This window comes from Calonectris borealis, chromosome 1, assembly GCF_964195595.1.
Source record: "Calonectris borealis chromosome 1, bCalBor7.hap1.2, whole genome shotgun sequence".
Taxonomy (NCBI): Eukaryota; Metazoa; Chordata; class Aves; order Procellariiformes; family Procellariidae; genus Calonectris; species Calonectris borealis.
In genome coordinates, this window is record NC_134312.1 from 171,882,735 (window position 1) to 171,954,823 (window position 72,089).

Genomic DNA, 72,089 nt, shown 5'->3' on the forward strand with positions numbered 1-72,089 from the left:
TGTTGGAAATTAAGATTAGTCCCGCATGTGTGGACATACCATACAGATATCAAGAATTACTCCATACACAAAAGTAACATATCAATGACCTAATTTGTTAGCTGGCACCCGGTCAAACCTCAGAGCCACCCAAGGTAGAAAAAAATATTACCAACTTGCTGATTCTTAGCCAATCTTGCTTTGTTCTTCTTTCATTCAGAGGAAAGGCCTTTCAAAAACACTTCATTTCTCTGCTACATGTATTCATATTCTCTTTTTATATTCATTTAGTTGGATAACAAAGAATGTTATGCTCAGCCATAGCAAAACATTTGCCCAGACAAGCTCAGCAGGAGTTTTCATGTTGTGCTGTCAACACTGCACAATGGCAGCCCTTTTTAAAAAAATGAACCTTATGCAGAAAAAAGTTCAGACTTTCAGAGCAATTAATATCTAGTGATATCAACTGAATTGGAGGCTTTGCATTACACTGTAATGTTAACGGCTTGTAAAGACACAGATTCTGAGATTGGAAGTACCTTCTGTGAGTGGACACACATGCACACAAATGTTCTATCAAGTATTAATCCCAGTGCTATGTTTTTGAGATCTTCTTATATACCTTAAAGAAATATTCTTGAGCATGTCACATCCCTCCACATATTTCTTCCTAGGTAAGTCATTGTTTGACACAGATGAATTCAGTAAAATAAAGATATGATAAAATTTATGAAGTGTGAAATCCTGAAGTGTGAAATCCTGAAGAATATGACTTGCTGTGTAACACCTTTTTCAAGCAAAGGGTTTATTTGTCAATATGGCCTAAATATTTTCTGAAACTAAGAAATTCAAAACCAAAAAAGTGGGTAATATAGACAAAAAGAAAGTTTGACTGAAGTGTAACTCTTTCTCACACAAGAATAGATTGGTCCTTCCACTTACACAGAAAGTTAGAGATTTGCCATTGACTTCAAAGGAGCTTTAGTGGTTTGTGTGTCTGAATATAACTCTACATACTTGTTACTGAAGAGCATTTGTGGCACCAAAAAATTCTTCATGATATTTACTGTTCGGCATATACTGGTAAGTGTCAGTATGAAACATTTTTTCTGCTGTCACAGATACAAATTAATTTCTGATTAACATCTATATACAAAAATGAAAATGAACTATGCATGTTAGGTAACATAATATATGAAAAGCTCAGTAGAAAATAAAACGAAAAGTGAACTGTTCAAAAAAGCAGCTGAGCCTTAGAATAGGTGTGACTGTAAGAGACAGGTGAGGTCCTACAGGCATAGGGTACCAAAACCAAACGGATGCAGTTCAAAGACTGGTTTGAATGGACTGAGTAGGCTTATCCTTTCTGGAGTATCCTTCCTCTCTGAAGGAAAATATGCCTAATTTCAAACAGAGAAATCCTAAAATTCTGAAGAGAGGCGTTCTCCTTAAACACCGCAAGGGTGGTAATACCAGTGAATACTTTCCACTGTATGTGCCTGTGCCATGAATGAGTACACTAATAGGAAATTGTTGAGGGCAGGTATTGCTACCACGTATATTTTTCCCTTCCCTAACGAACTATGGTAACCACTCTCTCCATTACCTGGTCCCCAATCATCAAGACATCAATATTTATGTTTCCCACATCAATATATAGTTTTCTTATGCCAAAGCATAGCTTTCATTCCTTTAATTATAAGGTCATTGATTGCAAGAGCTTACTAGGCCACCTTCCAGGCCTTCACAAAGCACAATTATATGCATCAAAACACGTGTTTTTCAACTTTCTTAAAAATGTATGTTCTCCCTCTAAATCAAATTTACTTCATCAAAAAAACAATTGGATACTGCCAAATTGCTAAGTCTATATTGAAGACTTAAGTTTTTTTATTTTATGTTTCTAATGGAAATTGTTATCATGTAAGGTATCGATAGATAAAATGTATTTTAATCTTCTTCTTCCGCACAAACTTTTACTGGCTAAGCCAAGCTAGAAAAAAATCAGTTTCACCAGCATACAGACATGAAAAGAGTGCGTGACAAGAAACTTTAACTCTTTGTGTTTGTGTTGGGTTGAGATCTAATTTTCAACCAAACAAAAAAAAAAGCAATACATAGGTAATAATTAAAAAAAAACCCAAACCACAAAGATGTTCATTTGAATAAAACAGTAGATCATGGACATTTGGAACTTTGGATATGCTGGCTGGAGGAAATAAACTGTAGGGCAGATGGGGATTTGGAAAGGCTGGGTTTTGAAGCTGACATTTGATGAGGTGAAATCACTGAGAAACAGAATCACCATGAAAGATTTTGTAGACTTTATTAGAAAAGCTTCATAAGACTGCAGGCCAACACAAACCCAATGGCTATGCTGGTAAACAAAAGAGGGCCAGAGACCGAAACAAAATGTGACACTGTTTTTGGAGGTGGTCCCTGGAACAAATTATCCCCAGAACTGTGCCACATATTGACTCAGAAACAGTTGTTTGGAGAGATCCTCCCAGAGCCTGGGACTGAGCCAGCAATTAAGCAGTGCCTACAATGAAGGATCCAAAACTCTACTTCTCTCCCTTGCCTTCTTTTATTTAGTACACAATGACAATTTGTGCCTTTGACCTAAATATGGTGGGAAGTGATTATAATATCATATCATCACTTGGATAGATACAGCACAGTCAAACGAAGGATTTCTTTGAGGTTTCAGAGCCTAGAAGTCAAGGCTATGTTATAGACAGCTTTAGCTGTCATTTATTTCGGCCACTGTGACACAGCAAATGTGGTAGAGCTCCACACTTAAAGCCAAGCCTTCCTGAAGCTTTCTAGCCAAGCCTGATGAGTGTAAATTGCCCACTTTAACTGGACAAGCAAGCTCCACATTTGCCTATTTTGGTTTTGAAAAAGTTCCCCCAACCACATTAGCAAAGTATTTGAGGACATTTATAGAAGCATAATTAGACAGACACTCATTTCCTTCCTTTTCTCCTGCTTCTCTTATTGCCCATCCCAGCAAAACAAAGAAAGTATTTTTACAATTATTTGGGACTGGCAACAGATAGAACCAAAGACATTTCCCTAATGCTTTCCACATATAAGCCCTAAACCAAAACTTGCTTATTCCTGTTGATTTCAAGACCTTTTCATACCTAGGTCTTAATCTTGCATTGCTGGCATGATGCCATGGGGCATGGAACCAGAACCCCGTGTAGGATGCAGGGCTTTTGTTAGATGGAACAGCTTTCCTAAAGTGGAGGTTTAAAGTGGAGGCTTTGCCATGTCGCTGAGAGCTCCATCTTGTGCGACACAAAGCCACTAGTTTTGAGACAATGCCATAGGAATAGCATCTTGTGCCAGATACTACATTTATTCAGCGTTACTTGAGCGGAAATAATGAGAAGCATTAAAGCAATGTTTACATAATGAAATGTAATATCAATCACGCTATGTACATTAGTGATAAGAGTAGGGATTGAGTTGTTTTGGACAAAACTGAGCTTTCTTCTTGAGAATGGAAAATTACTAGCAGACTGCAAATTTACCCCCCTATATTTTGTTACTTTTCACCTAGTATTAATATGTTTGATTGTAGCTCATTTTGATAAAATGACAAAATTCTCTTCTAAAATGTTTGCAACAGTTTTGTTTGTAACTGTTACTCAGCCACCTCATCTTAGTGGCCTGTAAAATTTACATGGCCATTTAATAAGATGAGAGAAAAATATGAGGGAATAAAAATGCAAGTCATTCCCAGAGCAGAGAATCAACAGAAGTCAACTAGCCAAGGTTAACAAAATTAAATAGCGCTTTTAGGAAATTGTATTCTGATTAACACCCTATACAGAGAACCAGGCTGAACACCTTCGCCTCCTTAGGGAACCTGCTCTGCAAGAAAATGGGCTCAGATCTCCCTTGAACTAAGTGCTCTTAATCCACATCACAGCTTCTGGTGAGGAATTCCTGTCTGAAGGGAGTCACCTCCAGCAAATACACATCAAACAAGCTGGAGGGCAAAAAGCAGAGTTCAGAGCCGGTGTGACCTACCTGCACTTTCTATGGATGGCCCCATATCTCACCTATGTAAAGAGCTACCTCAGGGGCCCCAAACCTGCTTCCTATAAAACTTGCACTAAGGCTAATCAGCCTTGAACCAGAGAGGATTTCCTTATTTCCACCATCCTCTGTTATATCTGACCGTAGCTTGGCCCTATGGAGAATAAAAGCCAGGTAATTTACACATGGGTATAAGAAGGAAGACAGTCAGTGCAGAGAGGACTGGACCTTTCCCACAGGAAGGCAGGCAACAGCTCGTCCCCCTCCCCTGCCCACCTCCAGGGGGACAAAGTAGTTGAGGTAGCTTTCAGGGTACTGATAAGGAGGAGAAGGCACCTGCTGGCTCTGGAATAATGATGACTGGTTTTTTCCTGCTTATGGCATCTTACTTTTCCTTTTACTGACCCAAGAAAACCTGTTGGCTCCTCACAGGTGCAGAGGGAGACAATGCTCATTGCAGGGGAGTTGGACTACATGACCTTTAAAGGTCCTTTCCAACCCCAGCCATTCTATGATTCTGTGACTCTATGACATTGCATCGGGTGATCTGTCCTCAAACCAGATGACTGTACCTCTTCCACAAGACTGTATTCCCTGTTCAGTAAAATAATTTGAAAGCAAAGTGTTATGATGACTGTTATACAGATTACACACACTTAGCTAAGCATGTGGATCTCTTCCTTTATTTTGATTACCCATGGCTATAACGAATCTCCCAGCATTTGGCAGCAAAATCTGCCCAAGCTAAGGCAAAGCTGTGACCAACCCTTCTGCAAGCTGAAGCAGGAAGATGGGTCCCACAGTATGCTACTTCCTCAGCAAAATACAGGCCTACTTTTCCTCCAGCTTTCCCACTCTCATATTTTTGGTTATATGTGCTAGCTAGGATCACCTCAGGCACACGGTAGCACATGGCAAACCAGGGCAGAAAACCCGGCAGTGATGGGAATCACTAGCTACAGGACAGACACAAACAATGTAGCAGCTCTTAAAAAGGGATGCAAAGGGCTGCGACGCTGCAGAACAGCCTGAAGAACAGGAATAAACAGCTGCTCAAAAATATGTCCATGACCTTTCCATGACAAACCCAGTGGGGAATAGATGTATTCTATGAATGATAAGGGAACAGCCAAATGAAGTGCAAACTGGAGAGGCAGACTGAAACAGGGACTGGACAAAGACCAAGGGGAGAAATTACCAGAAAAGGATGAGGCAACTGAGACCCGCATATAGAAGAGGAGAAAAGTAAAGCTTTGTGCCAAGGCAGAATCCTAAAAAAGCCCACAGGAAAAGCAGATGGGAAATATGTATGGAAACAGTGCTAACACCTGCAACAGGTGTGTTATTCTTTCGATATGAAGAAAATGGTTCCAACCACCTATGACCACAGCGCGAGCACTGAAAGAGACCTGTCAGAAAGGCAGAAAGGATGAGCAGTCCCAGACGACTACTTTGCATACAAGGAAAGTTGTTCAAAATATTACATAAGGAAAACACGATAGAGAGCCAGGACGAAAAGGACTGTCATAACAAAGGTGTTGCTAGATTTATTAAGTAATGCTCCGGAATTTCTAATCATCATATTCCCTATAGGAACAAATGACACCAATGAAGTATATTTATATAATATATAAGCAACTGTTTCTTCAGACAGTAAGAAAAAAAAAAAAAAAACAAAAAAGATAATTGGAACGGTGCAGATAAGTAACTTGCAAAAGTTTTCCCTGTGCCAAGCATGGGTGAAGAAAGCAAAATGCTGATACTGGAAGCCAACCAAGGGAAGATCTGATAGGGTAGGTTGGAGGGTTTTGAATGCACAGATCACTGGAATGCCTCCTGCAGCCAGAGCCAACTGTTTGGATTACACCGTCTCCACTTATGCAGACAGGTTGCCAGCCTCTTGGGCTCAGAACTGGCAGGGCCTGTTGGGCAGGCTGTAAACCTTCAGGAGAAGGAGGGAAAGGGAAAGCTTTTGCTTAATTTGAATAATCCGGCTTGTACTTCCAACATACAAATTAAGCGAGAAACTAAAATTGTTCTGAAGCGAAAGATGAAGGATAACAAGAATATAATGCCTGACGCAAATGTGTGGGGAAACAAGCAACAACTGGAAGGTGCTGTACTAAATAAAGGAGATTACGATCTGGAAAGACTAACTGAAACTTAGTGGGATAATTCCTGTGTGTTGAAAAGACAGGATGCAGTATGCATGAGAAAGGCAGAGTGGAGAAAATCGATAGGTGTAAAAAATGTTATATAATGCTTTCAAAGCACATATGCTACAATTTTGATAGTGACAATAGTAAAATGGTAAAAATCTCAGGTAAGTGAACAAGAAATTTTTAAAAAAGGAAAAAAAAAACCTATAGTAACAATAGCATGCATTTCCTTTAGGCCACCACTCCAGAACAGAGCCAGGAAAGGCACAAACCTCTGAGTGGATTTTAGTTGATCAAGTCTCTGGATAGTGCGCACAGATGCAAAGATATCAATCTCATACAATGATTTCCAAAGAATGAAGATGATGAGTTGGATCAAAGTTTCACCTTTTGGGAAAAGGGCACTGAAAACATGGAAGCAGAGTACTTGAATCCACTATAGCAAGAAAATAATTCACGGAGCAAAATGGTGGAAGAGGATCAATTCCGCTTTCAGAAATATTTTAGAGAACACAAACAATTGAATACGGCACGGGAATAAATGTTTAAAGTTTACCTTTATGAAAGAAAATTGGAGACTTTTGGGGAAAATGAAACAGGATTAAAACTCATCTGTGGAAAAAAACCAAACAAACAGGAGATAAAAAGGCAAAGCAATGGTCAGAGTGTCTTCACAAGGGCTGTTCAGAGTTCAAAGTACATGTACAGGAAGGAGCGGCAGGAAAAGAATCCAAGGAGTCTTAAGTCTGAATAGGTCAAAAAGGAAAAAGGAGAATAACAGCACTTTTATAGCTACGGAAGGGGGAAAAGAAGTAGAGAGATAAAAAGAGACTATACTGATGAAAGAAAAAGGAAAGAGGTTCAAATTTAAGGTGGAACAGGAAAACAAAATGTCAACCTGAACCAATCTCATTTAACATTTGAAATTTTAAAAAAAGTTGTATAGACAATTAGAGCCAGTGCCTCCAAAATTGCCCTCAACTGTTGGGAACAGGTCCAGAAAAGGACCACTTTGAGACACATAATGTACTTTTGAGGTACTCAGGAATCAAGAGTAATCAAAAGACCTATCCTTGGCATAGGGCGTAGGAAATTTAGGGTGTGGTTCATGTGATCTATCTTAGACAATGAAGGCTCCAATATCTTTGAGCCAGTCCCTCTAGGTTTTTCATGATCAACAAAGAAAAACAGGAAATTAACCTCTGCATAATAATGTTGGCTTCTGGAATAAGGTCAGACACATCATCTCCAGAGAAACCTACTTTTCTCCTTTGAGTATAAAAAGCAGCGTAATTTAGATTTAGACATCTAACTTGTATATTGCTTCAAGTCAGATGAGACAAATCCCACCCTTGCTTTCCTAATATTAGGAAATTTAGGAGGCTGAATTAATGTGTGCAGATGATTTACAAAGTTGATTCCAAAATGAAAGGAAATTCAAAAGTTCAGATGACCTTTTTTTAACTCTGGTTTTTGTGAATGGTAGAAAGAGCGTATCATGTTTATCATAAGAATATTTGTATTAGGTCTGGACAGTGTACCCTTTTCATTTGTTGTTCTAACTTGTGCTGAGTTCCTCTCTAATCCTACTCTCCCAAAACTCCATGGTAAGCATTGAATATAAGACTTCCTCACTCGGAAAAATACAAGTACACCTTGATAAACACAAGTGTGAAATCCTACCCTCTTTGAAGTTGATGCCAAAATTCCCATGAACTTCAGTGTGACTAAGATTTCACCAGAAAACTGCACAGAATTATGTAGGGCTGTTTAAAAGAACAAACTGAAGAAAGAGGACAATATCAACAAAGATGAATGTTAGGCTCACCATTAGGAAAACATTCAGTAGTGAGTTTTAATAACCTCTGAAATGCCTTACTAGAAATGCCTAATGTTGACTGGGTAAGCCAACAGAAAAAAATAAAAACATGGGTAGAAAAAGCTGACATTGGCAAGGAAAGGGAATAAAAGACCTAGGAGGTATTGTCAATGCCTAATCTCTTCAATCAAACTGGGTGAAATGAAAAATGTGACCCTAATTGCTTTCAGAAGTTTTAGATTGTATATGTTATGGAGATGTGAGCTATCAAAAGAGTGCATTTGGAGAAGTATTTTATAGTAGGAGGAAAGGAAATGATTTAGAGAGCTTTAACACCTTTAATGGCACCGTGCTGGGAACACGAGGAAGCCATCAACATGAATGAAAACACAGTGCATATTCATTGGAAGACACAACCGTTACCAACACACCGTCACCCTGGTGGGCCCTGTCATCTCCAAAATGGAGCATAAGTAATGCCTATTGGCCAGAAGCTGCATGCAGAAATGTGCAGTAGACCTGTGTCTCAGGTTGACTGAGACTGTATTGTATGTGTGTGTGTCATACTCTTTCCTGATGCCAAACAAAATTGCTTTATCTTCCTGATAATCATTCTCTTTAATGAAAAGGACAGCACAATCCATCTGTCAGCAGATCTGACAGGAAAACTGAATTGTTTGGAAATCCAGTCTAAAATTACTGATTTTAATTTAATGCATTTAGCTCAATTTGAAATGAGCTTATTAAAGCACTCTGCATTTTTCAGTACAATAACTGTTCAAAAAAAAATCTGAGGTTTGTAAAATTCTATTTTTTAAGTAAAAGACTATTTTGTTAGATAGATTAGTATAAACCATATAATATTCACCTTGCAACTAAGGTAACACGTGTATGATGAACACTGTTCACTAGTAACCAGTAATCTAAAACTAACCATTCCACTATGGATACAGAAAAGTGATAAAAGTCCACATCTATTTACCATTGTTGATTAAAATACAACTGTGACAATTGTATATTTCATTAGCAATGCAAACCCATGGGAAACAGAGAAAAATTAAAATGAACTACCATTATGAGAATAGGACAGGAGACATTTATGGTGGAGGTCTGCTACAGCACTTGACCAGGAAGACTGAGCGGATGAGGCCCTCTATAGACAGATAGGAGCAGCCTCACATTCACTAGCCCTCGTCCTTATGGGGGACATCAACCACCCCGATATCTGTTGGAGGGACAACACGGCAGGGCATAGCAAGTCGGGAGGTTCCTGGAATGCGTCAATGATAACTTCCTTCTCCAAGTGGTAGAGCCAATGAGGAGAGGTGCTATGCTGGACCTTGTTCTCACCACCAAGGAGGGGCTGTTGGGGAGTGTGAAGCTCAAGGGCAGCCTGGGCTGCAGTGACCATGAAATGGTGGAGTTCAAGATCCTTAGGGCATCGAGGAGGGCGCACAGCAAGCTCACTACCCTGGACTTCAGGAGAGCAGACTTTGGCCTCTTCAGGGATCTGCTTGGTAGAGTGCCATGGGACAAAGACCTGGAGGGAAGAGGGGGCCAAGAAAGCTGATTAATATTCAAAGATCACCTCCTCCAAACTCAGGAGAGATGCATCCCAACAAAGAGGAAGTCAGGCAAAACACCAGGAGGCCTGTATGGATGAACAAGGAGCTCCTGGACACACTCAAACACAAAAAGGAAGCCTACGGAGGGTGGAAGTAAGGACAGGTAGCCTGGGAGGAATACAGAGGAATTGTCCAAGCAGCCAGGGATCAGTTAGGAAAGCTAAAGCCCTGATGGAATTAAATCTGGCCAGGGACGTCAAGGGCAACAAGAAAAGCTTCTATAGGTATGTCGGGGATAAAGGAAGACTAGGGAAAATGTGGGCCCTCTCAGGAACGAAATGGGAGACCTGATTACCCAGGATATGGAGAAAGCTGAGGTACTCAATGACTTTTTTGCCTCAGTCTTCACTGGCAAGTGGTTGAGCCTCACCACGCAAGCCTCAGAAGGCAAAGGCGGGGACTTAGAGAATGAAGAGCCGCCCACTGTAGGAGAAGATCAGGTTCGAGACCACCTAAGGAACCTGAAGGTGCGCAAGTCCATGGGACCCGATGGGATCCATCCGCGGGTCCTGAGGGAACTGGCGAACGAAATTGCTAAGCCACTATCCATTGTATTTGAGAAGCCATGGCAGTCCGGTGAAGTTCCCAGTGACTGGAAAAGGGGAAACATTACCCCTATTTTTAAAAAGGGAGAAAAGGAAGACCCGGGGAACTCCAGGCCAGTCAGTCTCACCTCTGTGCCTGGGAAGATCATGGAGCAGATCCTCCTGGAAGCTATGCTGAGGCACATGGAGGACAGGGAGGTGATCTGAGACAGCCAGCATGGCTTCACCAAGGGCAAGTCCTGCCTGACCAACCTAGTGGCCTTCTAGGATGGAGTGGCTACATCAATGGACATGGGAAGGGCTACTGATGTCATCTATCTGGACATCTGTAAGGCCTTTGACACAGTCCCCCACAACATCCTTCTCTCTAAATTGGAGAGGTATGGATTTGATGGGTGGACTGTTTGGTGGGTGAGGAATTAGTTGGATGGTCACGTCCAGAGGGTAGTGGTCAATGGCTCAATGTCCAGATGGAGGTTGGGATGAGTGGTGTCCCTCAGGGGACCAGGACTGTTTAATATCTTCAGCAATGACATAGATAGTGGGATCGAGTGCACCCTCAGCAAGTTTGCAGACAACACCAAGCTGAGTGGTGCAGTCGGCATGCCTGAGGGATGGGATGCCATCCAGAGGGACCTGGGCAAGCTCAAGAAGTGGGCCCATGTGAACCTCACAAGGTTCAACAAGGCCAAGGGCAAGGTCCTGCACCTGGGTCGGGCAACCCCTGGCATCAATACAGGCTGGGGAATGAAGGGAGAGAGAGCAGCCCTGCCGAGAAGGAGTTGGGAGTACTGGTGGACGAAAAGCTGGACATGAGCCAGCAATGTGCGCTCATAGCCCAGAAGGCCAACCGTATCCTGGGCTGCATCAAAAGCAGCGTGGCCAGCAGGTTGAGGGAGGTGATTCTGCCCCTCTTCTCTGCTCTGGTGAGACCCCACCTGCAGTACTGGGTCCAGCTCTGGAGCCCTCAGCACAAGAAAGACATGGACCTGTTGGAGCGGGTCCAGAGGAGGGCCATGAAAATGATCAGGGGAGTGGAACACCTCTCTTATGAAAAAAGGCTGAGAGAGTTGGGTTATTCAGCCCGGAAAAGAGAAGGCTTCGGGGAGACCTTATTGCAGCCTTTCAGTACTTAAAGGGGCCTTATAAGAAAGATGGCGGCAAACTTTTTAGCAGGGCCTGTTGCCACAGGACAAGGGGGAATGGTTTTCAACTGAAAGATGGTAGATTTAGACTAAATATAAGGAAGGAATTTTTTACAATGAGGGTGGTGAAACACTGGAACAGGTTGCCCAGAGAGGTTGCAGATGCTCCATCCCTGGAAACATTCAAGGTCAGGTTGGTCGGGGCTCTGAGCAACCTGATCTAGTTGAAGATGTCCCTGCCCATGGCAGGGGGATTGGACTAAATAACCTTTAAAAGTCCCTTCCAACCCAAACTATCCTATGATTCTATGATTCTATGAATATATATACTTTTATATCTGTGCTTCCAAATATGAGTAGAACATGCACTTCTTTCCTAATACACAGAAAATGCCCTTTTATTCCTTTGCCTCTTTATTTCTGCAGAGACAGCAACCATGAAAGACTATTTAAGGCAATAATTTTCTCAGTGCTACAGCTGTATTAGTGAGAGGAAAGACCACTTAAAATACTGGAAAGAAAAAAGGAGGAGAGGTCTTTCCACTCATACATATATACTGAACTTCTTTACAGTCATGCAAGACCTTAACCTCTACAGCTATGACACCTAGAACTGCCACTGAAGTCAGCAAGAGACAGGAAGAATATCAAGACAAAGATGTGTGAACTATAACACATTTGTAAACAATTCATAATCAGCAGTATAAAAATAACACCTATGAAATATCAAGTAAGCAGAAAATCAATGAACATGATCTGTGCTGTGCACTAAATGAGGCAGAAGCCCAAAAGAAAAAATAGTATGTAATCATGTGATTAAAAGTTGTAGCATAAAGGGAGTGTTAAGGTTGTCAAAAAAAGAAAGCTTCTTAACTTCTGCAGGTTTAATTTTTGTTCCTTGCAAATTTCACCGCTGGGGTTCTTTTGTTGGGTTTGGTTCGTTAGTTGGTTTTTTGTGTTGGTTTTTTGTTGTTGTGGTTGTTTTGGGGGTTTAAGTTTTTTCTTTTTTTTTTTTTTTTAAACGTGGACTTTTGGACTAGCGTAACTGTTCCAGTTCTTGGAGGTCCGCAGCGTATGACTTCACTGGCAGTGACCCTGCAGAACAATGTACTCTGCAGTGAAGTTATTCTTGGAGACGAAGCGACAGGATGTTCTCATGTAGGCAGTATGCAATTATACATTGTTATCTAGTGACAGCTGATCCAGCAGCCAGCACGCTGCAACACAAGTCAATATTGTTTCTCATACAGAAAGGATAAACCTCTCTACAGAACAGAGGTTAAATCTAGCAAAAATATCCAAGGGAATAATCAGTTTCTCTATTTGCAGGTGTAAAGAACAGGTTTATGACCTCAGTTGTATTATTATTCCCTCTAATATTATCCCAGATTATATTAATTGCTCCAGTATGTATCTCTGGTATAGAACTAACTTAGACAAATACCTATTGTCTTTTCTGTCTTATACATACAGGATATTGCTCTCACAGCAGTCCAACGTATTTATATGAAAGACCAGTTTATCACCAGTGCTCTCCCAATCCAAGACTACAAAGGAACTTAGAGACAGGAGCTGAATTATAATGGTTTTCGCCCGACCTAATGAAGATAACCACGCTGAAACTAACATAGTGCTTAAAGACATCTAGCTCCAAATTAGTCATCCAGGTTTCCCTTATAGCTACTGGAGAGCAGCAGACACTTGCTTGATGTCTCTCAACTTAACCTGTAGTAGACATCTGAAATAAGGCTGGTAAATTGTACTCTAAAAGTGCCTATTTCTCTCCATTAACCATACTACATGGTTAAACCATAAGTTTCTGAAGATAAATTCCACCTTTCCTGTGTAGCTACAGATAAGGTTAAGTGTCTGGGAGATTATTTATGCTAGTGAAAGTGGAGAAAAAGAGCAAGAAGATAGACAAAATCTTTGCAGTATGCAGAATTTTAAACGTTAATGCTTTAGCCTTTCTCTGATTCCTTCATCATCACTTATGTTAGTGTTTGCTCCTTATTCTTGAAAATGAGAATGGTCTTGGTCAGCTGTCACAGTCCATCTGCCTTAGCACAGCCCTTATTTCTTTCTTAGCAGTGCAAGCATTTAAGTTTCTTCTTTGGGCATTACACTGTGTGAATCCAGCACTTGGCTAAATATTTGTATAAGGGCTCTCACAGCTGTAGGTAGGGGGCAATTTTCAGTAGGATTCAATTCATCTTTCATCCATTCTTCCCATGATAACCCAGTTATTTTACACACTGTGCACATGCGATGCATATTATGTGAGCTGTTCAGACTCCCAATCCTGATCTAACTTAGGGCTGCACAACTTCTTGACTACTGTGGGCTGGGTTATATTACAGATGTTTTCTCAGGGCAAATAATTCTTATCTGATGTTGTAGTTGTCCTGAGGACTAGAACTGTCCTATGGGCCACAATATCCCGTAGGCTACCAGTTGGATGGCTTTGTTCTAAATTAACCACGGTGTGGGTGGTACTAATGAGCATACGAGAATAATGGTAAATTAAGTATCATAACAAAATAATGTATTGTCCGTAAAATCCATTTTTCATGACCCTCTGGGCTAGATGAATGCAAAGCATTTTGTTTGAGGTTATGCTTGAGCAGCTACTACAAACTGTAGCATCACTCCAAAATTCAGTTACCAGTAGAGCAAGATCTGCCTTCTGACTGTGCATGTATAAAGAGAATGACCTTTTTTTTGGTTTACTTTTGTGAGGTGTAATACTATCTGACTTTGCAAACTGTGCGTGATCATGTTTCCTTCCAAAAGCTTGCACAAACCTTTGAGCCAGACTGACATCTGATCCAACACAAGGTACCTGTGGCAGTTGTACAACTGCTCAGACTGCTAAATAAAAATATGGGGAATGATAATTTTGGGGATTATGTTTGTGATTTGGTTAATGAAATGAAGTTACCGTACCACCATCATCAATTATGAGAATTTTCTGAATGGCTTTAGGAAAGGTTGTAGTAAGACCAATTAAAAAAAAGATACCAGAGAAAGCACCTCTGTGCACACTGGAAAACCAGGGAGCAAGCAATGTGTTTTAATGATTCTGTGTCCAATGAGCTGCTGTAAGGTTTATTTAAAATCAAGGAGCCTAAGGGAAAAGAAGAATATGAATTGGAAAGGACTTGTTGGTTGATAACGAAAGTCATATTGTTAAAGCTAGACAGGAATGGGGAGGGGAGCTTTTTCCTATCAGAAAATCTTTTGTGGGATTGTAACATTTCTGATCAAATTATTGTTAAGGAATTCTCTCAGGTCTAAACAAAAACTACTTCCATTTAAATAAGAGAAATAAACATCATCTGCATCATCCCCAGAGAGGCCAACAGCCTCCCAGTTTGAACAGCACATGGGAAAGTAAAGTACAAATACCCACTCACCTCACTTAACTCGAACCGTTATCGTGCACAGTTATCTATCACATCCCAACCCATTATACCAGAAGCCAAACTACAGTCTGCTCTGAGACTGCGTAACAGGGTTTATCAACAGAGCACTCTCACATAGTTTTTCCTTTTGCTTTTTGCATTCAGAGCATGGCCCTCTAATCAGACTCCTTTAAAACTGTGTTTAATAAAGGAAATTGTGCATTTTGGTCCTTTATCTGGGTTAAATTCAGAGAACTTTTATTCCACCCCACTTCAGGATTCCCCATCAGGGAATTTGCCTCCTCCAAATTAAACAGAAGCTCATACTATGAGGTTTTGCTTTAGGTTGTACAATCTACCAGTCCCAAGCCGAGTTGAGACTGAACTTTTCTTCATTTTACTATTCTTTGTCTAACTGCTTAACTTCAAAACAGGTCTTCCGCCCACGTCCTCTTCCCTTGGCTTCCTCTTCTTAACTGTCACGCACTTCTTCCCTTCAGTCTTTCTAGGTCCTAACTCATCCCCTGAGCAGATGGCAACGGGGAAGCTGTCAGGGCAATGCTAGGGCTCACTCAACACCAGCTACCGGAGCAGCATTTTAAAGAATCCCAGCAGTATATGGTTGCCTACCGAAAATATTTTACTTGGTATAAATGACTACACGAATACATTTGTATTAGGTGCCTGAACATTTGGTTTTATTTATTCAGCAATAATCTTTGGGGAGGGGAGGTATTTTTGCATGTATTGTGTGTATAAGTTTAAAAGTCTTGTCCCACCATGGAACAGGAAAAACATTTCCCATCCTGCTGTAGTTACTTGTCAGAAGCTGTCTAAAGGAAACACACTAAGAGAAAGAGAGAGAGAGAGAGAAGTGCATGGAGAGTGCTGAAGTTTGTTAGGCCCTCCCAGATCTAGGGAGAGATAAGCCTCAGGGAAAAGTTAGATATGCATACATTTCTTTAATTGGTTTCAAATCTGTTTTCTTTGAAGTGTCTCTGTACTAAATAAAGATTCTGTTTTAAGAAGTTTGTTTGGTCATGGCATCAACCACTGTCATTGATTTTGGGGAGAAGAGAATGCATGGCCCAGGAAGAAGTCAAACCTTCAAAATTAATCATAGTATTCTGGGACAAGGATGTTGTCTGAAGGTGGGAGCATCACCTGCTTTGTCCAAGAGTTATGTGATCTGTATTGTATGCATACGTTGATATTTCGACCTTGGCCAACCTTGAGGTTGACTTCAGCTAGCACTGTCTGCATAAGATGTGCTTTCCCCACCCGCACTACACTGAAGCCTCTATATTATACCAAAGTAGTCCCTCTGCAATTTTTCTTCCTGAAACAAAGCTGTTAAAGATCTGACTTCTGACAATCTGTGTCTCCTTCCAGGTATGTCCTTCTTTGCAGGAAGCAAAGGGAGGAAGTGGATAAAGAAGGAGCAGAAGACAGAAACAATGAACCGCGGTTGATGGGTAGCAAGCGTAAAGGGTAACACATGGCAGTGGCTCTCTGCCCTCTCTTCATCACTTCCCTCCAGCGAGGACAGTGCGGAAGAGTCAGTATGGAGCCAATGTCTGCACCCAGCACATGACCATCTCTGCCACTTCTGCTTCATTCCTCAGAGGGAGCTTTGCACTTCTTCCTGAAGAGATATCTGGTTGGTGACAGTTCAGTCATTCAGTCAAAGGTTTTGCCCTGTTTCTTAGCTAAAGCTAGAAAAACCATAGTGGAAGGAGGAAAAAACCTCACTCTGCAAGACTTTCTTGTTCACTTTAACCACCTCTACCACTGCAAACAAAAGCGTATCCAAATAAAAGAAGTACTAAATCATGTTGCCATTATTTTTTCCTTCAGCATCATCAAAAAGTATTGCATAACAAAATTAATTGGAAAATAATTCTTCTCTTCAGTTTGACAGTTAAAAGTAGATACATATATTTTCAGAAATGAGAGACTTTAAAAGTCAGGATAGTTAAAAGAAATAAATTACATGGGATAAATTGCAGCTCATTAAACCAGTGCAAATGTCCATTTACTAAAGGATATTATTACCATTTGTTAAAGGAGAAGCAAAGAAATAGGCCTTACTTAATACTCATTAAATCATATAAATAAATAGGTTAGCTATATTAATAACCTAAGAGCCTCCAAAACACCTAGAATGTAGAGCAGAAGTCGGAGAATAGCAACACTCAGCCCAGATGCGGTTCTCATGAAAAAAAAAATAGGAAATAAGAATAATAACGTGCTATTATTCTGTTCGCTACGAATGACGCCCTAAATATGCCTTTTCCCCTTTTGGCCATAGATTTTGTTATGAGAAGCAGTGCATTCAGGCTAGACGCAAGTATAAATGCAGAATCACGCAGCCTGGCTACGCTTTCTGCTTCTTTCTCAACCCCTTGTTTCTGAAAAACAGAAGGCAAAAAAAGAAGAAAAAAAAAAAAAACACAAACAAAAAACCTTCCGTGGCTTATTATTTAGCAGTGCTGTTACATGTATGAGTTTTTCATTTGATGCTGCAATAGTAAGCGCCTTGGTGTGCTAGCCCATCTCGGAGAGGAAGTCCGGGCGGCCAGCTGCTGCCGCGGGGCCAGCAGAGGGAGCATAGAGCATTGGGTTTTGTGGGCTTCGAACCTGGAAGTGGAGGCTTCTCCTTTCCTCTGCCAATTTCCTCCCCCCCCCCCCAAAAAAAAAACGGTTTTAAAACTTTATGATCGCACCTTCAGTGCTAAAAAGCACCTTTCTATGCGTCATGAATACAGCCGTAAGATAACAGAGGTGTCAGACTGCTGTACTGTAAATAACTTTTAGCACCTGGAACACCAAGGCAGACACGGGTAGGGAATTTCACCGAGATGAGACGTAAGATATCCCAGGGCATGGTGGCTAGATTGCATCCCAAAAACGTACCTTCAAATCATCCTCACTTAGTGGCACAACACGTGCTTAAGGACAGCAGCCACTGCACAGAAAGGAGATGAGGAGATGCTGTTTTCCGAAGGGCATGTTTGTACATATAACGCGTATCCAACACACCTGTGCCCAACTGACTACGAAAGGGGTGGGGCCTGGGTGTTGTGAGAATTAATTAGCTAATGAGCCTTATCTTCCTGTCATTACTCAGGTAAAACTTCCATGTGTCTGAAGCCCAACAACTGCAAAACTTTTGAGGATGAAACGTATGACATCTGTGCTGCTTGCGCAGCTGACAACAGCAGGGACTGTTTGCCCCCAGACTCCAGCCAGAGGAAAAATGTGTGTTAAGCTCTCCCATGCACTAGAAAATCCATACAAAGGACTCCAGAAAACTTAAAGACAGAGTCAATTAAGGCCTTTTCTTTTCCTCACGATTCTCATTATTGGATTCTCACAGAATTGGATCCTACTTTATCATGCCTTCAAAGGGACTCTTGTTAAAGGAAACAGCAGCACTCAGCATCTTACAGGTTTTATTCCCAAGTAAAAAGCTTATTGCAAAATCTAGCAGACAGACGCATCCCTTGGCTCCCTGACTCTCCCTAAAAGTCTGGAACCATAAAGCTTCCGGGATCAGATTTTCATAAGCAGAGGCCTAAGGTTGTAGAGGTTCTTCTCATGCACAGTTACTGCAATTGCATATGTATAGCTGGCTTTTGTACATACAAATGGAGCCTGTATGCTAGTGCACAGCTCAAAGGAATCTAAACAGCTATACAAAAATACACATGGGCCTCAGTTTTTATTTTATGATGTGAATAAAGTGAAGGGGGAAGAAGAGGGTGATGGGAAAAAGACGAAATTCAGACCTCATCAAAGTCAAGGGTAGTTTTCCCTTAGACTTCAAAAGATTCAGAACTTCATCTGTTACATTTACGTGCTACTGAACCCGGAGATATGTTCAGGAACAGGTTTCACCCTCAATTCATTTGGCAGCCCAACTTCTTCCTGGTTGAATGGTGGAAGCACTGACAAGAATCTCTAAAGAAAATTCTACTATGGTCTAAATCAGGTAGTCCCCAATTTTTTCCTGCTGTCTGGGCAACGCAGCTCCTTCTAAGAGCCAGCGAGAGCTTTATATCCCAGCCCTTACGACTCACATAGCCTGAGGAAGAGTGTACATGGAGGTCCGTTGGACTGGCATGCAAAGTAGCACAATGTTTCCCAGAAACCATGAATGTGCTATGCACTTCATTCCCAAGCTGCCCCTGCAGAAGAGGACCGCTGAGAGCAGGCTACAGGCTGGATAAATTGAGTTTGCAGGCTGTGTTTGGCCTATACCTTGCAGAATGGGTGTTTTTCCTCCAAGTTCTCACTGCTTACACAGATCTGACAAATGATCATTAACTGTCCTTCGACAGCCTCTCACATCTTTCTTTTGGGAAGAAGGGGTGGGGGGAAATGTGGGAAATGTATCCTTCCTGTGGCCAAATTTAGCCTTGGTCTATGCGAGTACAACATTGCTGACACTGCTGGATTTATGTATTGAGTAAAATCCTGGCCACACTAAACTCGATGGCAAAATTCCCGTTGACTTTAATAGAGTCTAGATTTCACAACAAACGTTAAGGGAGTGTGACTGCAAGACTGAGGCAAAGGCAAAGTAAAAGCAAGAACGCTTTCCTCACTGCAATCCACGGACTGGGCATGGTTCTCCAGGGCTTTAAGGCAAGAAGTAAAAATATAAATACATAAATAAAATGGATCTTCCTGTTCAGACAGTTACTAGTTCCTCGCCCTTTTTTCTCCCACCTTCTCATCTACAGACACCCGTCCAGCTGCCCTTTCTTTACACTTGACTGTCCAGTTAAGCTTCTCTGTCAGCCTTGCTGTCACTCTTCTTTCAGCACATGATGTCAGCCGTCCTGCCATCTTGCTGTCACTCTTTTCAGATGGCAAGATTCACAGCCTTAGCTCACAGACCTGTTTGTATATCGGAAGACAAATATTTGTCATACTTGCTTCTCGTCCCCCATTAAAAATGAGCTTAGCTGAGAAGGAAAAGCCTGTAAGGAAAGTACTGACACTGGCTTTCTCTGCCAATGGTGTTCCAAAATAGTTTTTTTCTTTAGCCGCTCCAAAAAGCTGGGAAGAATTGAGAAGTGAAGGATTCAGCTCTGCTGGGGAATAAGCATATATATTCTGTAATGGTTTTTCAAGTGCTTTCCTATATGTAGGTTAGTGAACAGCAGAGTTTTTTGTCATTGTTACTGTTTTGTTGTGGGATTTTGTTTTTTTTCCCCCACTGATCTAATGGCATCTAAGCAGTCATTTTGCACCGCTGGGCAAAGGCAATAGCAAACTCGCTAACCATGCATTTTTATACCGCTCCCCAGCACAAAAGACACATCCCAAAGCACCCAAGTTGGCAGGTTCTAAAAGGCTACTCAATTTAACAGCAAAATATTGCCATACACACTGTGTGAGCAGACCTCAGATTAGCATTAGTTGGTATAACGTGACAAATGGGAATGTGTAATTCTTGATCACAGCAAAGAAGAGTAAGTGAACCAGGTCTACACAGCGAAATCTTCCCATCATGGGTTCCCAATGTGTGAAACCCTTGCAGGATATGGATAACCCCTGGCTTCCATGTGGAGCTGGATTCTCAGAGGATGGAAGTTAGCGATGGTAAATCACCCCAGCTGAGTATCTCCTCCCCTGTATAATAAGCTGTTTATTTATCCTGCTGCAAAAGTGTTCTAGGAAGTTGCCAAACAGGAAGGAGATCCTTGCCTGAAGTAATTTGCAATCGAAAGACTGGATCCTACCAAAGCATCTGGTCTGAGGTTTTGAACAGCTTTTACTCCCATAAGATTTCAAAAGGTATTCAGGAAGGCCATGTCTTACAACATGCTGTAAGGTTTGGCTAAAATTGCCTGTAAACTGGTCTCAGGCATTTAGCAAGTCTGCGTTACCTTAGTCTTTAAAATATGGCAAAAATGTGTTGTGGATAGGTGAATTGGAACTAGATGCACAAGGAGATGAAAGTATATTAACAGACATATAAACGTATCATATTGCAAATGAAAGACAGACAATAACAATACTCCAAAAATAAAAAAAATATGCACATCTTCCTTCCCATGGCCTGACCCATGAGTGCAGAGCTGCCAGAATGGATGGGTTAGTGCAACGGAGTAAGTTGTGCTGCATCTACAGATCACAGACTTAAAACTGCTGCCACACACCTCTTTTCTCATGACAATTTATTTCTCTTAAATACCCCCTGGCCACCCTTAAGCCAACAGTGACGTTCTTTATATCTTGTTAATAGGTGGCATGATAATGAAATAAGAACACATACTCTGTGTTATGTGAGTAAGGAGAATTTAATGCTGCTGGAGATTAGCTAGCCTTTTCTTTTTTAACTCGATTTTCACAGAGCCCAAACCTCCAGAAAAGTTTGTTTTTCTCCTTAATTCAGTCTCTGGTTTTACTGTCAGTTTTTTGAAGGGTTACATTTCTGGCTGGAATGCAACGTTTCAGTCACAGTGCACAGACATTGCAGAATATTGCAAAGAATATTTGACCCCTGCTTTTTATTTCCTAAGTGTATCATCAGTGCCAAGCACTGAATATACGAGCAGAATCGGGCATTACTAAATGACAACACAAAGTCTGACAGATCTGGATTTTACTTAGTTAGCATACACTAACTACCTCATGTGATGGCAGGAAACGACAGCTCCAAGGCTGAAATCAGATCCAGGCAGGTGGGCTCCTAAAGAGGCTCGGTGCAAACGCAAATGTTGACCAGTGTGGATCCAGCTGCAGCAACAGAGCCTAAGGTTGCAGAGGCCTTTGGAGAAAAACCTGTAATTGTATTTAAAATTTAATTCATCCTACATATCAGTATGCACACGCATCATATATGATGTGTCATGTGTGATGATACATTGACGCTGCCTGCATCAGATAGATAAGGGCAATGAGTGCTGCGTATGTAAAACACTAAGTATGGCATAGACGTCCAGACTTGCCTATGGCAAGACATTTCAGTAATTCTCAGGTGCAGGGGATTGGTTCCTAAATAAACAGATCGACTAAGCCCAAGACATCTTTTTGAACTCCAGGATACAGAGTTCCTGTGAGAGAGGAGAATCGAGGCGAACGGCTTCTCCTTGCAAACTACACAGATTGCTTCCTTCGCTGTGTGGAAGACAAGGGACGAGTTATCCTAGCCACCAGAGCAGATGCAGAAACCGGTGGAAATGAGGAGATAAAAAGCCAAAGCCCCAAGATTGGCTAATAGAGAAAGAAGTGTTGTAACTGCTAAATCACCCAAACTGCTTTGCCAAACTTTGACATGCCTGATTTCCTGCGCTTAAATAATTTTTAGGCTTTAAAAAAAAAAAAAAAGGGATGGGGAAGGGGGGAAGTGAGGAAAAATAACCAGCTGTTCCTTGTACAGTCCAGGAAACACGTTTGATTTATTGCTTTAAGGTTATTTTTGCAGGGGCTGCCTGTGGCAGCCAGAGTGCCGGAGAAGTCACTGAGGCCTGTCCACTTGAAGGGCTCAAACTGTTTCCTGAACAGCCCTTCTTCACTCGTCACCTCCGACAGCTCTTATTGACAACGTGTGACTGGGGCCCCGGAGTGTTTTAAAGCCGCGGGGGGCCGGGGCGGACAATGGGGCTGTCAATTACCTTTTCCCCCGTTGTGAAAAGGGGGCCGCCGACAATGCGCCCCGCCGGCGGGGGGTTGTGCCGCTCGGGGCCCGCCACCCCCGCGGCATTCAGCGCCGGGACGCGGCGGTGCCGGCCCCGGCCCCGGCCCCGGCCCCGGCCCCGCCGGGCGGAGGTGTAGGTGTCGCCATGGCGAGCTCCGAGGGGGCGGCGGGGGCTCCGCGCCGGGAGGGCCCCGCCGCCCTCCGCGCTCCGGCGGGGCGGGCAGGGGGCTGCCCGCTCCCCCCTCCCCGTCCCCGCTCCCGGGGGGGAACGCCCAGGCTGCTCTACCTATATTGTGCCTTTAAAAACTTCCTGTATGCCGTGATCACTTGCTGAGAGGACTGTCCATCATACAGGCGCTTTGTCTGGCAGTCACTTCCATTTGAATTTGACTGACTGAGGAAGCCCGAGTTATTTGTAAAGAACAACAAGGCTTTTCATTCATAATTTCAGTAGGGGGACAGGGTGCTAATGACTGAGCTTGAATAACCAGGGAATGTGGTATTCAAGGCAGGAAGAAGCCCAACTGGCTGCCAAATGAGAGGAAGGGAGGGAAGGGGCGGGGGGGGGGGAGAAGTAGGTGAAAGTGCCTGTGTGAAAAGGCAAACAATGAAATCGGGATCACACGCATGTATACAAATACAAATCAGGTTCTCAAAAGGTGAGACAGGCAGAGATAGAAGCAGGAAGGAGAGCTGAGGAAATTCCCGTTCGTATTTCATTAACTCGCCTTCAGAATCGGCTTCTGCAATGCTAAAGACGACAAGGTCTCTCCAAAAGGAACCTTTCTTCCTTCCCGCCGCCCCCTCACCACAGAGAAAACGCTTTAGCTCTCCTATACCTTTTTACTGCAGAAAAAAACTTGGGTTTGAAGTTGGGCTGAATGAAGATTTTGCCTTTGCTGCTTAAGCTCTAGCTTTGACACAACATGAAAGCACTAAAGCTAGCCCGGGCTGCGGCCCAGCACGTACCATCCGTACGTGTAGTTCTACACATTGACTGTCTAAATAACACGTATTCTCTAACTCTGCGAAGACCCTGTCTTCTCAAAAGTCAAACTTTACCTGATGCAAAATCTATTCAACTACATAAAGGTTGTTACCTTTATTTCTATTGTCTGCAGCGGGATTTTGAATAAGGCATTAACAGAAATTTCCTTACCTACAACGGATTTTATAGAACCGTAGTTTGTGCCCCTGTGGAGAAAACGAACCTACAGAGCTAAGAAAGAAAATAAAAATTGGACAGCACGTAGTTTGGAAAACGTAATTGCTTTAACACAACATAAGCCATCAAAAGTTGATATAATTTATGTCAATTTGAATTGTGTTGCAAGAAAGCAACAATAAGAAAACTTAAAATACGTTAAACGGCTTAAACATTTAACCTCAAGAATGAAGGAAGTTTTCCAGTGGGCTTATTTTGCAAGCTCGTTCTGTCAGATGCGGTGGATTTATTGCGTACATTTGTAATGCCGTTTCCAGCGCTTCCTTTAGCTTTCGTTAATTAGGACACCATCCTGGGAGCCGCTCTGGGCAGCTGGATTCCCTCCGCGACCTGGAGCGCCGCAGACTTTCACTTGGGCTCCAGAAGGCGTCAGGGGCCTGCTTGGGAGGAACACCTCAGAGATTCGGCTTCTCATTTAATTTCTGCCTTTGCCTCTGCGGGGCTTTTGAAAGTAATAGGCCTGCTTAAAATACAGGAAAAGATGATTACAAAACCACAAATAAGATAGGAGTAACTACACCAGATGCAGAGACGGAAGTTTAGAGGAACTCTTTAATCAAGCGGTGGGAGTGGATGCTCCTGCAGAGATAACCTTGTTTAGATAATCAAACATTTTGTCCGCTTCCCTCTCTAAGTAAGATAAGTATAATTATCTAACAGTTCCTACTCTCTTTTAAGGTGTTCTGATTCTATTAGACATAGATCCTGAAATTTTAGTTGTGCAGAAAGGCCCTGAAGCCCACAAGGAAACACAACGCCACGGGTCTCCGTGTGAAGCAGCATGTGCAGAGCAGAGGGATTGAACTGGGAGCTGGGACTCCTAGTTCTTGCTTTTCAGATAGGTTACTTCTTTCTTTCACCCCTGGGTTTTCCCACCTGTAAAATGGACATAGTGACATCTCTTGGAAACTATTTTGAGATCTGCAGAGAAAACTGTGATAGAATATCCAACATTTTAATTATAATCGTTGATATTGCCATTATAATCAGGAAAATGAAGACAGTCCTATGCAGATCTGACAGCAGGATCAGGGTCTTTCACAATTTTTTTTGATTGACACAATACAAACAGTAGTTTTTGTTGTCTTCTGATTTTCAGATAAATGATGGGGAAACACCAGTACTTATTTTCCTTTTCGTGCAAAATTCATTCATCTCTAGGAAACGATTCTGTTCTGCACACCTCACCTCTGCTTTCAGGATGTGCTTGTGCGCCACTCGGATCAATACAAGCCTTTCACAACTGAGGAAAATAAAAATAATCTCAGCACATGGGAGAAAGATGATACAATTTTTAACCATTGCTCAATCTGCTTGCTTTGGTTTGCAGCAAAATCTGTAAGTCTTACTTGTACATATCTCTTGGCTGGTTTGCAGGCTATATGCTAATCTCCTGGAGGGATTCGTTTGAACTCCAACCTCCAGTGAAGAAAGGTACCTTATGTTCTGGGAAGAGAGTAGCCGTCACAGATGGAGGTCGGTGCAAGCTACCTCGCACTTCCGAGAAGAGCAGTCATCTGCGCTCTTCCAGCTACCTTGCTTACAGTACCCAAGATATTCATTTACCTTTCCACTACATTGCAGTTTAGAGCTAGTTTGGGTATCTCTACATCAGTGGTTTTCTAACTGTGATCTGTGGATTCCTACGGACTACTTCTAAATGGGAGGTCTTATAATTTATAATTTTCTAAAAAAGTCTGCACTTCCCTTATGATTTTTTTTTCTCTTCTAAAGCATAAAAAAAAGTCTACAGACTGAAGAAGTTTGAAAACTACTGCTGCAAACCACATCTCTCACAGTAGAGATGTGGTAAATCTCTTCATAAAACCTTCTTGTTCCCAAATATCCCATAACTGCGAACGGTGACCTCTTCCATTTCTTCTGAGTCACTTTAATCCCAGGTCAACACACAAGTGTCTGCATCCTGCTACAAAATATTTTGGGAATTTCCAAACTAGCACTTAGTTACTAACATTTTAATAGGCAATCAGTTAATTTTGCATAAAATTCTAGTATAGTCAAGCCCAGTGTTATCTAGCCTCTAATTGAAACTAAGCTAGAAAGTGCAGTGTTTCAAACGCTGACAGATGTGGCTTGTCTGTGCTGTCATTCTCATGATTACTTCTACCAAAGCAGTCGAAAATGTTAGGAGGAAAATCCTAGGACAAACACATACACCATAAAAAGCCTGCTATAATACCAGTTTAGCAAATAAACTGCACTTAGTCCTGTCCACGCCAAATTGTCCCGCTTTTGAACATTTGGTCTCAAAGTATTTGAGAAGAGAGAACTAATTATAAAATGCATTGTATAAGCTGGAAAGGTTTATAAAGTTGAATTCCAAAAAACCAATGCTGATTTTATCAAGGACACAAATATAACCAAATAACATTGAACGGCACATCAAAGGGCATACTAGCTTTATTAGAACAATTTATATGCAAAAGCTCCACATTAGATTATAAGTACTAAATGTATGTATTCTTTAGTATAATTTCAGAAGGATCAGGAAAGGGATTTGTTTATTTTTTAAGTTTACATAAGTATATTTGGTATTCAACAAGAAAATATTCTCCTGGCAACTGTTGCTCCATATACTGGGGCAGTTGTCAGCTGGGATAAAGTTACACAGGATCTGGCCTATATCACCTTTAAGGAAGGTGGCGATCATTAGCTAGATCTGAATAACAGTAGTTTAATCCCAGAAGATCGGGGCATCACTAAAAGCAGGAGACCAAATCCCGGCAGCTGCGGAGCATGTGTATTCCCAACCAGAGCGGCAGGTATTTATTCTATTTTTTACATACCCATACATGTCCCACCAGAGAAGGTTCCCAGTAGCACACTGAATGTATTGCCTTCACTCATTTTCCCCTTTTAAGGAATTCTGGGATTTCCTTCAGGTAACCTACAGTGAAAATCACAAAAGCAAAACTAATGGTACTGAGTCAGGGACCTACTTTTCTTCATTAAAAATGTCCAACTGTTCACAGTACAGTGAGTTGACTTCTCTGTTTCTCTCTATGATATATTTGATTGTCCTTGCCTGCCCTGAGAATTTCAATGAAATATCATTTCAGGCAAAAAGCTTCACAGCTAATCACAAACTACTTTAAAAAAATCCTCTAATTCTTTTATGTACATTACCTTTTTCAGAGTTACAAACATGAAAGACAATCAATTAAAGGTTTAAGTTTTTAGGGAAATACTGGGCATTAGAAGCAGTGTGGAGCCAAACTTAGTCCTTTCAGAATCAATATCCTTGTATCTGTGCATTAACTCGTGAGATAATGCACAAAATGTTCTGAAAGTCAGCAAAATTTACTGCACTTTCATTCCCTTGTAAGAAGCAGTTCCTTATGAATAATCTTCCTTTTCTTTTACAAAAAAGAGAAAATACTACTTGTTTTCAGGTCCTGGGTCTGAAAATTAAACCAAGTAAAACTTGGGACAATTTGAGGATATTGCAGAAAAGTTTCTACTATTTCAGAAGATTCTCTCTCATGTCACAGACATGAAGTCACTGGAATTGCTACTGTTCTAATATATCATGAACACACACATATATAGGTGTATATAAACATATATATATGTGTATGTGTGTGTGTACACATAAATATACACAACAGCTAAAGTCCTCTTCTGAGAATGAACTAAAGACCTTCATCTCCAAAAAACAAGGTCTGCTTGGGTTAAAAGCAAACAAATCATGCAGTGGTTAGAGCAAACCACTAGGGGAAACATAGTCCCATGCATTAAGCCACTATCCATGACAAGAAATGTGAAATGTGAGTGATATATGTAATCCTGCGAAAGCTGGTTCCAAGGAATCATTAATTAAAGGCCTGAGAATTCAGCTTCGAGGTTCCAACCCCAAAACAAAACAAAACAAAACAACAAAACAAAGTGTACTTAATTTTTCATATTTGTGCACTAGTTATTGATTACCTGTGTGCAAGTTAAGTTTGTGCACAAATCTTTGTGGGTTCGGGGCTTCTCTTTCAAACTCAGCAGTACTAGGATGCTGTATGCTTGGGGTTTTTTTTGTTGGGGTGTTGTTTTTTTTTTTTGCTATAAGACATTGACACGTCACCATTTTGCACACATGATTGGCTCTGTGAATAAAAAATAGCTTAGCTGTTTTTGTATCTTTCTTTGGGACTACTCACTATATTAAGTGTATACACCTGTACTTGAGAACTGGCATATAAATTGCCGATTGCACTACTGACCACCAGATTTAAAAATGGTATTATGAACTTTCCAGTTTAAACGCTATTTATATCCTCAGCATAAACACTGATAATCTAACAGACCTTTCCCATGTGTATAGGCTTGCACAAAGAGTTCTTCACCTATTTTTGACTTTGCTGTCTGGGAGGAAGTGATTTTTCTCTTTCCACAGTGAAGTGAAATTGAGATCGTGTCTTCTCTTTCCCAGTATTTTAACCTACGCTGGTCCCTCGCAGCTGAACCCCATGGATTTCCTTGCTGACACAGACCCCGCAGCCGCCGAGGATGCCCAGGTCGGTCCCCAGCGCATCCACGGGCGCGCCCCGCAGCGCGCCGCCGGGCGCCCCCTCCCATGGGGGAAGCCCAGGGGAAGGACCGCGGGCTTCCTCCCGCCCTCCCCCTGCCCGCAAAGGGGCCGCTGCCTCCGCCGAGCCCCCGGCGGGTGCCGCAAGGCCGCCGTGCCCCCGCCGCCCCCCGCCCCGGCGCCGCGCTCCCTCTGGTGGGGAGAGCGGCCGCGCCGCCGCCGCCGCGCACCGGGAGCCCGGAATGAAACCCAGCCCCGCGGGGCTGCGGCTCCAGCCGCGGGGCTGCCCCCGCCCCGACAGGCATTTTGCTCCGTCGGGGGCTCCCGGGTGGGGACGGGGCGGACGGCTGGGGCCGGAGCACCGTCCCCGCCGAGGCGGCTGCAGTTTTGTGCGGGGTAGGGGCTGGTGAAGCCCACGTGAAAGGAAAGAAGGTGGTAGACCCGTGTAACCAGGCTTACCGTACTGTCAAGCAACTGTGGAAAATAATCGGCGGGTTCATAATATTATTGTGGAAGAACGGGTATTTGCGTATAAAAAGGTGAAAACCTGAAGGCCGTCTGTGTAAGGCACTGCCGTTTTTATTTCCATGTTTTTATTGAGAATGACCACCCCCTTCAAAAAGCGGCGACTAGCAGGTGTAGAAGAGGAAGTGCCTGCAAAATTGCCTCAAGTAGTAAAAAGGGCTGGTGGGGTTTTTGCACAGAGGATTGTTCATGTAAATAATGCAATGCATTACTGCCTTACACATCGTGTATATTTTAAGCAGTGCCACACGTGATACGGATATATTCGTGCTCGGTGCATGCCTACGTGGATACGCTGCTTTGCGCGCTTAAAGATACATGTAGGCGCAAGATGCCCGGGCCCAGCGACGGTGGCCCCGCCGGTGATTTCAGCTCGTACAAAAGGGACCGAGCCGTGGCCGTGTCAGGAAACGCCCCGAAGACAGTCACGTTTGTGAGCTGCTCGCAGACCGTGTCCCCCACACGAATGGGAATTAATTAAAACAAAGTTTTTTCTCCCCCCTTCCCAAAAAAACCCCACCCCTCCGCACAGGCGCGGAGTCCCCACTGCTGCCCGGGACGCCGCAAACCCCGCAGCTGCCCGTGGCGCGGAAAGAACCGCGGAGCCCTGTCAGCGGCCTCTCCCGCCGCCCGCTCCCCCCGCGGCGCCCGGCCCGCCGCTCCGCGCCCCGCGGGCCCCGCTCCGCGCTCCCGCCCGGCCACCGGGCCGCCCCCCGCGCCGCCTAATCGCGCTAATCCGCGGGACAATGCCCCAAGTAACCACCCTTCCTTCTCGCTGCGCGGCCGGGGACCGACTGCTGAAGGCGGGGGGGAAGGGGGGGCAGAAAGTGTAAACTTTATTCCACTGGGTTAAAAAACTACGGGGGGGGGGGGGGGGAGGGGAAGCACCTGGAAACGGGTCTCCCGAAAGCCCGCCGCGGCGGTGAGAGCGCGCCTCCCTCCCCGGGAGAAGCGAGCTCCTCTCGGCTCCCCTGCAAACCTATCGCTGCCTGCCTCTGAATAAATACACGAGCACAAAAGCAACCCCAAGCACCGTGCGGCCGCGCACGGAGGAGCCTCCTGTGAAAACAGGCTGCGGCGAGGCCCCGGGAGCGGGGCTCCCCGCCGCCCCGTGCAGCCCCGGGCAGCGCCGGGGCCGGGGCCGGGGCCGGGGCCGGGGCCGGGGCCGGGGCCGGGGCCGGGGCCGGGGCCGCAGCAGCGCTGCCCTTTTGCATGCCTCCCGCAGCTCGGAGTGCTGGCAGGGCGCTGGGAGCGCCAGTGAATGTAGCCCCGCAGAGCCAATGAGCTGGGACCGGATGCGATATATCCTCTGGGACAACAACTGCTCTGTTCCTCCTCAGATCCACATGACGCCATTTACTGCTGCTTTTGCAGAGAGATCACCCTACCTCCTCCGGAAAGAAAAAGAGAGAGAGGGAGAGAGCGAGCGAGCAGAAAAACGCCGAGCCCCTACAGCTCAGATCTCAAATCTTCCTCCTCCTCCTCCTCCTCCTCCACCTCCTCCAAACACACAACAACAACCACCACCACAAATCCGCTGCGCTCCCAAAACACCCCCCCCGATTGCAAACCACAGAGCTGCCTGCAACACACACACGCTCGCAGAGGGAGCGAGAAAGCTAGAGGGAGAGAGGGGAGAGGAGCTTGCAGCAAGCAGCTTCTCAGCAGAACGGCTACATTGCACAAGCTGCTTTTTTGGAGGAGCTCAGTGAAGAAAGCTTTGGGATTTTGTTTTAGGTCCACTTTATATTTTGTTTTCTTTGGCTTTCCCCTTCCTCTTGATCATTTGCAACAACAACAAAAAAGTGACTTGGTATTGGCGATTCGGCCTCCTGTTCATTGAGGAAAAAAAGGAAAGTGTGTGTGTGAGAGACTGAGTGATTTCTTTTTAGGAGCAAAGAAAACCCACCCCGATCCGGAGAGGTGTTTTTATTATTATTATAGTATATACCCGCACACACGTATTTATAATCGATCTGGGGAGAGGGACCTAACTTTGCTCTGGACTTTTTTACACGGTGATCATTCTTGCTCTAATTTGCAAGTTGGACTAAGCAGAGTTTGGAAAAGAATTTTTTTTTGCTTTAGGGCTGGATTTATTTGCAAACCGCAGGAAGAAGAAAATACAAGAGAGAGAGGGGTTTGGTGCAGCGCCGCGATCACGGTGAGAGCCTTTTCCTTCTTTGCAAAACAAGCTTTTTAGTACCCCCCCCCCCTTGGTTGCTCCAAGAAAACTCGTGGAAATGTTTGAGGCCGATCCCTTTTCCATTCGTACAGGTTCTCCCTCTCCCCCCTTCCCCTCTCCTTCCTTTCCCAGAGAGGAGCCGGAGGTGGGATTTCGGAGCGGTTTCTCCGGGGAGCGCGGGGGGGGAAGCTCCGCTGGGGTTTGCGGGCAGCGCCGCGTTTGCGCCCCGCCGGGGTGCCTCGGGGGCGCGGGGGGCGGAAGGCTGCGCGGGGGGCGGAGGGCTGCGCGGGCGCGGAAGCATGCCTGCAGGGGCTGCGAGCGGGGCGGGAAGGGGGGGGGGACGACGACACAACTTCGGCGTGTTCTCCCTGCTGCGGGGAGCCGGGCACGGGCGGTCCTGCGCGCTCCTGCCTCACCGGGCACGCGTGGCTTTCCGACAAGCCCCGGGGGGAGGTGAAGGGAGGGCGCTGCGGGGTTGGCGAGCGCCGGGGCTGTCGGTACCCCCGTCTTGGGGCAGAGCGAGCAACCCGCCTTTCAGTGCGTGATTTACGCCCGTCTGTAGTGGCGTCGGGAGATCCGTGCAATTCGGAAGTGAGTGCACGTCTGGTATAAATATATGTGTGTGTGAGTGTATATATACATACATTTCTCGTGTGATGAAATGAATTCGATCCATAAGACGAGGAAAGTTGTCCCCCAGGTTCTTCTATGCAGAGGGTATGTGTGGAGGGGAAGGAAAGCCTTAATTTTTGCTTTTACTTTTTTTTTTCCCCCCCTTTGGTGGGTTTACTTTGTGACAACCCCCTTCCCCCCCCCCCAAAAAAAAAAAGCTGCTGGGTGTTTTCAGCAAGCTGTTTGTGTGTCAGTTTGCCCCACCCCGATGGTAAAGTCCCTTTTGCCCTAATCCATAGTCTGATCACACACTCGGCCCTTAATGGGGGTTTCAAAGCACTTTGAAAGAAGAGGAGGTGGTTGGTGTGTGTGCGGTGGGGATGGGGGTGGGGGTGCCTCGCACAGGCTCCGGACACAAAACAGAAATTCACGGGCAGAGGACTTCTCCCCCTTAGGCTGGTCTTCTCCCAGCCAGCGAGACACGGGGTTTTTCCACAGCACGCAAGAAGCCCCTTACGGTTTAAACTTCCCCAAATGTGCCGAACGCGAAACCCGGCCCCCTTGCTCGCCCTTTTGCCAATCCCAGCTAGGAAAAGTTAGCAATCATGGCACTTGAGCTCTGCGAGAGTGGACTTTGGCTTTTGGAAGTGGGGAATCATGTTATCACACACATGCACACACAAAAAGGCAAATGCTGCTTCTCTGCTCTTGGTGGATGGAAAGGGGAGAAGGGCTAGATCAGAGGAGGGAGAGACGTGCTTTCCCGTAAGAGTTTTCAGGCAAATGTATGTTCGCAAATAAATGGGCTGGAGGTTTGCATCTTGTCCTGTTAGCGGATCTATCAAAGGGAGAAAAAGGAAGATCGCCCGGCTGGGACCCACGTCCCGCTGAAAATGCCTTCTGGGTCCCTTCGGGCTGGGGCGGAGGGGGGGCGGACTGAAGTTCAGGCAATTTGCAGAATATGCGTAAAATAAGAGGAGCTTTTCCAGCGGCTGCCTTTGTGAAGCTGAATGGGTGCTTACGGCAAGGCGAGAGGGGGTAATCTGCCTTTTGCCCGACTGTCCCGGAGGTGTTGTCTCAAACCGTCTGCAGGGCGCCTTGCACTACCCGGGAGGGGAAGCCTTCTTCAGCATCTCTCGGGGGAGGGCGGGGGGGAAGAGTTAAAAGGAAACGTGGGTTTGACTTTCCTGATAAGGCGGCTGCAGCAGCCCCCTCCCACCTCCCGGCCCAGGGGATGTCTCCCCGGTTATCTCCAGGTTGTCTGCACTTGCGGGGCTGCCGGCGGCGCCTGCGGCCGCGCTCCGGCGGGTGAGGGGCGGCCGCCTCCCACCTGCTGCGCGCCCGCGCCGCGCCGGGATGGAGCCCCTCGAGGGGAAGGGGGCTTCTCTTCCGGCTCCCACCCCGGCGTCTGAGGGGGGCTCTGCCGGCGAGAGCGGTGTCGTCTGAAGCGCCTGCAGGTCAGGGTCAGCTTTGCTTTTGCGCGGTGCAGAGGCAGGGTTTGCCTCGGCGTTATCTTCTCGGCTGGCTGAGTCTGGCTAGAGCCTGGAGGTGGGGGGCAGATAGGGCTGCTAGTTCCTCTCGAGGATGGGGCGAGTATTTTATGTTCTGTTCCTTTTTATCTCCAGATAGTTGCAGATGAGGAAATGTCTACTTAGACTGTTGGTTGAAACTTTTTATATGGCAAAGGTTTTAATTTGAAGGAAACGTAAGCAATGCTTCAAGATAAGTTTGCAAGACTTTTTTTTTTTTTTTGGGGGGGGCACCATGACATACACTCTGTGTCCGAAACCAGGGTTTGGCAATATTTAAAACAGGTGGTCACTCTTAAAACTGAGATTTATTTTTCTTTTTTAGAAGAAAAAGCACTGGAGGGGGGGGAGCCAGGAGTTAAAAGGTTAAATGTTTTGCACTGCTGTTAGAATAAAGACAGTGTCTTGAGATATTCATTGTTAAACTGTTTGGCTATATTTTATTATACTGCGGTATAGTATTATTGTTGGTAACTGATGTGTACAGAGTAACACTATGGTGCTCTTTCTAGGTATAATTGAAGACATTGTGTGGTCCTTGTAAGAAGCTTGGTTCCTGCTTGGGTTTTAATTGTAAAATATTGTTCTGGATTTTTGTATAGGTAATTGGATTTTGGAACCACTTTAAGATATGATAAAGGCAAAACAAATATTAACTAATTTAGAGGGCAGTACTTGAAACTTTTGCATATCTGCGTGTGGAAGTTAGTTATTTACAAGTTCTCATCTTCTGGGTCTTTTACTGGGTTTCCATTTAAATTCTTAAGTCTGTGTTTCTACTTTGTAGTTAATGATCCTTTAAAGTCATATTCGCAATCAAGTAGACTTCTTGGATGCTGGCATTGTTTGATTATATTATGCATGCCTCTGTCCCACAACCACTCTTGGTAATATTTACAATTTGAAATGTAATCTATGGAATTTTTTACACCTTTTAAAAAAATAAAACTGTGGTAGCGTTGCTTTTGTAGTATTGAGCCTTAAAATAACAATCGCAGTGGAGTACACAAGTATGACACACACTAAAATACTGGAGAGAGATATTTTTACTTGTGCTGTTGAAGTTTTTGGTAGCACTAACTCATTTAATGTCTAACCTCAAACATTTTATTGCTATTTAGTGTTTTTCTTGGGACCATTGGTATTAAACTAAAATTTCCTATTTACATCATGTAAAGTTTAATGTGTAAAGAGACTAGCTTACCAAAATATTATCCAGTTTTAAACAAAATTGGAGAATTATATGTCTGTCATCAGCAGGTCACGTTACACTTGCTAAATACTTGCAGGCTTTTTTTTTTTTTTAATGTAAGGTTTTCAGTAGCCTGATGTGAAAAGAAGAGCCACTTCAAGTAGGTGAAATGCAATCACTTTAAAGGCCATGGTCTAACCAGAAGATGGCCTGGGAAGCCTGAGTTAGCAGGCGCAATACCTAGACTTTCTAGAGCCACAAGTTAAGATGGGTGGACCTGGAACAGCATCCCTTTGAGCTCTCCACGGGAGTAGGCAGGACAGGCCAAGGGAAGCCAGATGTGACTCCTTTTTTAATAGCTGATGCATTACTTGATTGTGTGCGGTGCTGTGGGGTCCTGCGGGCTTGAAAGGCTGCTGGAGAGAGCGTGAGATGTGTTGCAATAGTGAATCCTCTCTTTGTTGCTCCAGGATTTCAGATGTGTTCTAAGCCTGCCGGGGTGAGCACGCTTCCGGGCACTGATGGAGACGAGAGCTCAGCACGGCAGCGGGTCGCAGGCCTTGCTACAGGCTCGGCGTGACAGTGGGAGACCGCACGGGGAGCCCGACCTGCGGGATGTCCTGACGCAGCAGGTTCACGTCTTGTCGCTGGACCAGATCAGAGCCATCCGAAACACGAATGAGTACACGGAGGGACCTACGGTGGCTCCACGGCCAGGGGTCAAGTCCGCTCCTCGGCTAGCAACCCAACCCAAAAATGAAAGGCCCCATGGCTTGCCCGAGCATCGTCATTTCAGCCGGGTTCAGCACACGCAAACGCACGCCTCTCCTCGGGCGCCTCTGTCCCGATCCATCAGCACGGTCAGCACAGGCTCGCGGAGCAGTACAAGGACAAGTACGAGCAGTAATTCATCGGAACAAAGACTTCTAGGATCATCTTCGGGGCCCGTTGCCGACGGGATAGTCCGAATGCAGCCCAAGTCTGAGCTCAAGTCAAGTGAGCTGAAGCCGCTGAGCAAAGAAGACCTGGGAGCGCACAGCTACAGGTGCGAGGACTGTGGAAAGTGTAAGTGTAAGGAGTGCACGTACCCGAGGACCCTCCCATCGTGCTGGATTTGTGACAAGCAGTGTCTTTGCTCAGCCCAGAACGTGGTCGATTACGGGACTTGCGTTTGCTGCGTGAAGGGCCTCTTCTATCACTGCTCTAATGATGATGAGGACAACTGCGCTGACAACCCCTGCTCCTGCAGTCAGTCGCATTGCTGCACTAGGTGGTCCGCCATGGGTGTGGTGTCCCTCTTTCTGCCTTGCTTGTGGTGTTACCTACCAGCCAAGGGTTGCCTTAAGTTGTGCCAGGGCTGTTACGACCGGGTAAATCGGCCTGGGTGCCGCTGTAAACACTCCAACACCGTTTGCTGCAAAGTTCCCAGCGTCCCCCCCAGGAACTTTGAAAAGCCAACATAGCATCGCTAGTCAGAAATACTAAAGCAACAAGGATTATTTTAACGTACATATGCAACCAACTAAGCAGCTATGGTCTTGGCACTGTAGTAGAACGGTTGGGGATACACTTTGCTGTTTGCAGTGAAATGCTTTTCTCTGTGTGTGCCATCTTAACTGATACGCTTGTTAGAATCCAGCTAGTGGGATACAGGAAAAAAAAAAAAATGGGATGCAGTACATTGTGACCCACATATTGCATAAGCTAAAGCAACACAGACACTCCTAGGCAACTCTATTGTTTGTGAATAGTACTTGCAAAATTTGTAAATTAGCAAATGACTCCTTTTTTTCATTGTTTTCTGCCAGAGATAATGTGCTATATTTTTGTATATACAATAATATTTTCAACTGTGAAAAATAAGTGGTGTCATAAGACATGGCACAGTCACAAAATATTATACTAATATGTTGTACATTCGGAAGAATGTGAATCAATCAGTATGTTTTTAGATTGTATTTTGTCTTACGGAAACCTTCTATCACAAGACTCTGATTTCCCTTTGGACTTCATGTATATTGTACAGTTACAGTAAAATTCAGCCTTTATTTTCTAATTTTTTCAACATATTGTTTAGTGTAAAGAATATTTATTTGAAGTTTTATTATTTTATAAAAAGAAATATTTATTTTAAGAGGCATCTTACAAATGTCACCCCTTTTTATGAGGACGTCATAGTTGCTGCAAATAAGGGGTGAACGATGCATATGTTCACTATAAAATAGAAAATATATTAACGTTTGAAATTAAACTGGGCTACTTGTCATTTTTTCCCGCCATTTACTGTTCTGAGTTGGGAAAACTGGTACTTCTAATTGCAAGCTTCACAGTGATATAGTCACAGTGAGTCTAATACGAAAACAAAAATAGAATTTTTAAGTGCATTTTTTGTTGGTGTTTACTACTTCACCTGAAAATAATGCAGGATTTTTGCTTCCTTCCTTTGCACAAACGGCCCATATACTGTTCCTGCAACAGGAAAGGAAAATGAACATAGGAAAATGCATTAATTCATTCCAGACTAGGACTAATAGGCACTGAAAGCTTGACCTATTCTATAAGTGATGAGCTTTTGTGCTTCAAATAGGAAATAAGTAATCATTCACAAAAATGTTAGGCTTGCACGGCTTTACTCAGAGAGAGAGAGAGAGAGACAGAGAGAGAGAAAAGAAAATTAATACGGTCAGTGCAAAAAGCTTGCAGGATTATTTGTTAAAAGTAGAAGAATATGCCACAGGGAATGATAGATCTGAATGCAGTCCAGCCTTATGTCAAACATTTGACTCATAAGAAGAAAGTTGCTTGATTTGTCATTTGTGGCAGTTACCTTCCACTGAGGTCAAAATCCTTTCGCTGCCAAGTTTCCCACCGGAAGCCCAGAGAATGATTTACCTTTCTTTATTAACAAACTATCATTTCCTGTTCTGAGCATGTCTCTCCAAGTTTAGAGGTCTTAATGTTGAATTTTATTTATACATTTCTTAAGCTGGCATATAAGAAATAGTTGTAAGTATTTTTAAGCTGACGCTTAGAAAAATCTCACAGTCTTTTCTGAACCCTCTCCAACAAAAACAAGTTATAACTAATAAATTAAGAACTCACTAAAAGTTGAAAACCAGAGCATTCAGTAAATGTTACATCTTTCTGCCCCTTAGTTTTCATCTGTGATCTGGTGTTTGGACTATTTTACATAGGTCTGTAGTACTCAAAAATCTTACACTCTGTGCTTGTGTGTATTGGTTATCAATCATCAAGTGAAATTAAAAGGTGCAAGTCCTGACTAGTTTGCAAAACAAAAATAGCTGGTACATGGGCCTTGCTCTCTTTCTTTCTTTTCTTTTCTCCTTACCTCTCTGGTGAAAAATGTGAGCTGGTTTTCTTTCCTCTCTGCACCAGCTGGCTGGATGGTTTGGTATACAAAGACAGGCAGTATATATTTAGTCTTCTGAGTGGAATTTGCCAGGAAGAAGGTGGCTTATGTTATATGAGTAATTTGTCCATATTTAAAGTGCATCAGTATATTATGGCCGAGTGTTGGGGCATATACGTGAGATTGTACTTGGCTGCTGATAAACAGAGATTTTTATTATTTTTTTTAGAAATTTTGTTCTTGTGGTAACCATCATGTGTTTCCATTCACTGAATATAATTCTTGAATTAGATTAGGTGCTTATGCCTAAACTCTCCTGGGTTAGTCTTACTGATTGAAAACAAACATGGGAATAATCAAGTAGTCCATTTGTTCGGTGAATCTTTGACCTTTAGGCTGTATTTTGGAAACCCAAAAACCCACTGATTTCAGTAGACAGTAAATCCCGTCTTTTCACTGTATTGATGAACTTGACAATACTGAAGGTGAGCCCTGTCTTTTCAGTACAGATTTATGTTTCAGTCAAGGAAGACATCTCTGAGGAAAGCTCAAAGTGAAACTGGAAAACTGCAGGATGGCTGAGCAGTGTAGCAGTCAAGGAGGGTGTAACTCCTAAGTGCTGCTAGATAAAGCCCAATACTAAAATGGTGGGTTTGTTTTCTTTTGCACTACAACAAATGCTTTGACTACCTAGGTAGGTTCTAAGGGAAAAGGAAAGTCATCTTGTAAATTTGAAGCTGGTCTTAACATTAAACACCAGTTGTCACCTTCCACTTGGTTCTTAATGAGGATAAATAGTGGATCCCCCCCACCCCAGGTAAGCCCACTACCACTGAATGGGGTTGCATGTATGACACTTGGGAAGGAGGACGTTCGGGAGGATGGCATTAGGCACTGCCTGTTGGGCTAACTACGGTGCTGGGGTCTAGGCCTCAGTTACTATGAATTGGCGTGTGTGTGCAATGGACTCCTAAAGTTGGCTTGCGTATGTTAGTTAATATCCTAATATTACACTTAATTAGATAAGGTTTACTATTCTAAATAGAACCAAAATCTTGCCTCAAACAGATTAGATTGTTTTAGTAAGAATTAAGAGGGCTTTTCAAGTGGATTGAGATAATGTTATTAAAGCATGCCTACTTTGTCCTTTGAGATAGGAAAGTGGAGGTCCAAGAAAGGAAAATTTTCCATACACAGGTTTTGAGGATAACTGTGAAAGTCATGCCAGATATACTCTTTACAGGACTTTGATTTTTGACAGCTATTAAGCCATGAGAGGGGGAAAAGCCTTACTATTGCTCCATTTGTTGTATTGTTGCTTTAGTGTTTTGATCTGTTAACCTCCTATAAATTCTGATGTCACTGTAAGGTTTGCTTAAAGTTAGAGACCTGCAGGATTGGACTGAGGGTTGACTATGGTAACAATGGAAACAAATAGCTTTTTTCAAATTACTTTTCCATATAATGTGAGCTACAAATAAATACATCAAATTTGCTTGTACAGTAACTTAGAGATATCTCTATTAATATCCTCAAGCAAATTTTTTATTTTGCTCATTAATGGTTTGAGGCTTGATTATAATTTCTTTTTTGAGATAGTGATCATAGCAGTAAAAAAAAGAAAAAGAAATTTGGATTCCAGTGGAGAATAAAAAGGTATAGTACTTTAGATGTACTATAGTACTTTGGCCCCTCACTATGAGAAAGACATTGAGGTGCTGGAGCGTGTCCAGAGAAGGGCAACGAAGCTGGTGAAGGGTCTGGAGAACAAGTCTTATGAGGAGCGGCTGAGGGAACTGGGACTGTTTAGTCTGGAGAAGAAGAGGCTGAGAGGAGACGTCAACGTGCTCTCCAACTACCTGAAAGGAGGTTGTAGCCAGGTGGGGGTCAGTCTCTTCTCCCAAGTAACAAGAGATAGGGCAAGAGGAAAGAGCATCAAGTTGCGCCAGGGGAGGTTTAGATTAGATACTTGGAAAAATTTCTTCACTGAAAGGGTTATCAAGCATTAGAACAGCCTGCGCGGAGAAGTGGTTGAGTCACCATCCCTGGAAGTACTTGAAAGATGTGTAGATGAGGCGCTTTGGGACATGGTTTAGTGGTGGGCTTGGCAGTGCTAGGTTAATGGTTGGACTCAATGATCTTAAAGGTCTTTTCCAACCTAAATGATTCTATGATTCTATGATTAGAAGGAAATAAAATGTGTTCTTAAAGGATTTGAGATAATATTCAAGTGAGTATTTACATATTCCAGTGAGTTACCAAATCAGTCTTCAAAAGCCAAAATTCTCCAAATAAGGAAGCGCAGTAGGTAAGTGGTCGTGATGATTAGCACAATAGCTTTTTTACGCTTTCTTAGAAAAGTCTCAGCATGTGTGAGGTGGAAGTGACTTGACAGTAGCAAAGTACTGATCACTTATGGACCATGCATAACTGGCCTGTATTACAGTATTACCTGTATTACATTTTTCACTTTTGGCAAAATATAACATATTTTTGTGATGAGTGAAATCTTAAGGCTTATTCTTAAATGGCAGGGAGATAATAGAACACATTTCTGTACTGCAGTAGAACATTCAATTATTTTTAGGAATTAACTGTTGGGGAAGATGGATTTGAACAGTCTGTCTCGTCTCAGATGTTCCTAGATGGGTGCAGGTACAACGAGTAATAATGATTTCATTTGCTGAGACTAATTTCTCAGTCAGTCACTAGAGCAGAGACCCAGAAAGAAATTGGCTGAATATGAGAGCACGCTTGATTGAGTAACGTCTGTATGAATAGTATTAGATAGATTTCTTACTGAAAGTGTCAACAATGTATTGAGTCATCTTAAATAAATCAATTACAGGTTGGGGTTGCGGGTAGACTGCAAAGCACACCAAATCCTTACCAATGAAAATACTCAGTTTTGTTCCTGTTTACACAGGAATTTGATTTTAAACTGGAAATTTAGAAATAAAAATTGATGTCCCATTGAAATCAGTTTGACACAGAAACTATGTGCATATATATAGTACTTTTTCTTTCAAAAATACTGTCTGTTTCAATCTGAGGAGACCCCCTATGTAGTAGTCTTAATTTATTTTTCTTCATATTTCTTCTTTCTGGTCCCTGTCCTTGCCCTTGCCCTTTCCTAGCCACAATACGTAAAGGTGTACTGCCACTTACTAGCACAAAAGGTGAAAGAGGAGGATGAAACATGCTTTTTTCATTAGCATTCTCTGTCTCTGAAAGTTTAAGACAAGGTGGAAAAAATTATTACCTTGCTGTACTTACCCTGCATTTTAGAAAGACATAAAGTGTTTTTCCATTCATGTGACATTGAAATTCACAGTTCCAGAAAACATCTTATTTTCATTTCTTTAGCGTGATTTGTATTACTCGAGAAGGCTTTATGTGTCTTTAAAGAGTTCCCCTTTGTTTTAACTTACTGGCGCTGTGTTTCAGGTGACAGAGCCGGAGGTCTTACTGCTATAAAAGCATAATCTACTGTTCTTCTGTCACAGGGATTGTTCAGAAGAGAGCTGATGCAGCTACCTTTGGGCATGAGTAGCAACGATTTCGCTTGAAAGAGGGTGGGAGTTCAGCGTTTTCAACCTTGGGAAAAGGCAACAGACATTGTACTATATATCTGAAGTTTCTCTTCGCCTGTGCTGTAGGAAACTTTTTTTTTTTTGCTCTGACTCAAATCCTGCATGTTGATTAGGGAAGCTTATGTCTAAAATGTTCAAACTTTTAGGCTGAAATGGATCAGTTCCTATTTCAGTAGAAGTTACCAATAATCAGAAGCTTTGACAATGTAGCCTACTATTATATAGGATTATTTATGGATATTTTAATACTTAGGAGTTTAAGTTACATTTTAAAACAATCTTGCCAAGGGAGATAATCTGTTTTAAAAATGTCAGAAACTGTATAATCAGAGTAGCTCTGCTTTCCTGAAAGCCTGCTGTATAATTACAAAACCACTTGGTGCACCTGAGGTATGTTACAAGAGAAGGCACTTGATGCAAATCAGATGTTGCAGGCACAAGTTTAACTTGGAGAGTCTGAGCCAGGACACAAGGGTGTATCATCAGGATGAATCACCAACTTATGGACATAGAGGCCACACTGAACAAAGTGGGGGGTTTTAATTTTTTTTTTCACCCTAATTTTATTTTGATCAAGAAGCAGTGTATATGAACCAATCAGAAATCATGTGGTTGTCAATATGATTACTGATAAAAGAATATCTTGATGTTCTTTCAGTGTGTCTCAAAAAACACACCGAAATGGACAATTTCTAAATGAGCGTTCAAACTTAACATTGTCATCTTCAGAAATGAAGTAAAACCTCAGGGCTATAGCAATCCATGTTTCAGAATTAGTTGCACTGTAAGTTAAATGCACTAATTGGTTATACCTAAAACTCTTACTTTAACTAGAGACTGACAGTTCGACTTTAGGTCTCAAACTCAGTTCAGACCTTTGTCAGCTTCCACTGTAGTGCAGTTTTTATCAGTTACTGATTTTCTTAAAGCATTGATGTTATTTTTTGTTATCATATACGACACATGTAAAAGTTGGTGTACCACAAATGCCGTCAAATGCACAAAGTAAACAAAGTTATTCTTCCCTCTCATTTCTCTTGCATAAACTATTGCAAAGAGCAGAAAATTTTGAAATTGTTTTGTTTGCTTTGAATCATTTTGTTTATGCATTTTGTTTAATTATTGTAGACAGAGTGATAATTTAATGGAGTGTTAGTTTTATGATTTTTTTTTTTCCTGATGTATTTGGCACTATGAAGTATGTAAGTAGAGCAGTGAAGGGACCAAGAATGCACTTTGGGAACTTACCTAACTGCAGCTGCATTGAGTAGTAAAGAAAAGCAGGAGCATCAATGCCTTCTTGCAGAACTCATTGAACGCAATGTACCTTTTAGCAGTAGGTTTACTGTCTTCTACCTCTGCTGCTCTGCAGATGGAGATTATGCAGTTGTTTATCATGTACATGTTTTTATCTCTCAGTGAATTTTTTTGTGGAGAAACACCATGTTCATACCTTAAAACCAGTGCATGAAGATCCCATAATATTGCAGCTACATGTGAAGGCTATCTAACTGCAACCTGCCTACTACTCTCAATACTGTTCTTGGGGAGGAAGGCATTCCTCAGACCCTTTGTCTCAAGTGGAAGAAAAAGACTGTGTAAGTAATTCTGAAATATGCATGGATGGAGGGGTAATGGTATAAAAAGTGAACTTTACATCAGGACTGTGCCTGAACTGTTTTCTCCTGCATACATAAAATCACAGTACAAAGTCTGAAAGTGCATGACAGTGTCCCTGGCCACCTCTGTACTAGTAAATCAGACAGTAGGTGGAAATGTTCCTGGACAATGGATTGCAATTGCCCACGCTAGTGAAGCGTTAAGACTTTCCCTGGTGTGCGTTAAGTATGTGCCAAAAAGTACTCTCCCGAGCTGTTCCCCAGCACATTTCAGGAGCTAAAATGTTCCAGGGCCATTCCCAAAAGTCAGCTTGCCAGCAGCTCCCCTCTTTTAGAGGTTAAAAGAGTTGCCCAGCATGGGCACTGTCCTTTCAGGGCCAGCTGTAACGTGGTGCCCAGGAACGTTCTCGAGCACATTTATTTGCAGTCCAGGAGGAAGGAGATCCCTCCCACAAATCTCATCTCAAGGGAAATTCACTCACAAAGATAGACATCCTCATGAGTTAGGATGACACAATCTAATCCCCAAGTAGTAACTTAATTGCTTAAAAAGCAACAGATTTCAGTTTTTGTCAAAGGAGCAAGGCAGTTGGCAATGTAACTTCTCAGAATTTTGCAAAACTTAGGTGATAGGGGCTCTTGCTCCAAAGTAGAGTAGCTACCTAAAATTATATATCGATATTTTGTATCGAACCCAAATCTGTAATTTTTTGTTTGGAGAATGGCTTTTTTTTTTTACAGAATTATTCCTTAAATATCTACTGACAAGTCATAAAAATAGACTTTTTTCTATATTTATCTTTCATTAACGAGCGAGCTTTCATATGTCACAGCACTCACTTAATTTTTAAGAATGAATTAAGATGGTATATCTTACTTTTGGAAATTACATACATCTTGAGGAAAACAGTCACAAAAAATAGTTTCCTCCCATAATAATCACTATAACCTCATCTTTCCACAAGATACGGAAAGTGTTCTCTCTTTTTTCCTTTCAGCCCCGTGCTCCCTTAGCCCCCAGGTTGTAGAGTGGGTGGCTTATGGAACCTTGCGATTGCTGAGTGATTTTGCAGGCTTTCATAGAGAAAATCCGGTGTGTAAAGTATTGCACTTGAGCTTGGCATTTAAGAGGGTGGATCTCACTGGAGTATTTTAAGTATATGCAAAATATATTTTTATATACATGCAGTCTGAGGGATGTAGCTGGGGAGAAAAGGACTGTCACAATTCACCCCTTAAAATCTCTGCTTTAGAAAAATGGAACAATGATGTCAACTATTTTTTTCTTTTTTTTTTTAAAGTTGATAAATTAAGCTAAGTGAAATATTAGATGGAGAGACGTCCTGTTCAGTTTATTAAATGTGGCCAGGATTTGTGCTGTTTACATTTCACATAGTTTTTATCCAAAGACCTCAGTTCAGCTGCAAGATTGGTGGGTGAAATGCCTGGCCTCACTGGAGGCAATGACAAAATTCTCCTTGACCTCCTTGAAACTTTGTATAGACAAGAGGTGAATTCCTGAATATGTACTGATTGAACATACACTTGAATGGGTATCCTGGGAAAATCCCAGCTGCCTAGGGGAATAAAAAAAGTTTATAATTGCATGAGACACACTTTTGAATCAAGGAATAGCTACCTTACTTTAGGATTTTTAACCTTCGTTCTGATCCTACTTAACTTACTCTACAACTAAGATAATTTATTCCTACCACTGCTGTAGTATACATGCAGTTGCTTCCTTTAGGCACCAATCTTTAAGATTTTGCTGAAAGACTCTGTTTTGGAGGTTAATTCCATTAATGGTGCTGCAGATTCCTGTTAGACTTTTTACTGACAAACTTGTGCTGGATACAAGCTTGTGTGCAGACTCTTCTCCCTTTATTTCAGCTTACTGTTAAACCTTTCTTGTGTACTGAAGCTGCAACACTTCAACTGAATTCAGTTTAGCTCAGCTGTTGCAAAAAAAGTCTAGGGAGAATATTAATTTGGTTTAGCTGACAGTCTGGTTAATTGGCATAGGCTCATTCATACTAAGAGTATCTGCACAGTGTTTTGTGACAGTATTACTAAATCAGCTGTAAGCACTACCTGAACTTAAATGAGTGAAAGCATGCTTAAAGTAAACTACAGTGAGCTACTCTCAGGCAGAAGTGTCTATGTGCACTAGCATTGCTTTGATCTAAGATGCCCATTAAGATGGGCAAAATATTTTTACAGTTACATTTCTGTATTGCACATTATATCTCCTGTATATACGCACATCACAACTACATCTTCTTTAGGGGAAATGAGGGATGGAAGGAAAGAAACTACTTCCTATTACCATGTTTCAATGTCACTAATATTCTTCTTTCAGAGTATCAGCTTTTGCTGTAACATTCTCCTCTAGTTTCCAAATGAGACCATGAAAGGCACTCCTTTCCCCCACCCCTGAGAGAGTACATCTGCAGAGCAGAGTGCATCTACCCTGTACTCTGTACTTTGTATATTGAAGTCTCCCAGGCGTGGTATGTTGGTCCAGTAAACAGAACAGCTTTTTTCCACTCTGTACTTTCAGTGAGAAATGAGTGATGAAGATGCTAGTTTTCTTATTGCTAATCATACATAATATGGCAACTTTCAAACGCTTTGTCAGTCCTCAAACAGGACTGATATAAGCTCTCACACAAATGACCAGAAAGGCAGATTCCCAGCCCCTTAAAATTTATAAACTACTTTGGGAGAAGACATCATCAGAGGGTGAGTGGTAAAAAGGAGGATGAGTACACAGATGTGGTGTGGTTATATAAACCAAGTATGTGCATATCTTGATGATGCCAAATCTTTTAAATATTCTTTACAAGTATAGGAGCTTTTTAAATGTTGAAAATTTTTAATATGTGCAGAGAAGCAGAAGAACCCAGTAGATTAACCTTTTTTTTGGATAGGCACAATTGGTTTACCAATTTGCCTCTATGGCTGCAACCGTGCTATAAATAAAATGGTTGGGTTATGAGTAAGTTATATCCTGGTTTTCAGGGGGAAAAAAAAAAAATATCCTGTCTAGATACATGAGGGCTGTAGTAGCAATGGCCGTGAGCAGCAATGGCCATGAAATAATGACTGTTGGGTTTATTGTTGGTTTGGCTTTACTGAGAGATTCAGTCCCACCGTAGTACAGACACTAAGTAGACACAAAGAGCGTTCATTTCTAAATTTAGTGACTTAAACCTGAATTGTCCACATGTTGTTTAGACATCTCATGTTGACGGCATGCAAGGTATTGTTTTTCATCTGTGGTTTTTTATTGGGGTTTTGTTGGGTTTTTTTTCTGGTGAAGGCAGACTACAGCATGCATGGCAATGAAAAAACTGCCATCGTTGCTACCCATTTCAGTAAGGCTTACTGGGACAAGGAAACACCAGAGACCAAAAAAAAATGTTGAAGTGAAAGGTTTTTGCTGTTTTGATGTTTGCTGTGTTTGCTTCCTTGGTGGGGTGGGTATTTTTTTTTTCTTGGTGATTTTTTTCCATTGTTTGTTTGTTTTGGTCTTTCTTTCCTAACGGTCCTAGTCTCCTTCAGGTGTCTTAGGGTCCTGCGGGCACAGATCACGCCCTTGCCTTAATGAGATAACATGGGATATGAAATATGAAAATATACCCCTGTAGAAAAATATGTGACAGCATTGCAGGATAGTGGTTGTTGTCACTGTGGGGTTTTTGTGAGTTTTGGGGTTTGTTTTTTAATAATTTAACTGGTGCTCAGATTCTCAAGTTGAGTAAATCAACCTGGCTCCGCTAATGGCAGTGATGTTCTGGTGATTTGCACTAGCAGAGTGTCTGACCTAGTAACTTACTACCAAAAAAAAATGTGTTACACAGTAGAATAAGAATCTAAAGATTTTATCAGCTTTTGTTTTTTACTGCATCTTTGTTGAACAATAGCTTTCACTATAACTCAAGACAGTTCAGATTCCTTATTTATAATACTTTATTTATTACGTTCAAGATGCTTGCGCCAAAGGAATGCTTTCAATTCAGTTACTTAACTTTAGGATCCCTGGATCATTTGAGTGTTCCCAGCCTTGTTATGAAAAAAGCAGAACCCCTGCAAAAGGAAGAAAACTGATCATTTCAATTTACATGCAACAGTGTTTTACATTTTTAAAAAATACTTAAAGCATGCTTTGTGTGGCAGACATTTATGCTGAGCCTATTTATTACGGAGTGAATAATATTTTTCAAGAATGATTCATCTGGCTTATTTTAGAGGCTGCCTTGAATTCTGGTCATTTCTATAGATACTGCAATTCATAGTCATTAGTAAGCTAGTGGTTTGATCTAACCTCAGCTACCTGTTGCTGGCTGTGAATGGAAGAATTTATTTTTAGTGTGAAACCACAATATGAATATTTTCCACTCCGAAAGTATAAAAAACCCTTTAAGTAAAAATTTTACTCTTTCGCTGTGATGTGCTGTGGCTCTGATGTCAGACATACTGGGTTCTTCTCACAGAAAATCCTTTAAAATGCTTGATTCTCTATTGAAGTTGACAAGAATTTCCTCCACTTAACCCCTTCAGTGCCCCCGGGCGTTCAGCTCACATCAAACAAAAGGGAGCTCCTATACCTCCTGGATGGGGATGGTGGGATGCTGACAAATCCAAGACGAAAAAAAGAGATGGAAAAACCTGGGCCCTTGGGCAGTCAGGAAGGAGGTTTGTGGGCAGGCTCACGTAGCGGTGGTACGTGAGAGAGCCAACATCTCTGGAAAGCTGTGACTTTACGACCGCGCAACCACTACCACTGCCCCCTGATATGGGAGCCTGCGTTTTGACACGATGTGGTTTTTGTTTGTTTGTTTGTTGGGCTGGGCTGATTGGGGATAATTCTGCCATTTCTGCAAGTTTCAGAGGTAGAAAAGGTCTGTAATTTAGGGAAGTATCAGCTCTGCTTAGTAAGAGTCAATGGATTAACCATAGTAGAAAGCCATCTACAGGCCTTGAGCATGTAAATCCCGTAGTTAATTACTGAGAGTCACCGTGTGAGTCTCACGCCTTACATAACCTCTTGACTAGTCTCCTCAATTAAGTAAGGTGACATGAATGATTATGTCTGGAGTTATGAAAGCTGTTATTCAGTATAAGGGTGGGCAAACTAACTCACCCACCATGGACTATATTGCAAAAGAATAAGAATCTGAGGCCTATATAATGCCATTGACCTATACACAAACTTCTCATTTTTTTCCATAAAACATTTTAATTGTATTAGAGATAAGATGAGGAAACAATGCTCAATATCCAGGTGCCTCTATACTTACGTTTGGTTTATAATTTTGTAACCAAGCCTAATCTTTAACACAGTTAAAAGCAAGGAGATAAAATGGAAAACGAGAATATAACGCAGTTTAAAAACCAGGAGAGTTTCTAGCTCATACCCAAAGCTCGGTTCATTTTAAGGACAAGGATTGGCTCCCAAGCCTTGACTGAGAGCCTGGTTTCCACAGAATATTAGGGCTTTCAGATAATTGATGGGCTTTGGTCACTGTTCACCACCGAGCTTTTACCGTTCCAGTCAGAAAGGCTACTGACCTTCCCTGCTTTAGGTTGTCACCACATTTCCACAGCTTTAAAAAGATTTAAAAATAATTTGTGGATTTCTTTGATAGAGGGAAATGAGTTCCTCCTTCATATTTGTGATGCCTCAAAAGTTCACATTTTGTCTCCTTTCTTAAAAGGCCAAAAGAAAGAAGAAGTAGATGGTTTAGTTCTGTTAGCTCAATTAATTTATCTTAGGTGAAGAAGGCTGTTGTCTTTGTGTCCGCACTGGTAAGGGAAAAAAAAAGTGTATGTTTTTTACCAGCTGCTTGCTCACACATGATCATTAGCATAAGGTAAAATGTTAATGTGGTCAAAGCTGCTGGAATTTCAGTGCATGTGGTTTGGTCATTCACGCTACCAAGAAAATGTTTACCATCTCTACCAATACATGTTAAAGGCTACAGTCACGCTCTTAGCACTGTGATTTTACCATCTGATAAGTAGAAAATGTTTGTTTAAAAAACACGAGCAAATAAGTACTATTCCCCAACCAATTTTCTTAGAGAAGATAAGACCTGAGCTTCTGGTTAACACCTTCGAAGATGTTACTAACCATCTTGCATTTCACATCTGTGCCTTAAAAAACAAGAGACCTTGCTTTTATAAATCCAAACATTTCTTCTCCTCCTCCTGACCAGCTACAAGGAGTTTTTCCAGGTAGTCACCACTTCATTGCCCAAGGAGCATCCGTTTGATTTTTGGCCTAGAAGCAGGAAGGGACAGGGAGAGCATTTCAGGAGAACCCCCCTCCTGGCTGCAGAGAGGAAGAAGTAGTAGGAGCACACCTCACTGCACGTCCTAGAGGACGTGACGCGCAAACATCCTTTTGGTAAGCAATGTAACCTTACCACAGGACTGTAAATATTTTTGGTAATTATGATTTTTCGACTCTTACTTTTTAATGTGATTGTGAAAGAGCCATCTCTGCTTTCAGATCCTCATTGCCCTGCACAGAAGGGAATCTTGACCGTGGTTAAATCCTGGATTCAACATCCCCCAATTTATAGGAACTATAATAACAGGTTTTTTAAGGATTATACACTTGTAAGGGCTATAATAGACTAATGCTATATGCTGTATTTCCCTGCTAGCTAACGACTGGAAAGGGGAGGACATCCAGTAAGGGAAGAGCCTGCTGATAGGTTTATTTAGGAACCTCTCAGGAGACTTTTGAGAAGTGGCACCCTAGCTGAGATGCATCCATAATCATGAGTTAGTTGAGAAGACGCGTAAGGCAATCTCCAGGGACAAACAGCCTTCACAACTAGACACAGTTCCAACTGAAACCTGCTTCTGGACTGACTTAACCTCCTTCATTTCTGTAAATTTGGTGAGACATGAACCTTGCGTGTATCTGTGAAATGTTTCCTTTATAGACAATAGATCCTTGAACAGAAATTAAAATGAATGGGGGGGGCGAGGAGTGTGTGTACTGTCTAATATCCCAGTACAACAGTGGTGGATATGGGAGGGATAGGAAGGGAATGGACTGCAGACAGTGGCCATGTCTGCATGTTTTCCCTAAATAGCATCTCTGTTATCACCATCAGAAACTGCATCCTGGGCTATATGCACCACTTTTCTGAGGCCTATGTTTTTAAGACATTTTGGAGACACAGAAATTCATACCAAGTCTGAACTGTCTTGGGTTTTCCTAAAGTAAGTGTAGGGGAATTACAGTGACTGCCTGTGTATCACTAAGCTGCAGTTTACTACAGCCTATTGAGGCTCAGATGGCTGTCCATCCTTGTCTATCATCTCCATCTGGATTCTAGTGGAAAACTCGTGTAGAATTAATGAAAAACAACTCATGGAGTTGTACTGGATCTATGATTTTTTTCCAGTGTGAATGGACATAGCTGTCAGTGGGCAAAGACGAAAATTCTTCTGCTAAATGTGTTGATAAAGTAATTCTCTACAGTGGTGTTAGGGTAGATTTTTCACTAAAATTCAGCTTTTCAAACAGTTAAGTCAATGAGACACTGTAAGCGGTATCCCTCAGAAAGCCCAACAATGTGAACACAGCTATTTAGCTATAGCTTATGGATGGTTCTGCAAGGTTAGCGAGTTGGCTAGCTGACAGTAAGCATTCATGCCCAGGGGATCAGCCCTGGGACATCCAGGAAAGATACAAACTCTGATACGTCCATATTTAAGGAATAGTAAAGTACTTTGCAGCTCTGCTGAATGGAGAAAAACACATCCTATTGGTCACAGTTTTAATATAAGAACCTGTTTAGTGGGGTGATATTGTTGAAGTATAGAAGTAAAATATTGGAAAATATTTTAGCACAGTCCTAGTGGTTTAAAGGCTAAACTTCTACACATTAGCTTCCCTGGGCAGAAAAGTGGTAATGTGATGTGAGACAAAGTTAATGTGCAGACATAGCAGGAGAGAAATTTATGGTTTCTCAAGGACTAGTTTTGTTCAGATCAGAATCACGTGTGTTGTAAAGGGAACATTGAGATCCAGGATGGACTTTGATTTGATCACCCAGTGCCTTCCTGTCTGTAAGACTGGCTCTAAGCCTACTCTTCCCCTTCAGCAATAGGTTTTTAATGAGTAAATACATAGCCAATTAGATCATTGGCTGAACTGACAAAACCTAAAATGATTATAGCTCAAATTTTTGCTTCCCACACCTCAATTAGAAAATAACTCTACATTTTAGATGCAGATTTTTTCTAAAGTTAGACCTTTCTGAAATATTAAATATCTGATAGAGGAACTGTAAATGTAAATGTAAATTGAGGATGTCCTCTCCTCTCCTCTCCTCTCCTCTCCTCTCCTCTCCTCTCCTCTCCTCTCCTCTCCTCTCCTCTCCTTTCCTCTCCTCTCCGTTGCCTTGCCTTGCCTTGCCTTGCCTTGCCTTGCCTTGCTTTGCTTTGCTTTGCTTTGCTTTACCTTCATTAAAAGTATTTTTTGAAGAAGTCAGGCACAATGGAGCCCTGGATGGATGAAAACCATCTCACTTCAGATGTCCACAGCTTGTGCATCTATTTCTATACTCATCACTCTTGGGCTTAATCTTTAGTGTATGTAAATGAATAATCTTAGGGTGTATCTGTGTTACCAGCTGTTACAGAGCAAAGAGTGGAGGATGGGGCTGGGTTTGTTGTGATCTGTTACTATTCTAGGTCTGCATATTCACATTGCTTCTTTACTAGCAATGACGTTAGTGCCAGTTGCTGATTCACAGCACATCCCTATCCTATGTGGAAGAGTAACTGCTGAATGACCCTGCATCCGTTTTGCAAGTGGGGTGCTGCGAATGGCACCCCATGGCACAATGTCCCCCTTGGCTCCATCAGGAGCAAAAGTGCTTCAAGCACACCAGCCATGTAAATCAGAAGACTCCAAATATACATTCAAGACAAATTTGCATCAAAAAAACCCCCTCCAATGCACTGAATAACGAATGTAGATGCACCTGTAGGGTACAAGCTGTATGGCCTATTTAATCTAATTTTTATACATCTACATTGGGATGAACTGAATTGATTAAGAATGGAGTGTATGTAACTAGCCCAGATGGAGATATCCATGCTTTTAATTTTAAGATTGATTAAAATGAATCTGATGCTGTACTTCTTTTTACAATAAGACTTTTTTTTCCACGTTCAGACATATAAGATGATGTATTGAAACTATTTTACTAACTCTTAATCTGTACATTATATGGATATGTAAGCCCTGTCTTTTTTTAGATCTTTTATCTATTTGATATGTCATATAATTCCATAACCAAATCTAAGCAACATTTTAAGATTCTGATTTTTTTCTAAAGCAAAAATGAAAAGATGACTATTTCTAAATTCTGTATTAATTTAGAAATAATCAATTCAGGGCAAGCTTCTGTATTAAATGCATATGTTTATACATGAAAGTATTGTCTAAGCTTCCATTACAGTCAATGGAAGTTCTTCTCAGTTGTTCACACTTGAATGCTTTGTGCCATTTGAGTTGTCCAGGTGTATCTGTGATATTTGCATGAGTCTGGCATGACCATCAGAAGTGGCAGGTGGAGTCCAGGTATTGCACTAGATACCTGTACACAGGTAGCTGAGTAGAATCATAGAATCATAGAATTATTAAGGTTGGAAAAGACCTCTAAGATCATTGAGTCCAACCATCAACCCAACACCACCATACCCACTACACTACACCATGTCCCTAAGCACCTCATCTACACGTCTTTTAAATACCTCCAGGGATGGTGACTCAACCACTTCCCTGGGCAGCCTGTTCCAAGGCCTGACCACTCTTTCAGTAAAGAAATTTCTCCTAATGTCCAATCTAAACCTCCGTTAGCGCAACTTGAGGCCATTTCCTTTCGTCCTATCGCTAGTTACTTGGGAGAAGAGACCAACACCCACCTCACTACAACCTCCTTTCAGGTAGTTGTAGAGCACGTAGTCAGAGGATCAACAGAGTCAGGAGGTTCAGTGCGCCTTTTAAATCACCCTAAAGCAAATCTCTAAGTTTGACTAGATGAATAGCACTCTAGACTCCTTTGACTGGATTGACTAGGTCTCCATTGACTTAGCTTAGACACCCACAGTTATTGCTTCCTGAATTTAGGTGTCTGAATCTTGAACAGAATCCTACCCCTTGTTACTGAATTACTGCATCCTGTTCTTACTTGGTTAACCACTACGTAATCATTTCAAGTGACTATATGGCATACTAATTCAGAAATAGAAGATGAATTCCTTATTTTATCCATTTTAATGGCATTGCCATTTTTTTAACTGTTACAAGTATAATCAGTTTATGGTTCTAATGATTATGACGTTTTTCCGTGGTCTTTTATTCATTATATTTAGTGTAATATACTAAATATACATGAAAACTGCACATCCCACTTCTCCTCACAGTTGTATCTCTGGGGCTGAACAGCCCTGTTATTGCCAAAAATAATTCCCTGAGAACAGCTTTCATGGAGCATAACATGGAGCTTTAGTAGAAAGTTGTTTCATGGCTTATAAAATACACTGTCCAATAAGAGCATCGGTGAAATTTTTCCAGGCATGTAGAAAAAGGCAGGACTGTACAGAATTACTTAAGATCATTTAGTGTAATCATCTACAGTAAGAAGGACTAAATGTAGTGCAACCATTCCTTGCAGGTATTTGCCTAATCTGTTCCCAAACAATCCTAATGAGGGATTTCCTGCTGAGTCCCTGTTCTAATATTTTACCTACTGTATACAGGAAGATTGTCATTGCCTCCCTCTACAGGCTTCTGATTCTTGAAAAAAAGAAAAAAAAATCTTTTAGTCAGCTGCACATACATTCTATGGCGATCATATCTCGAACATCCTGTGGAAGTGCTTATGTCTGCATTGACAGTAGTGGAACACCATGACCTTGTCTCACCGCAGAAATGTAAGACCAGCCACCTTTGGTCGGACAAAAGATCCATGTTGCCCTTTATCCTACTCCTTACAGAAGTAGGAGATACATAAAAACGCGCTAGCTGGTAGAGATACTACCCGGGGAACGCTCTCCCATAACTGAGCAACTTTCAACCCAGAAACTTCCTGCACCCAATTAAAGTGTTTTAATGGCCTTTAATGACCTTTCTATTAATTTCTAAAGCCTGCTTTCTTAAGCCATTCTAAAATTATTGCCTACCATATCCTTCAGCAAGGAGTTCCACCATTAGACTATAAATCTAGCTTTTAGCTGGCCGAGAAGGTAAGATTAATTTCACCCTAAACACTTGCAAACTGATTGTTACAGACGTATTTCAATATCTTTATGAGGACTGAAGGTACGCTGGCTGATCCATACTTTGATCTATAATTCCTTGATTGTCTTTCAGCACTTAACCTGTACTATGAACCTCTCGGCAGGGGTTATTAGCTCAGGTGCAGCACAAAGCGAATTCATCTAACTGGGTACATATGTTTCTAGGGTCTCTGTACCAAGCTTCACTGTTTTCTGTGGACATTTATTATGCTGCTGTTGCTGCTAATGCTTTTGTCAAGTTGCGGAAAAGAAGTATTACCAGATTGGTTTCCTTGTCTTTGCAGTTCAAATTCCTGCAAGAATTTTCAAGAATGTGGGAGGATACAAGAATCATGGCAATGTCACCTTTTTGTTGTAAGGCAAATGAGTGAGTAGCAGCAAAGTTATGCCTTTAGAGTTTCTTCTCATGGAGAGGGAGACCTGCCTCAGTATAGGGGCATAATCAATTTAGGTTTTTTATCAATGTTTGGTGAAATGTTCAAGTCCCTCTCTATCTTATTCAGTCTTGCATCTTTGCAGTTTGGTTTTGCATCTAGCACTGTGTGGTACTGTTTGAAGCTTCCTGTGGTCTCTTGCAGTGTATAAGAGTTTTCTCTTTTTCTTTGTCAGTTATTATTTCCAGTGTTACAGCGGCAGCGCCCCCAAATCCAGAAAGATTAGAACTGCATCCTGCTCAGGAAGGGACAGACGGGAGAGCCATGAAATATAATGTCAGGCATACACCCAAGATGTACTTAGTGGCACAAAATGCAGATAAGGTTAGATGCACTGGTGGAATCTGGCTGGTTGGACCATGTTTATAACTCCTTTGCGCAGCAGCAAAAAGCAAGGAGGATAAACCAGTTTATCTGGTCTATTGATTTCTTGTTGCTCTGAATCCTGATACTTTGATTTTTTTGGCTTGAATCTTTATGCTGCAAAAAGGGTGAAAGTGATGCTCAGGGCCATCTCCCTAGGGGTAATATATGGATCAGGTATGCAGGTTGCTGGCAGAGGATTTTCTAAGGTAAGTCTGCAAAACATGCAGCTACAGGTCTCCCTTTAGGAAGGGTTTCAAACCCACCTCTCTCACTTTACATGTTAAATGTGGCCTAGAGGAACATCCACCCACACCAAATGGAAAAGCCAAATTTCCTTCCAGTTCCAAAAACATTATAGACATCTGCCAAAAGACATTTCTAATTCTTCCCGTAAAAAATGGAAAGCTAAACAGAAGCATCACCCTTCCAATAAATCCATTCCAAACTCTTCCTGATTTATTCCAGATCCGCTGAGTTTTGGTGAGGCTATTAAATAATACCCGCTTTTGTTCTCCTTACGGGGCTTACCTCAGAATGTATTTTATACGGGTGTTCCTTCAGAGACTTTTAAAAATGCTCTAGAAATCATAAAGAGGCAAAGTTTGACTTCTGATACACGTGTTCAGTTCCTATTGACTTCGGTGGAGAATTTCAAGCCAGAATAGACCACAGTGTTGGAAAAATTTATTTAGGCACACTAAGGAAAATGAGTAGTTCTGAATAAATGTTAATATTTCCATCAACTACAACAAAATTTAAGCACCTTAGTTTGATTTTTTTTTTTTTAATACAAGAAAGAGACAAATCACTAAAATATGTTTAAGAAATCAAAGGAATGGTGAAATGAAGAAAGCCACAAAAACTTCTTGTTGGGAGGTTTTTTTATGGACTAATTAATCACAACATCTCGCAATAGATGTATCATCTCAAAGATGTAAATAAAGGATAAAGCTTTAACTCATTTTTTACTGCAGCGAGGTTGTTGAAAAGCATCCAAATTCATATTACCATTAAGAAAATAGGTCTTAATATTTTATCCTTTACATTATAAAGACATTGAAAGGGCTGTTTTCGGCTGTCACTGTTGTGCCTCTATTCGTTCTGGAAGGTTTTTGCAGCCTGACTACTTGGACAAGCACAAGAAGACCCAAGATCCTCTGGCTATGTCCTGACCGGGTCAGACAGAGCCAGCTCCTGTCCAAAGTCAAGTAATTGCACTTGGGTTGCTCAACCCTGCTTGTTACCTCAAAACACAAGTGCCATGTGAATGTGTCTATATATGACTTTGGATCAGAGCTGGCTCATGTCTGGCCATTTTGAAGAACAGACAGACAAGCTTGCATCTGTCTGTACCTGTCCCTGTAGACATACCCTAAAGCTGCTAAATAGCTGATTCTTTTTTTTTATGTCACAGTAAACAATGAATATGGAATGTCAAGCAATCATCGTGGAACTAAAAAATCCTCAACAAAGAGAAAGGGTAAAACAATGCAAATAAAATGAGATTTTTTTCCTCCCACACCCATGAACTGTCATGCAAGTGCAATACTTGGAATTAACGTAAACTCTTTTTGAAAAGCTAATTTAGTAGTGTGCAGTCACCTTTTATTTTGTTCATTATTCTCCTATTTTAATATGTTTCTTCTTATTTTAAGAAGAACTGAATTTTGATATTTCCAAAATGTGAGCAAGAAATACTGGCTATTGGTGCAGGAAGTACAAGAGAGCCTATGAAATTTTCAATCTTCTTTCATAAAATTAAACGTCCTGGTAAACTTTGGATAAGATTCCGTACTTTGAAGTTGTAAGTGTTGCATGAATGTGTCTGTTGGCAAAATTTTCCCAAAGTATATTTGTTATTAAATTCAGTAATGTAGCAAAGTAAAAATGGCCATTACACTGTATGAAGGAGCATTCTTTTCTTCAGCACTGTACTAGCAGTAATAAAAAAGAACACCCCAGGTGAAAACAGAAGATGGATGCATAATCTTCACTAGCCATTTAGAGCAGTGCTGTCTAATGTTATTCACTTATCTTTTTATCATAAATATTTGAGGGTTCATTATTTATTTTTGGTTTTGCAGCTTAGTTCTTTTTTTTCCATGTTTAAAAGCCGACTTTTCCAGATTCTACTGGTAACATTGCTGCTTAAGTACTGATGCAGTCCTATGCCAAATATTGCAGTCCCTAGTCTATGGATTCATCCTACGTGGCCTGCTAGAAGCTGTCATAGTGCTGTCTTACCTTTGGTTTTGTGCTTTTTGTGGGTGAATACGGAGGACTGATGACCACATTTTGTTTGGAAATACCATTGCAGTAATAAACAGGAGAGAGATTTATGGAACTCTTCCAAAGATCTTTCCCAGGTTTTCCGAGGAGCTCTAATAACTTGAGAGGTAAGAGAAAATATGGACCAAAGCTTTTGCACCTAACTTGGGTCCCTACCCAAACGCCACATTCAGATGGATCAGAGGACTTGTTTAAAGAACTGCTTGTCCTCAGCGTGATCAAAGAGCCATTCCATTTTACACTGACAGCAGGATACCGTATCCACAAATAATACATTTTAAAGAAGGCTTTTAAAGCCCTAACTCTCACCATGATTTGAGCACAGGTCTATGCTACAAAATGGAACTTTTTTCTAGCGGGGGACAAACAGGTGGCAGCCAAGTCCAGAGGTGCAGCTGAATCTGAGAAGATAGGAGTTAATTTCCCAAAAATTAAATGAAGGACAAATAACTTTAAACATAGCAGAACTTTACACCTAAAATATCCCCTACTTCAGTAAGAAACAGTAATATGTCCCCAAAAGTAGAACAGAACACGAAGTAGCTATGGGGCTTCATGAGTGGATATAAATTTAGAAGATCTGATGAGCCATCTCAAACTTTTCTCCAGCTGCTTTGATGACATCATTGGTTTCACTATCTACAGTGGCACCATTGTCACATTAAACAATGACAGTTCTAAAACTATCCTCTCTGCTTTCCTGACAGATATTCATATGCTGCAGAAGGAAAAAAAATTTTCTTCTTGTCATCATAATTTTCCTTTTTTCTTTTCCTTTTCTTTTTTCCTCCCACATAATTCCCTTTTGTCCTTCAGGTCTTAATTGCAATTCATTATTATTTTTGTGAAGAGCAGCCTCATGAAGGCAAAGAGTTAAAGACGTCACTTTAAATGACAAAAGCTGAACACTTTACCCCACTTTCAGTCTCTCATCTATTCATCCTTTTCATTGTGAACTTCGCTATTTCAGCTTTCTAAGCTCTTCAACTACCTGCCCCTAATTTGTATTCCTGGGAAGAGGCCTAGGCTGGTTATTTTGCATTTGTGTGCTAATGGTGATGAGTTTGCTTCTAAGAGGAGAACAGGGAGGGGAGGGCAGGAACCTCCAAAAGGGTTTAAGTGGGAGTGGGGGTGAAGGTGCAGGAAGGGTTGTTTGGGGGAGAGTCATGCTGAATTTTAACCCTGAATGCTTTCTTATACAATTTAGCACAAAGCCCTCCTGATTATATGGAAAATGACACCCTGTGAAAACTTGCCTGTTCATATACACCTTTTAAGCAAATAGGTTAGTCAAGTGTCTGGAAAGTCTGGGAGACAGTTGGGTCATCATTTTATTAATACATTAAAACACGACATATATTTTGCAAAGCTTTTTTTTTTTTTTCATATTGCCCTGAAAATTGTGTAACTTATTCAAAGTATGTATAGTATTCTGAAATATGTTTATTAAGGGAAACAGTCTGTACATGTAAATGATAGCAGAGCAACCCAGCTCTGCTTTGTTTGATAAAACCATTTACTTTCACAGAGTTAATTTTGCCTGTGCACTTAGATGCCATGTGAGATAAAATACCTTTCATTAGATTAAATACGCAGAGGCTTTTTGACTTATTGACTAGTATTTCAAAGCTAGGCATTTCTTATGCTAATCATTTTTATAACTAATTTAACAGATGTAAAAGAATGTCATTATGAATAATTAGAGATGTTAGTAATTTAGTTTCTAATTAACCAGGGATGTGGCAGACCATTACAGATGGGAATACTCATTAGCCATGAGAGGCATGGGTGTTTTACTGCTTATTATAGATTCTGCCTATATTTAAAAATGTTTTGGTTGTTTGCGCTTTTTAATATGGAGCACTTTCATTTAATGCTGCTGGGTATATCAGCTTGTTGTACTTTGTCGCATGGCAAACCAGACAACTGCGCAAAGCACCTGATGCAACAAAGCGTGTAGGCAGTCATTTTCCATTTCATGAACTATTGCATGACAGTAGTTCTCACCCCAACTCCACACCCAAGAGGCGAATTTGCAAAAGGGGCATTTTCCTTTTGCAGGTGTAAGTTGCTTGTAATACAATTAAGTACATAAGTATTAGATCGTCAAATCTGTGCCCATGATTCATTCTGTGAGCAAAAATGAAAGGGAGCCTACCCGCTAATGTCTCCCTGCTCGCTGAGCTTATGACATACTTTACAGAATAGTGCTGCAGTCTTATACATCATCCATCTGCTCTGTGTAGGCTTCCACTAGTGACTGCACAGCAGTCTCTGGGCTGTGAAAAAGGCTGCTCCTCTAGATTCTTACATTCCTTGAGTGAACTTCCACTCACCATTGCTCTTATTACCTTTTGCTTTCTTTAGCTACAATTTCCAAAATTATTATTTATTCTAAATGTTCAAATTCTGTTTCAATAAGACCCAATCAAAATGCAACCATCTAAAGACAGACTTTCTTCCCTTCCATTTGAAAAAAAAAATTATATAAATTTATATTTACAATTTCTCAGATACTGGACATCCTTTGCAATCAGTAAGGTCAGCTTGTTTTGGAAAAGAGACTGAATATTGATTACAGTAATCATAAGTCATTTTGCAATATTAGCATATTAGCATATTAGCAATATGGACAGGCCATTAAGCTCTCTGAGAAAGGCAGTCTGCCCGATGATTTATTAGTCTATGGAAAGCAAGAGAGTAACAATTTTGAGCTATGGCAGCAAATAAACCTGAAGGAGAAGAGCTTCCTCCCAGTCTGACATTGGGGTTATACAGAAACGTGCACCCTAATAATGGCCGTCTTTGTCTGTAGAACAAAGTCACGCACAGTTTTTCAAGAGTGACCCAGTTAAACTGCTGTAAGCTCTGTTTAGTCTGAATATGGATAACAGACCTCCACCTGCCATTTAAGGTCATTTAACTAGATTAGTTTAAACCGTCCCTTTAGTTAACCAGTGCAAATTTCTCCTGTAGGGAGAAACAAGAGTGGTTTCAAGTCAGATCATTCATTGTTTCTGTGCAAAACTGTTTGTGATTCCTCTTACTTGAGAACAAGTGTGTCCCATTTCAATTCCTGGGTTAGAATCTGCACCAAAAATATCGTAAGGTGTAAATTAAAATGAACTGCTATTTCAATTCAAGTGTTCGCATAGGAAAGAAGTAAAGATGGAGATTCCTGATATGCTTATTAGTCTACTTATGTATATTGTATTGCCAGTTAAACTTTGCCTAAGATACAATTCAACATACTTAGTCAGATTAGAAAATATTTTTTCTTTTCATAGCAGAGATTAGAGCACTAACCACAGCTATGGAAAATCAGTGTTCAGTGCCTGCTCTACTATAGATATCATAATACAAATGACCTTGGGCAAGTCACTTAGCATATATTTGCACTGCAATCAGACAACCTAACCTTAAAGTTCAGCATTCCTGAACTTTTTAGCAGCACCAGCAGACCACTGTCAACCCCCACTGTTTTCAAAGGCCACTGTGGCCCCCTATAAAAATTTTAATCAAAAGCACCATTGTGACAACTTTATTTTATATGGTTCAGCAAACCACTTACTATAAACTGGGAACTGCAGATGGGAATCGCTCCAATGGCATGGCTTCAATGTGGGTTAAATGCCGAGGGTCCCAGGCATATTTGTGCATCTTGAGCTGCTTTGTCTACACTTCTGCGAGTGCCCGAGCTAGTCTGGCTACCACCAGCTCTCCTGTGCCGGTCCTCACTGCTGCCACACTTCCCAGCTGCGGTGTAGAGTGTGCCTCAGCTCCTCACCTGTAAAAGTATTTGTCTACCTCACAGGTGCAATCTGCACATAAACGTATCAAAAGACGTCATAGAGTTAATGGGAGTATTTAATATATTAGTCTAAAATACACTGAAGAGTTATCTTCTCAACTTTCCCTAGGACCTTGTGGGAAGTCCTAGTGGGTATGGCTAGAGGAATGAGCAAACTACTAAAATGAAGGTGGGAGGTTATATAACTGTCAAAAATTATCTCAGTTCTGTTGGTTTAACCAATGTCTGACTCATCTGACCTCTCTCTAGCCTGACTACAGTGGAGATTAAAAAAAAAAAAAAAACACCAGACCATTTTAAAAGAACAGAAGGTGCTAAAAGGAAGGGGGTTGCATTATAACAAGTGGCTGATGGCCAACAACCACCTTCCCAGATGCCAGAATCTGATAGTTTGTTTGGTTTTGCCCTCAGAGTTAATGTGATGTACCTGAACGTGTGGAATCTTCAAACTTGAGGCTGAAATCTCCTTGCAGTGATGCACGCTTCTGGCTGAAGCAAGTGCGTAAGGTACCTGCATGTCACCTCCAGAGGATATCAGGTAAGGAACAGTATAAAAAAAATTCTTACAAATATCAGATTTTGGGCAATCAGAGTACAGACTGGTGGTGGTGTTCTAAATCAGTTTCTTCACCCTTAATTGCAAATTCTTTTCCACAGGACGAGCAATAATGTCATGCTTCCTTAGGGAAACTTTGCCTGAATTTGGATAAAAAGTAATTGGGATGCATACCCCGTCCTCTTAGGGTACTACTTTTACTAGCAGCGAACCAACTGCATGATATCATGAGCTTCTTCCAGTAGTTAAAACAACCAAGGCAAACCAAAGCAAACCGAACCAGGAGTGGGCCTCTTGTTAAGTTAGCAGCTACTATCTGTCTGTAAGGAAGCAGACTGTAAACATCAATGAGTGCAACTAGATCAGCTGTATCTGTAAATTCTATGAATTTTCATTGATGCCAAATTCTAAAAGATGAAAGTCTATACAGCTGGCCTACTTCGATTGTTAATTTTTCTCTACATGTTGCTTCTGAATGCTCTTGGAGAAAGAGAAAAATCTTTCAACTACAGTAATCTAGCCTTCACTGTGCAATGACTGAAATAGATATTGTTTTGTCATTTACAGGTTATTGCTTAATAGAAAGTTGTCTGAGCTAGTTTCCTAAGATTAGGTGATGACATATTTGAACGTCACTTATCGTAATCATGTAAGCAGTATGTGTATCTTAATAAAGATCCTCTGTACTGGGATTTTTTTTTTCCTCTGGGTTATAAACTATGTTCTGATGTATAAAAATGAATAATTTAGTTATAACTGTACCACCACAAGTTTATTGTAAACTGAAGCCACAATTGCAATCTTGGATGCCACAAAAAACTCACTATAAAAATATCTAAATGGTTCTTTCTTCAGCTGCAATAACATACCATTTTACATTACCAGATGTTAAAACTCTATAGATTATCTGACAGCAAATACTATATCAAAGGCAGTTCAAAAGAAAAGTAAAAATGATTTTCATATTTTTAATCATGCCTGCAGATGGGTTAGGATAATCTGTCATAGTTCAGAAGTAGAAAAGAAAAGAAACAGGCTTGATGTAACTTGGCTCAGTGGTCTGTTTCAAATATGGTTCAGACACAATGGGAAAAACAAACAGGTCTTTGCTTGAGAAAACAGATGCAGCAGGCAAGTGCAAAATCTTACTTTGCTCGTTTCAAAGACAAAAAGCAAAAATCTAGCTTTTTAGGAGAAAGAGAGAGAGATATCACTCCAAAGATCCCATGTAAGCTTTTCTTTTTTGATATACTTTCTGCGCTTCCCCCTTCCTCTTCCCACACACGCTGAATCAACAAACCCAGATGTTCACAAGCATACGTCCCTCAGTACAGCCATGTCCTATGCCATGCTTGTACAACAAGAGGAGATGCCTCGCTGCAGATGCTCGGGAATCCCGCGGGACCAATTGTTGCGTTGCAAAGCGATGTACAAACTGCACTGCAGAGACAGCAGGGAAACTGAGCACGCTTTTTATTTCTGCACGGGGAAAGCTTCATGGACTGAACCCTCTTCAGGGGCCCTGAAGATCTAGAAACTCAGTGCTTACAAAAAACGTGACTTCTGACTGGCAGCTCTGGGCATGCGCATCCCGGGTCCTTGACTTTTCAGCGACACGATGTTCCTTCTTAGTCTGGCACAGCACTGAACTAAAGAGCGGGTTCTGGAAGACGGAAAAGAGCCTGATACTAATAAAAAATGCAATCTGTATTTATTATCTTACCTTCTTATGGAATTTATAGGGAACAATGTTTCAGTTTATACCCACTCAAGCACAATCTTTGTCATCTGCTTACCTGCTTTTCTCAGATATTTTCCTTGACTGACACCTATTTGATTTTCACTGTTGGCCTGTAATTTAAATGTGCGACCCCTTGAATCTGAAGAAAGCAGCAGGCTTATGTTTTGCACACAGCAACTCTTGTGTCACCTTCTCCTAGTTTAGTTACGCCTGAATACCTCATAGCACCCTTCAAACAGCATGTATGGAGGGGTTTAAAACCGCGAATTCAGCAGGAGCACTTAAAAAACAAAACAAAACAAATAAGTGAGGGGGTCGAGGGTGGGATGGGGAACCAAACCGCCCGGTGCCTGACATAAAAAAAAAAAAAATAGTAAGACAGTCCTTCACCGCAAACAATAACCTGGATGTTTACTGTGCCTGGCCGCACACCCTCGAGCGACGTCTGCGCCGCCCCCCTCCCCTGTCCGGATGGCTCCACAGCTCAGTGCCTTGGCTTAGGTGCAGTTGGAAATGCCCGAGAATGGCTCTTTGTTGATTTTCGCCTGTGCGAGAGAGCCTGGTGTTGCTGCGAAGCGAAGTGCTATTGAATTTGCTCACTCAGGCAGAACACTCGACAGGAAGGAAGGAAGCAGCCATTCTTTCTGGTCCCATTGTCTGGCCACCGGGCTTAGGCAATCAAACAGCCCTGTGGCCCGGCTGCCGGCTCCCGCTCCGGCCTCTTCTGGTGGGCCCAGGGCGGGGGGAAGCGGGGGGCTGCCTTCTCATGGCGTTTACTTTGTTTTCCCTGCACTCCAACCGCATCTTTTCACGGCTCAGGGCCTCAGGTAGCCGTTTTCCAGCCCCCGGCCTTTCTCCAGGGGAAAAGGGTCGGGGAAGGGAGGGGCGGGAGCAGCCCCGGGTGGGACAGGGCTGCTCAAAACTGCTTCTGGACCGTCGCCGGACGAAAAGGAAGTGCGGGAGCAAAATGTAGGAGCCACTGAAGAGGCCTTCTAGCACTAGGAAATAGTGATCAGAAGGCACTACTTGAAGCTGTGGGATATTTAACGACACATTTATCGTTTGGGTGTAATGAAGGGTGAGGTGGAAAAGGGTGTGAGACAGAGAGAGCAACCCTGTCTTTTGAAAGAGGTTCATTTAAAAAGGATGCAAATACAATGAGCATTTCTGATTCCCCTGTCCCTAGCTCAGTTAGCTCCCTTTTCTCCCCAGAGGAAAGGAGAGGGTGAAAAACAGAGCCAAAGGGATGGGTTTCGCGAGGCAGCGTGCTGCAAGCCTGGCCCCTGCTTGTAGTAACGCTCCGGGGTCAGGGCGGGTTCTCCTCCTGAGGATTCGTGATGGAGGGAATGCAAAAGGGATAACCAGCCTAAGTGCATCCAGAGCAAAAATCTGTCTGCCATTGCGTTTTACCTGCTGTATTACATCCCTGCGATGTCTCAGCACTTCCAGGCTAAAATCAGCCTGCAACCATAAAGTCGCTATGTGGATTTTGTGATGCTGTCTCTCTTGTTCTTACCAAGATCTGTCTGTGGGATAGCCCCCTACTGTGGTTTGGTGGCTGGATTTGCTGTGTGTGATAGCTGCAGGCTTTTTTTGTTTCATCGTGGCGGGCTTTCCTCAGACAATACGATCTGGTGGCAGATCAGGTAATAGGTGTGTCAGTGATGTCATTCTTAATGTCACAAGATAGATTATGCACCGGCAAATCTGCGATGTAGATAGTAGACTCTGGCAAATGCAGAGGCTTTAGTATTCACGCAATCCTGTTTCTGCAAGCCCGGGGGTGGTTTCGTGGCGGTTTAAGCCACTCTAAATCCAGGCTTCGGTGTTCCCACCCATGCTGGTGTCCCCAGCTGCATGTTCCTGATCGTTCCTCTTAGTCAACGTTATTGCTTCAAGTCTTGCTTGGTCACAAGCTTGGATGCAGTGGAAACAAATGACAGTCCCCGAGCCTGCTCACCCGGTCACCGTGCAGAGGCCGGTGTTGGCAGAAAGGGCAGGAGGTAGCGGGGCAGTGTGGTGGGGGCAGGCGGCATGGTGGGGCTGCCGCAGCCCGGGCTCGGCAAGGTGGACATTGACCTTTGGCACGGCACCATGCTGAGGCACTCTGAGTGCCATGTTCAAAGCCAGAAGGATTTGCTTATACCCTAGAAACCCTATGAGCTGCGCTTGCATTTTGTTACTTCAACAGAAAGACATGTGTTGCATTATGGAATTGTGACCTTGGAGTATACCCAGCTTCCCACCTTTATCTTAATAAAACCTCTGCTCAACCTGCTCACACCTACCCTGGTGTGAATCTGAAACAACCTTGATGAGTTAATGGAGTTATTCCAGGTTTACCAGTGCAACAGGCAGAAATCAGGACGAATTATAGCATTTTTTTTCTTTTTAGCGGAAACAAGTGGAAATTACTAGAACAGAGAGTCATTTGAAGCCAAGCAGAACTCTTGGGTTTGGATTTTATTACAAACTTGAAACTCTGGCCAGATTTGATGGGATTTGTAAACGCTTTCAACAAACGTGGGCCAAGTTTCAAGTGAGGCTGGGCTCCGTTGTGAGGGAATCTGGGCCAAGGTATGGGTTTGAGTGGAAAGCATATGAAACTCAGTGCATTTTCCTGATTTAAAGTCTTGCTTTGAAGTGCTTGGTCCATTCAAACCTAAAACTCAAAGCAAAAACCCACATGGTGTGAGTGCACTGGAGCCAAGACTATAATAAAAAATTCCCTTGAAACTCCATGATTCAAAGCTAGCACAGCTCCAGATACTCCTTATAAGCTGTTACCGAGGTGGTTGTTTTGCATATATATTTTACTTTAGAAATTTTAAATAATCTGAAATCTTTACAAATTTCCAGATTCTTGAAAGATTGTATTAACATCTTACTGTAAGGGCTGTAGTAGGGTGGAAAGGATTCAAGATTATTACTTTTGTTAATACCTTGTCTGTGAATATATAAATAATTAATTTAATTTTTTTATCTTGTCCTAAATATGATACATCATTAGTGACCCTACTCTATGTCTATGGGCTCTTTCACCATGCTCAGAACTGTAGTGTCTGAGAGCCTTCCAACAGTGTGTGAAGCAACGTGAATAACATCTGTTACGTGCTGTTTATTGTCTCATCCTTTCCCTTGAGATGCAGCATGTGCAATGGAGTGTCTTGTTCTGGTAGGGGTTTTTTGTGTCGTGATTCGTTTTATGACCAAGAAACCATTTCTTTGAAAATGTCTTAAAGGATAAATGAGTGGAGGATATTACTGGTTAGAAACTGGAGGGAAAATTCCCCATGAGGTAGTACTGACATATTTCTTTTTTTTTTCTTTCTTTTTTTTTGCCGTTGACAGACATTTTCACTTTACTGCAACAGTCACATACACAAGCTCTGTGCACATATTCACATAACTAGACAGAACTGCTTTCAAGCGTTTTTGTTTGAACACAGCGTAATGCAATTAGCTTTACTGCCTGGCATGCCTTTGATAGCAGAAAGTATGCTACGAGCCGACTTCTCTCCCATTTACAGATGCATCAAAATTCCATATGAGCAGCCACCCAGCGACTCGACTGGCTTTTGCATTTCCAGTTAACTACCCTGAATCATAAAAGTCTGGGAAAGGATCTGAGAAGCATGTTCTTCCAACTACTGCAACACTTCAGCAGTAAGACTGAATTTGCGTTACATGTGGAGAATAGCACGTTGGTATGCATCATTCATAGTCCTATGCAGATCTGTTAGACACTTCTGAGTGGGACTGGTAGTCCCCAGCTGCCCGCCTGTGGAACACCCATAGAGCTAATGGGAGGTCCTCACGTGGCTTGCTGACAGGATCGGGCCCTGTGGCTAAAAATACTTAGTCAAAATACTTTGTGATATCAGCAATAATTCCAGTACGAAGGGTCTCCTTTCTTGCACAGTTCTGTAATTAATGCTGGGCTGCTCGACTGTGATCCTGATGGTCCAGACCAAGAGGAAGCAGGGGCAGGGCAGTCAGAATGGAGGTCTGGTTCTCTCCTTTCTGTAGCTTGTCAGAATCGAAGCAATGGCCTCAAACGTCACCTGGAAAGAGAAACTGAAAGGTTTCCGAGGTGAAAAAGAGAAAGAAACAGGACAGCTGTAGGGGATGCCATGACCAAAAGTAAAGAGAGAGAGCAGCAGTGAGGAAGCAGCAGTGAAAGCAGATGAACATTTGCAGAATAGTCACTGCTGCTCTTTCAAGCACATTGCCATCACCAGTGACCTCTCCCAGGAATAGATGCACAGGCACATACTCTGCTCTTCCTCCTCCTTGGAAGTTCAGAGTGAAAAACCAAACATGCAGAAGCACTCCAAAGTCCTATCTCCATCCATTCTCTCTCCTGGCAAGTCCTGCTAGTCCCTTCTGCATATAAAGCAACATGAATTAGAGCAAGGGTTGGTTTTAAGACAATTAGAGCAACACTAGAGAATGCTGTACCGGACAGTTGTCATAAGATGGTGTCCCAAATAGAAAAGCGACTTGTCATTATTTCACTTGTCTACATACACTGGTATGAGAGGTCACCCTCACTTTAAAAAAAATCATGTTTCTGGAGCACGCGTGTTGGGTGAAGCACCTCTCTATACCAAAGCTCTGCATAGCACAGGAGGAATGAAGAAAGCACCACGTTCTTGATTCCTCTGGCTAGGCCCAGCCCAACTTAGACTGTAGCTCAGCTGCCCTAACTGGCATAGCCTATATGAGGTTAGAGCACTGACAAAGCAAGCACGTGCTTGCTCCTCTCCCATTCCTTGACATTACAATTTGCATAGGGCAAACCCAGGTCATAACAGAGGAGATGATCTGGCCTGTAAAATTTCTTTGGACAGAGAAGTTTGTGCTAATTCAGCATGTTTCAATTCGTTGAGCTTCACCAGGCTCCACATGATTTTTAACAGAAGCTCCACAGACCAGATCCTGCATTGTCTTGAGTTTTCTCAGCACAGCTATCTACACCTAGTTTGATAAAAAGCTGGTTCCATTACTGGCTCCAAAGCTTTTTTCCTGATTGCTGTTTTGATGTGAAGACTTAGTGGATATCTGAGCTACTTGGTCTCCCTGTTGTACCCCACTTGTTCCCTCCCCCAAATGGATTGTAATGAGTTTGTTAGCTGTCATATCTTGGAGATTAAGCTTTTGTGCAAGTTTTTTCAGGACAGACATGTGTAAAGGGGCCCTTTCAGCCAGAGAACAAGTGTTCCTTAATGGCCATACACATTTTTTTGGCATGCATCCATACATTGGCAGTATGATCAAACATATCTCAGCAGACAGTAGAACAGAGATAGTTGTAGGTATAGAGAGACCTTGGAAGCACAGGGGAAAATATGTCATCTCTGTTTTCTTTTAGGACCTCTCTCAAGACTGAAGACCCATAGTAAATGGTGATCCTGATTTCTGTGGTGTCAGCCTAGAGGACTGTCTGGAAAATTCCATACAAAACAAAAGGGCTGCCGAGCCTCCTTACTGACAAATTAACTTATCAGCTGGAGAAGTTTTGATTTACAATGAAATTCTCTGTTGGTTACTGAGAGTCTCCCATTTAAAATTAATGACCTCATGGCTGATGAATGATGAAGCAGGAAAGGAAGTGTGCTGAAGACTGAACAAAAATCATCAGGTGAAAGGGGCACTCTGTGATTATGGAATAAAAACTAGTCATTAGGGCTTTAAAAAAAAAAAAAAACCCAGAGCTCTGCTTCTCACTGGTGCTAGTGGTGGATGTTTTCTTGGAATAGAAAATGACTTCCCCCCCTCAGGATCTGTGGTACTATAAAAACAGTCCCCTTCAGAACTAACTTCCAAATCTGCTAACATAATACTCCTCTGAAGAAGAATAAGAATGTTGGTTTTACAGTTAATTAAGGGTTTTGGGTCAGGAACTTGAAATATATCCATTAGGGTATGGTTTTCTGGTTAAGGAGTCATAAATACACAGTACACTTTATTAAATAGCTTGAAAAAGACTGTGTTTAAAATATGATAGCTGCTTTGGTGTGTTTAGCAACAGATAAATAAACATTGAAAGAAGAGAGGCAGTTCACCTTGGCAATAACTGGGTTTGTCATTTCTTTGGGAAAGTGTATTTTGTTGTTACCTTGCATTCCTTTTCTTTCTCTTAACTGATTTGAGGATGGAGGGAGGTGAGATAAAGATGAAAGCAGAAAGGTAGAGCAAAATAACACAGAGATTTGGGGGTTTTAAAACCCAAAAAGGACTGTTACAAGACAGAACTGAAGAGAGTACCTACTTCTTGAAGCCTTGTGAGGTGTGAAAGAAGCACCATATTAGGTGTCCACGTCCTGCCAGCTGGGACAGTCATTTCAAGAAGAGGAGATGATTAGTGGGGCAAAGCATAGTCAGAAATAACTAGAAAGAGGGAAAGGAATTTGTGAGGGAAAACATATAAAAAGACACATTCAGGTGCCAAAATCCCAAATCTCCTGTTGTGGCTCTGCCTCCAAAGGCATGTCTCCAGTGTTGCAGCGGGTGGAGGTGGGGGGGAGGACAGAGAAGCAGGGTCCATGCAGGTACCCTTGAACAGTGGACCATTTGTTTGCGAGCAGAATAATCTTTTAGACAGTTCATCATTTCCAGGACCATTCTTATGCTAATTCCCCAGACTTAGGGAAACCTTAAACTCCTTCCCTTGCTGAATGGAACCATTCCTCCATCAAGAGTTAATTTTAAAAAGAGAGCAAACAGAAGGACTTGATGTTTGGCAAGCTTGGGGTTAGAATGTTCCCATATACACATACACATTTAGAAGAGAAGTATCTTAGTATTCATGATACTTGGTGATAGAGTAGCAAAAAGCTTTCAATTAAGCATGAAAAACAAATATCACAATTTATCTCAATTCTTCAGTCTTTCATGTTCTGAAGGTATTTTTTATGTTTTTTTTTCCCCACTTTTTTTTTTGTGAGTGTCTTTCATTTCAAGTTACCCTTATTCTGGGTCCTTTTTTTCTTCCCTTTGGTCAAAGCATTTCTGAATTTCTGCCAAGAAGTTACTATGTAAAGCCTGTTGTACTCAAGAGTTGGATTCCCATTCCTGGAATCATGACTAGCAACCCCAAAATAGAGTGCATTGTTGTTTCAGAAGGAAAACAAGAGAGGAAAGAAACCTTAGGAACAAACAGAGAAGGATGAAGCCGAGTGACAGTTACAGACTCTTCAGAAAGCTATTCTTCAATTAGACATTTAGATTGGCTACTGATGAATCTATTCTAGATGTTAGGAAAAACTGCATTTGAAGTACAGTCAACTCTTATAAATTACCGCTATGCAAATCTACCTATTTTTGCTTCCTGCCTACTTGTGTTTAGGAACCAGCATCTTTACAAACACTTGAGGGGCAGGACACCTTGGAATGTCCTGTTTCTGCTGCAGAACACATTTTTTTTTCTGAACACAAAGTGAAACTTCACGACAATTACATTGCAAATTCCCTGGGGAAAAAAAAGGGCACAATCTGTGCAAGGGGGAATTAAATAGAGAGTAAACTTTTTTTTTAATGGTAGTGTAAGCAAATGGGTTAGCAAAAATATTGATGTTTCAGCAAAAATATTGATGTATCAACAAAGAAATACTGAGACTTTACAAAAAGATTCCATGTTAATGGAATCTTTCAGGAGACATCCTTTGCTAAAGTACGTATTTTCAGGAAACATCTTTTGTTAAAGTAAGTATATTACTGAATCCTCATAAAAAATTCTGTTATCATTTCATCAGCTTAATACATTATACATTGCTTTTTGCTGGTTTTCATCACACAGAAGTTTAAATTTCATAGGTATGTCAGGATTTGATCCTATAGTAGTAATCATTATTAACAACAGAAAGTTTAAAAACATGGAGAGCTTGACTGGAGAAAGCAAGAAACTTTGGGTTGGCAAACAATATTATACCTTCTTTGTAAGGGAGTGGGATGGAGGGATGCTGATCACCATTAAAAAGCTTCTACTAGTAAACTGTATTAAAATGTGGTCTCAGGAAGACTGAGTTTGAATCAGTTAAAGAATATGAAAATGAGAGGAGGTGCCTAGGAAGGTAAAAATATTTCTGTAAAACTCGGAACATTATGATGGTTATAAGATTTTCCCTGTTCCCCCTAGGACTTTTATAATGACAGCAGGAGGGAACTCAGGTTTTCCTACCCCCAAAATATTAAATCCTTTCATTTGAATTAAGAGGACCCTTCTTAAGAATGTATGTTTTATAAGACACGGTGGACAGACCTGTTTCTGTCCATTTAGTAGCTTATGATGAACTCATTGATTCCCTATAATATGCACAGAAGTAAAATCCTACTTTTAGTTTAATAAAATATGATGAATATTTCATGTTAAAAGAGACATGAGGCAAGACCAGATAAGGGAAGACAATGATTTTGTCCTCTGCTTTCAGTGGGTGTCAACACTACGATGTTAAGCTTGAGAAACTGGAAAAGAATACAGAGGTGACAATCCACCCTGGAAAGTTCAGCCCCTTTAAAGTGCATCAAAATTGTGCATCAGAAACGAAGTACAGTCCAAAATCACTAGTTCCTTTGCAAGTGTCAGCCTGCAGCATTTAAAAAAACCACTTATATATGTCCATACATGCAATGTAAAATATATATTAAAATCCAGTCGTAAAATATGTTGGAATTCCCAGGCTAGAAATACACAGTGACATCCTAGCCATCCAATGGGACACCTGATTTGTCTCTCTACTTTAGGTAACTGATGAAGCAGTTCCGCAAAAGTTAATATGTACTT

At 41.9% G+C, this 72,089-nt stretch overlaps 1 protein-coding gene across 1 annotated transcript; it reads left to right on the top strand.

The window, feature by feature from the left end:
* The first annotated feature begins 30,076 nt into the window (after positions 1 to 30,076).
* SPRY2 (sprouty RTK signaling antagonist 2) lies at positions 30,077 to 36,439 on the top strand. The gene is made up of 2 exons (XM_075138533.1): positions 30,077 to 30,834; positions 34,659 to 36,439. The coding sequence occupies exon 2, from the start codon at positions 34,710 to 34,712 to the stop codon at positions 35,649 to 35,651; it is 942 nt and encodes a 313-aa protein (XP_074994634.1). The 5' UTR covers positions 30,077 to 30,834; positions 34,659 to 34,709; the 3' UTR covers positions 35,652 to 36,439.
* The last annotated feature ends 35,650 nt before the right edge of the window (positions 36,440 to 72,089 follow it).

Bases quoted from the DNA above. Each gene is read 5' to 3' on its own strand.
- SPRY2 (XM_075138533.1), top strand. From the start codon at position 34,710: ATGGAGACGAGAGCTCAGCACGGCAGCGGGTCGCAGGCCTTGCTACAG.